This window comes from Hydra vulgaris, chromosome 03, assembly GCF_038396675.1.
Source record: "Hydra vulgaris chromosome 03, alternate assembly HydraT2T_AEP".
Classification (NCBI taxonomy): Eukaryota; Metazoa; Cnidaria; class Hydrozoa; order Anthoathecata; family Hydridae; genus Hydra; species Hydra vulgaris.
Window position 1 is genome coordinate 13,111,331 of NC_088922.1, and position 72,089 is coordinate 13,183,419.

The 72,089-nt window shown below is 28.7% G+C and overlaps 3 protein-coding genes and 1 long non-coding RNA gene across 5 annotated transcripts in view; 1 reads left to right on the forward strand and 3 right to left on the reverse strand.

The window, feature by feature from the left end:
- The first annotated feature begins 5,762 nt into the window (after positions 1-5,762).
- Positions 5,763-40,291, forward strand: LOC100207917 (stomatin-like protein stl-1). Its single transcript, XM_065792387.1, has 13 exons — positions 5,763-5,881; positions 7,646-7,723; positions 7,881-7,955; positions 8,092-8,191; positions 8,380-8,438; positions 9,978-10,050; positions 10,159-10,218; positions 18,164-18,220; positions 18,320-18,412; positions 21,160-21,272; positions 21,357-21,395; positions 22,222-22,311; positions 39,959-40,291. The coding sequence occupies exons 1-13, from the start codon at positions 5,837-5,839 to the stop codon at positions 40,163-40,165; spliced, it is 1,089 nt and encodes a 362-aa protein (XP_065648459.1). The 5' UTR covers positions 5,763-5,836; the 3' UTR covers positions 40,166-40,291.
- Positions 40,292-45,317: 5,026 nt separating this feature from the next.
- On the reverse strand, positions 45,318-46,304 carry LOC136078480 (histone-lysine N-methyltransferase SETMAR-like). The gene has a single exon (XM_065794253.1). It carries the CDS (start codon positions 46,302-46,304, stop codon positions 45,318-45,320), a length of 987 nt encoding a protein of 328 aa, XP_065650325.1.
- A 16,391-nt stretch (positions 46,305-62,695) lies between these two features.
- LOC136077957 (uncharacterized) lies at positions 62,696-65,152 on the reverse strand. The gene is made up of 3 exons (XR_010637402.1): positions 64,891-65,152; positions 64,288-64,427; positions 62,696-64,066 (listed from the first exon to the last, which is right to left on the reverse strand). It is a non-coding gene; the product is annotated as an uncharacterized LOC136077957 (long non-coding RNA).
- Positions 65,153-68,157: 3,005 nt separating this feature from the next.
- The window catches only part of LOC100208529 (rho GTPase-activating protein 39), a 27,255-nt gene continuing 23,323 nt past the window's right edge, over positions 68,158-72,089 (reverse strand). For both annotated transcript variants that reach the window (XM_065792388.1, XM_065792389.1), the window contains exons 13-16: positions 69,468-69,625; positions 68,958-69,110; positions 68,641-68,749; positions 68,158-68,506 (exon numbers count right to left, since the gene is read on the reverse strand). In XM_065792388.1, the coding sequence (XP_065648460.1) occupies positions 68,312-68,506; positions 68,641-68,749; positions 68,958-69,110; positions 69,468-69,625 (615 nt within the window). In that variant the 3' untranslated portion in view covers positions 68,158-68,311. The remainder of the gene's footprint in view (positions 68,507-68,640; positions 68,750-68,957; positions 69,111-69,467; positions 69,626-72,089) is intronic.

The window sequence follows — 72,089 nt, forward strand, 5'->3', positions numbered from 1 at the left end:
AAAAATTTCCATTTTACAAAAAAATGGTTTGACTTAGACTATCAAAACTATACTTTTTCTTTCATCATTCATTAAGTGCTAAATGTTTTCGTTACAGTTTCTCTTGTATAAAAATTCATGTCTGGTAGTGTAATTGGCCTCGAGTCTCGATTTATCGTCTGGTAATGGTGCAATACCTTACAGTAACGGTATCGAAATCACGCGATACTGGTATCGAAAGTATCGTTAATGTTGGTATCGTTTGGTATCGCTGCAATAACTTAGAGTATCGATATTGAGATCACGCGATACTGGTATCGAAAGTTATCGGTTATGTTGGTATTGTTTGGTACCGATAGTATCATTTGGTATTGCAACTCGGGTCATCATGAAAATTTGCATTTTATTTTTATAAACGATTAGTATTTTGAAATAATAAATTCGTATAGTAAATGAGATGCATATTTTTTTTTTTTTTTTTATTATTATTTCACCTCCCCAAGGCCTAGAAGGCCACTCCAGATGAGGAGGCTACTTAACTGACTCATTTAGTATAAAAGAAATTCTTAAAGATAATTGTATGACATCATGTTTATTACTTAATTTCTCATCTGGTATCTTTGCATTAATTTAAATAATTGTGTGGTACCACTTTTGTATTTTAATTTCTCAACTACTATCGTTATTACAATTATTCTATCGCGATTAAAAGGAAAGAAAAGATTTTGTTTAACATTTATTTCTATACTAAATTATTACAAATAATTAAACTACGTTAAACAGAGTGTAAGGGCGAACACAAAGGAAAATGAAGGGGTGGTATTCGGGGTAACTACCTCCCCCCCCCCCCTACCTAAGAAATGTCTAATTTCAAAATATTGATAAAATTAAAAAAATAGGAAAAATACAACATTTTATCATTTTTCTCAACAAAAAAAAAGTATTTATATAACCATTCAATATATTTATTAGCAAACTATCTTATAACCTTCGTAAAATCATTCTAAATGATCAAATGAAACAGTTGTTTTGTTTTAAAAAAACACAGATCTTATTTTTATATTTTTTTAGTTGGACTACTCCCCTAGAACAATGACCTGGATCCGCCCTTGCTGTGTGTAGTTTCTCATATCGTTATTCCAACTCTATCGAGTTTTTATTCCATTCAGGCGAGAATTTTTGTGCGGAATTAATCTCTAAGGGAATAGTTTTGCAATCATTAAAGAGAGTTTTTTATATAATTCTCCAGAGAAAATTGCTTGCGATGCAATCGTTAATGATTATTCTAAACGAGTATTAGAAATGATTGTTCGAAGGGAATTACCGACAGGATTGTTTTTATATTCTAGGTTCAAGTCTTTCTGAAGGATTTGATTTATAAAAATTTTTGTAATTAAAAATGCAGTTTTTTTTACGTTTTTACGTTATAACTATTATTATTTATTAACTATTAGGATTTAAAAAAATTTAATTTAATTGGTGGAGTAATAATACATAAAACGACTGATTTTTAGGGAGAATACGCAAAGCGCTGTGTGCTAAATTGACCGCCAGGTTTTATGTCAGCCCACTCTGAATTTTTTTTGTTTTATATATTGATACCTACTAACTAATTGTAAGCAAAATAATTTTAAATTCACATCTATCAAAGGGTCTTTTTTTGGTAATAATATTTCTGAAATTATTTAACTCCTTTGATATTTTTTAGATGTAAAATTTACAGTAAATACCCCCAAAATTTATTTTTGCCCTAGGCCTCAAGTGAGTTCGAAGCGTCCCGACTCTTTGTTGCTTTTAATAAAAATAAAATAAAAATTATAATAAAAAAATAAAACTTTTTATTTATTATCTGCTTGTAAAACTTGTGGAAAGAAGCTTGCAAAAAAGCAAGCAAAAGGCTTGTAAAACTGGCTTGCGAAAGCATATTCAAACACAACATAGGAAGTTATTCATCGAACTCCAAAAGAAAGAAGACGAGCGTAGATCATTAGTAGATGAAGAACTAAACGCAAACGAGATAGGTCTTTCTGGATTCGCAAAAGATGTAGCCTTTAAAACTCTCGCTCTCCCGAAGAAAGCGAAACAAAAAAATGGTCACTTCAAGAACGGCGTCAATTAGTAGTTGACCATGCCACAATAAAACATTAAACAACTTTCACAAAAAATGAATTCCCTCAGCTTTACCATACACTAAAGGAGTAATTCATGAAGTTTTGGAAAAAGGGCTTATAGATCTTAATTAGGCTGCCATAACCACCGGCTACTGGACATCAAGGGCAAATGATTCATACTTTTGCCCTTAAGAAATTTACATTAGAACTATTCACACTGGTATCAACATTACAAAAGTACTTGATAACTCTCATACCCTGAATCATTAAAAAAAAATCCAATAAACTGTGAGTCATTGATCAGGCATCAAATATGGCATGTGCTGCCTTTAATAACTAAAGAAGAAGGCTCTGTTGCATGCAGTGATCACAAACTCAACACTGCACTGCAAAGAATAGTTGAGGAGCTGAAAGATGCTTATTGTAAAGCCAGCTCACTCACAACCAGGCTTCATAAATCTACAGCCTTCAGCACTTCGCTAAATGATGCTTGTTCCAGGTTAGACATGAATTACCTCAAAATACCCTCCACAGTAACCACAAGATGAGCAGTCATTATGATATGCTGCACGCCATGCTTTGACTGAAGGTTCCATTCATATACTTAGGAGATACATAAAGTGATAAACTGTATCTACAGATGAACAGTTCCTACTCTATGAAGCATTTGTTCCAGTGCTAAAATCTGTTAAAGAATTATTGGTGTTTTTATCTTCTGACAAAGAAATCCGAATTGACAAGTCACTGCGGAAAGTAACAGCACTCAACAAGTTCATCGAGAAAGAAAAAAATAATCATCTTACTCAACAAATTAGTAAAAAAATTCGTTGAGGACATATCAGAACTAAATAAGAGATTCCCCGACAAAGGCCGTAAATTACCCGCATTTGCACTTAGGCATTACCACCATCCATTTTTCCGTGGACATCGTCTTGATGTTGACAATAAAAATATTCAAAAACTGGTTGAAAACTATCCCACAACCAATGAGTACTTTGAGAATTCTTTATTGTCTGTTTCAAGTTCCAGTAGTAATAACGCTAGTAACGATTCTTTTGCTGATTGTGCACACGGTTGGAAAGAAAATGAATATAATGTTTTTTTAGCAAAGTATAAAGAAGATACTACCTCACATTATGCACACAACAACCCCCCAATTAAACTAGAAATGGAAAAATACCAAAAACAATAAGATGCAAAAATGCAAGTAAAACTGACACCTTAGCGTGGTGGAAACAGCATGCAACTGAACTTCCTATCTTTTCAGGTGTTGCAAGATCCTGGTTGGCTATTCCACCAAACTCTGCATTATCTGAAAAAGCATTTTCTGCTTCTGGTCTTGTCATCACTGATCGTAGATGCAATCTCAATAGTGACAAGGCAGATAAGTTTATATTTATAATGAAAAACTATTCTGCTCTTGAAAATTAATTTTAAAAATAGCCCACCGAACAAGAAAATAAAAGTGATATAGGACATGAATCAGACTTATCTTTTCCAATAATAATAGAAGAGAATTTTAAAATACAAACGATAGTACATCAAAGAAAAAACAACGAATGGACGATAGCCAAAGTATTGAAGATTGTTAAAAAAACAATAACTAAATCTCAAAAAAGCCACATTTTAATTTTTTTTGTCTTATTAAGAGTCTCGATTCGAGACCATGCGATACTATACGATTCTTTATATTATCGGTATTGTTTGTTATCGAAGCAATACTGATAATATCGATATTGGTACATAAACGATACCACACGATATGATATCATCCTTCTTAGTATCGTGTGGTATCGAGCCGATACTGGTATTATCGACATACGATAATATCAGTATACGATACCAATAATCTAGCGTCTTGTCACCAGGTCGTGAACGCATGGTTCACGACCTGGTTTCGTTACTTGGTTTCTACTGATATAATTGACACATTTACACTTATACACTCAATAAATGCAACAAAAAAACAAAACAAAAAAGTTTTATAATCTGTAGTTATCAGCAATTTTATATAAAAAAACATTGAAACTGTATCTAAAAGAGGACATAAACAAAATGCGTATTGTTTGAAAAAGTTTAATAAAAATAAAATATTTTAAACGCTCTTTTTTAAAGACCTAATAATATATATTTTAAGCCCTATAAAACTATTTTTAAATTAGCAAAAGATAGTTGCAAACCTAAAATTGAAGAATTCATGAAAAAAATTTGGAACTTTTAACAAACGTCAGCTTTAACACTATAAAAACAAAGTAGTACTAATAACTCGCGCAAGCGTGTTATTTTTTAAAGAAAAGAATTGAGCTAGATTATGGGTTCTACAGGGTTAAAGGTTAGTTCTACCCTAAAAAAAAGCACGTAGATAAGATGATAGACCAGAGACTCTTTTATACATTTCCACCTAAAAATGTTTCATAACGCCTTTTTTCGTTATCGTCAATGTCCAATTCTGCCCTACTCTGCGGCTATACAAATCTTTAATACAGACGACTATATTGTTAATGTAGACGGCTATGGATTTAATTGTAGCTCATAAAATTAGACTTGCAATTGGTGGTTTTACCCTACACTTAGGGTAAAACCTAAGAGGGTAATTTTGTCTAATTAAACTTGTTTTTCATGAATAAAAATTTAAAAACTTATGAAAATTTTTCGATAAAAGACACCATTCAATAACAAGTAAAAAGATATTTTTCAAAGAAATTAATGAAATAATTAATAACTTGTCTTGCTAGAATATAAAGAAAATTGCTATAAAAAAAAGAAGAAAATATTCTGCAGAATGTTTTGCATTCTTGGAACCTATACAATAGATAAGTTTAGACAACTGTAACAACCTTATAATACTAATCATAACAATATCTGTCCATAAAACTTTTATGGACTCTTTTATTAAAAGTTGCACAAGAAATCAATCTATATTTTGAAGGTCACATCACAAGACAGACAGCAGAAGTTTATTTGATTAAAGACTATGTTGTTTCTAAAGAATTTATGATCTTTTGTTAATGCTAATATATATATATATATATATATATATATATATATATATATATATATATATATATATATATATATATATATATGTATATATATTATATATATATATATTATATTATATATATATATATATATATATTATATATATATATATTTATATATATATATATATATATATATATGTATATATATATATATATATATATATATATATATATATATATATATATATATATATATATATATATATATATATATATATATGTATATATATATATTGACTGTATTCACTTTTTCAAGGCTAGGGGGCCTCCAGATTACTGTTGAGAGTTAAGTATTCTTAAGCAGTTTCAAACAATTTGTTGGTTCTACAATGTAGAACCAATAAATTGTTTGAAAATAATGTCGACTACATTATTTTTTTTAGCATTAACAAATGATCACAAATTCTTTTAGAAACAACATAGTCTTTAATCAAATAAGCTTCTACTGTCTATCTTGTGATGTAACTTTCAACTATAAATTAGTAAAAAGTAAAAAAAAAAAATTATACTATATATATATATATTATATATATATATATATATATATATATATATATATATATATATATATATATATATATATATAGTAAAATTTTTTTTTTTTACTTTTTACTAATATAAATATATATATATTTTTTTGTTATAGGAAATTTTATGTATAAAAATATAAACTGAAAAGATAGTTACTAAAAAGACTTTATCATGTATTTAAATACTCTTCAACAATTTTCAACTTCTCTCCTTAAAGTAAGTATGTTTTACAAATTTATTTGTTAAATTAATAATTTTTATTGACATAATTTTAGTTTTTTTTTTATCTTTTTGCAATTTAAGTCTCTCTTTGGAACTGAGTTTGTATACCTATAATAACCTATAATAAGTGTATATACATATACATATATGTAGAATATAAATATATTATTTTATCATCAAATTACATATAAGCTTAATGATAATCAATGATGAAATTTCTTAATATAAAATTTTTTTTTTTCAAAGCAAGTTGTTATTTAGTGATAGTAGTTGGCAGATTTTTCAATCACAAACATTAATATTTTCAATAAGAGAGTTTGACTCAGACTTCTTAATAAATCTTACTATGCTGTGTTTTTGACTTAAACAATATTTATGGGTGTGCAAAGATTTTAATAGCATAAAGACTAAATTCATCTGCATCGAAAATATCTTTTAGTTTGTATCTAGCTAAAATTGTTGGTTAGGTTGTTTCTTCTTAAGGTGCAGTCATCTTTTTAATAATATATCCCCAGAGACCTTATTGACGGTAGTAGTCATCTCTTTAATAACATATCCTAACTCCCAAGAGACCTTATTGAAGGTAATACCATTAATAAAATAATAATAAATTCTGATATTATTTTGACTTGAATACAGATTAAAACTCAAGGAAAATATTGCTTACATTTCTTTCCAATTCTCAACCATCCATTTAGTACCGAATAATCTTTGTAATTGAATGCATTTGCAAAATTAAGATCTTTTTCTAAAAGATGACCATTTATTGGAATCTTGTTACCACGCATTGATATAAAGCACTTCAATGATTCTTTATTTCATTTGGCTTACATTTTTAATTACAAATTTTTAAATGTGTTGTAGAGAATGTCTAACTGATTTTTCTTTGTTCTATTTTCTTTTTCAGATAGCAAGTGTGCTATAAAGAATGCTTAATTGATTTTTCTTTATTTTGTTTTTTCTTTCAGGTGGCAAGTGTGCTATAGATGCTAGCTTATTAAAAATGTTGTACTGTAATTTTAAAGTAATCTTGTTTTTGTTTTTTTTTGCAGCCATTTTATTTCTGTCTACCAGAGTCGAGCAAATTCAAAGAAGCTTATAAATTTAAAACACTCAAATATATTTAATTAGTGTTTACTACAGTAAAATATTTAAAAACAAAAAGCACTCCTACTTAATAAGTGATATTAAATTACATGATGAAAAGAACATCCAGGGGGGGTTAAAGAATCTGTTTAATTTACGTGATCATTTTGAATTATGTGAGTATGAATTAAAGCAGTTTTCTTGTAAGGGTTTGCTAGTAATTACCTAATTAAATTTACTTGTTACTATCTTTATAGTTTTAAAATACAAAGTAGCTGATTGGAGAAGCATGTTACTACTTGGGTCTATCAAGTTGATATACCCAAGTGGTAACATGTTGTAGCGAATGAAAGCTGAAGGTATTTAGAATGTTTTAAAAAAAAAAAGGAAAAAGAATTTTTAGAATGTATAAAAAAAGATTATTAATGTTAAAATAAAGTTAGTAATATTAAAAATTGTTCTTTTATATAAAATATATTTTTAAAATCTTTAAGAATTCCTTACTATTTGTGTTTCAGAAACTACAAGAAACTATTAGAGATCTTTAATTGTTTTATTAAAAAGTAAAAAAGTGGTGTTGATATTGTAAAAGTGAGGCGTGAGAGGTCTAAAAACACTTTTTTTTACCAAAGCATTACTTTAAATTGAACACAAATATATTTATATATTTAGTGCAAACAAGTTTACAAATTAACTCTGTGTACTTATTCTTCTGGAATCGGTTTAAGAAGATCATTACCTCATAATACAGTGAGTAGTTAATAATGACAATATTGATAGTTTTGAAATTTTTTAAATTTAAGTTCAAGTAATTATTAATTTTTATTTATAATTTAATTTATTTAAATTTTTATTTGTAAATTGATTTGTTAATAAACAAAAACTGTATTGAAAATTGTTTGTTTAGATCATAAAGTTTGTCCCTCAACAAGAAGCTTGGATAATTGAAAGATTTGGAAAATATTACAATACTCTATTACCAGTTAGTATTTTATTTGTTGTTGTTTTCAATGAAAACTGAAAGTGAAAGTTTCTTTAATACTTCTTTATTTCTTATTCATATTTAAAAAGCAATGGTTTTCAAGTTATTGTCCTTTATAGTTCTTCTTTACCTTTAGGGTTTGAACTTTTTATTGCCAATAATAGATGAAATCAAGTATGTGCAATCACTGAAAGAGATTGCAAGTGAAGTTCCTCAACAATCTGCCATTACTAAAGGTAATCCTAGCCATTTTTTCAGTTTTTAAGAATATATTGAAAATAAATATATTATTTTATTAAATTAGAAGGTTTATAAAAAAACTAATTCTTATTAACAATTTGAGTTAATTACTTTTTAAATATTTAAAAAAATTTTTTAATTAAATTTTAAAATTTTACTTTAACATTCAATGGTTTTTCATTAGACAATGTTTCTTTAAATCTGGATGGTGTTTTGTTTTTTCGCGTTGTTGATCCTTATCAGGTATTTTAACAGATATTTGTTAACCAGTGAAAGTATATGAAAATTTTATTAAAAACAAATCTTGTAAAAAAAATAACATATAAACTTTTAAATTTTCATTTGTTATTTTTTTTTTATTAAAATTTTATATTATCTTATTCAGAAAAATATTTGTACAACATGGTCAAATAAAATTTGCAAAAAGTTTATTCAATAATTAATATTATCATAGCTATTTCATTATAATTTTTTTTTCATTATTACTATTTCTTTATTTCATTCTACCCCTCTAAAGTTTATTTTTACTTAATGCAAAAATTTATTATATATTTTATTATTTATAACAAAAAATGTAAAAGAACATTTTAAAGATCAATACTAGATTAGATTAACTCAATCAAAAAAATGAGTTAATCAAATCTCAAAAACAATTATGCAAATTGAGAAAATAAGGTAACCTACACACAACTACATACTTTAAAATGTATTCGTCAGATAATGGAATGAGGCTAACAAACTCAAAAAAGATTACCCACTAACATCTTGTTGAATTATTTAACCAACACTAAATAAAAACAAAAAAGGCTTGCTAGTTCAAACAGTTTTTTTAATCAAACTAGGCAATGGTAAAAGATCCTAATGAAATTCTTGTTTCATTTGATGTAGTTAATCTATACCTGACTATACTCATTGACCAAGTAATTCCAGTTGTTATTGATATATTAAACATTAAAATCAACTTTAAAGATAAAGGTTATGTTCAATTTAAGTAATATTTTTTTAAATAATAAAACAAAATTACCTCCAAGCATAAATCCAAATGTCTAAGTTGTATATACATTGGTGAGATTAAATAAGAAAGTTATATTAAGTTATGTTGAGCCCCAGAAAAATATTATTGAAGAAAAATGGGTCAGTTTGGATGCTACAGAACATTTTGGAACATACCATGGAACTTTTGACTGGTTGAATTCTAAGACTTTGTCTGTCACCCCGGAGAATTGAATTGCAAAACTAGAGAGTCACTTATGATAATGGAGATAACCAAAACTTGGGTGTCATTTTGTACTAAAGTTTGTTATTGTCAGCATTTGAGTTTTTGTATTTTTTTCAACACTCTTTAATGTTGTTTTTTTAACGGATTGTTTTTATTATAACGGTTTTCTTTGTAACAATTTTTATTCATTATACCTTATGACACTGATCACAATAGATCAGCAAATTATCATATATATATATATATATATATATATATATATATATATATATATATATATATATATAATATATATATATATATATATTTATATATATTTATATATTTATAATTTATATATATATATATTATATATGTATATATATATAATTTATATATATATATATAATATATATATATACATATATATATATATATATATATATATATATATATATATATAATTATATATATATATAATTTATTTATATATATATATAATTTATATATATATATATATATATATATATATATATATATAATTTATATATATATATATATATATGAATAAAGATTTTTCATAGGCATCTTATGGAGTTGAAGACCCTCAGTTTGCTATAACCCAACTAGCTCAAACAACAATGAGATCTGAAATTGGTAGATATGATTTGGTAGAGTTGTCAGTAAAAGTAAATTTCGATTTATCATTGTTCATCTTTTTGGTTGCTTTTTTTTTATTATTATAATATTTTTTTACTTTTTCAGGTAAAATGGCACTAGATGAAGTGTTTAAAGAAAGAGATACTCTCAATCTTTTAATTGTTGGTATGTTTTAAGTAACAAATCTTATAATTTTTTATAACAAGTTAAAATATTTTACCAGAACAAATTGTTTTTAGTTGTTCGTACATCTCTTGTTTTCCTTGTATAACACAATTATCTAGACAGAATGTAAATGTTCACTGTTAAAGAAATATCGCATTTTTTACGGAAAAATTCTCTCAGCTGCGATGACCAGATGGTTTCCGTAAATAAAAGTAATATTGCAGTTTATATTCCGTTCATATGAAAATTATTTCTAGCGAATATTTTAAATACAAAATCGATTGTATGTTTTTGAAAATATTATCTGAAAACAATTCCCTTTGATTTGCATAAAAAATATTAAATTTCCTGTGATTAACATTTCACTTTAACAGCAAATACATGAATAAATAATAAATTAGTAAAGTAATGAATGATTTCAAAAAAAAATTATTAACAACTATGATAAAGTATAAACAAGCACATGATACAATTATTAGTATATTTTTATTAGTAAACAACCAGGGTTGATATTCCAACTCTTCAATTTTAAGTCAAACCTAATTCTACTCCATATTTTTCACCATATTAAACAGTTGCTCTATTAATCATTTATTTCATCTTTTTTACAAGAACATCTCTCTTGCTGTGGCTTATGGATTTAAATTCTGGACTTAAAATCTGCAATTTTTGTTAGCCAACAAAACTCATTTGTTTACTGAAAAAAAGGATTGCAATATTGTTGGCATTCCTATATTGACAAATAACAACCCTCTCAGACAAAGTCTAAAGGCACATTGTAAATGTGGTCGTGGTGTAGTGGCAGAGCGTCATAAGCGAGTGGTACTGAGTTCGATCCCCAGCAAGTCCCTGGTAGTACCGTGCTCAATGTGTTTCTCTGCGCAGCGGCCTTGGTTGTCAAGGTTCGTGTTTCAGAGTTGTATAGTTGAGAGAGGGTTAGAACTACAAGTAAGTAGCCTCCTCATCTGTAGTGGTGTTTTCAGCCTTGGGAAGGTGAATAAACATATTTATAAAAAAAAAGAAATTAGACCTGCTTTATCTATCAAGCTTGAGTCACTCTTACAATGTTGTAAGGTTGCATTTCTTTCTTTTTTCTACAAATACAATCATAGTCAATGCTCTAACAAGCTATCGTCTCTATTACAATTGCCAAAACTAATTCTTGATTGTTTCTTATTCAACAAGTTGCATCCTTTTACTGTATATGTCCCTTCATGCTATAAAATCTTTTATTAATCCAGTTTTTTTCCTTGCACATCAAAACCCTTTCTTTTTTTTCTGTTCTATAAGGTAATGCGGGGTTATATTGACAAATGGGTAAGATTGATATGTGTTATATTAAATGTTTTTACCAGTCACCAGTTGACTATTGTTTAAATTATTTTAACCGTTGTGACAGTAATCTGTTGAATGAACAAGTATAGCTATTTTTATCCACATAATTGTAAACATAAATAACGACACAATACGCCAAACACAAATTAAACTTTTACTTAATTATTTTACTGTTAAAAATCTTTAGTTATAAGGTAAGTTAAACAATACTATAATATAATTTTAAGTGTATTTTTATGATGTTGTTTGTAAATGCTAAGCATTTAAATGATTTTTTAGTATTTTTTATTTAAAATATGCATTTCGGTTTTGGGGTAACATTGACAGGATTGTCAAAGTTACCCCATAGATCTGTCAAAGTTTACTCATAATGTGTGATTATTGCCATGCTTTAAGTGTAAATACATGAATGATTTGTTTTTTAAAGTTTTTGATCACATGATATCATGCCTCGCAACAACAAAAAACCAAGTTCAACATACGGATTGTATGATCGGGAAGCTATGAAGAAAGCCATTAATGATGTGAGTGAAAACAATTTCAGCATAAGTAAAGCAGCATTCATGTGCAATACCAATAGAACGACATTAATTAATCAGCTTAAGAAAGTGCATTGTAAACAAGTTGGGCATCCAACAGTTTTGATAAGAGAAGAAGAAACGTTGCTTGTTCATACAATTCAGAAACTAGGGCTTTGGGATAGTTTGTTATCAATTTTGTGAGTATTGTGCAAGATTACATAAACAAAAGTGGGAGAGTCAATACCCTTAAGAGTGGCAAGCCTGGAATTGATTGGATGTGTGGTTTTGAGGAGAGATGGAAAAATGAGCTTACCCGTCAGATTGTACAATCTCTTCCTGCTAACTGTGCGTATGCATTGCAATGTTAACATAGTTGATGACTTTTTTGAAAAACTAGCAGTTGTTATTGAGAAAATTCATCTACAGAATAAGCCACAAAACATATTCAATGTAGATGAAAGAGGATTTCAAACTGACATAGGCAAGCAGAAAGTTCTCTGCAAACGCGTATTAAAGAATCCATATAAAATAGTTGGTACTTCAACTAAAACAATTTTCACAATGCAGGTATGCTGTTTTGCAACCGGTCAATTTTTATCACCATACATTGTTTATAAAGGACTTCACCATTACAGCACCTGATGGAATGGCAGTCGGACAATGCACGTTACAGTTGTTCTCTTTCAGGTTGGATGAAATCCCCCTAATTCATTGAATGGTTTAAAAAGATATCTATCGCCAAAACAAACCAATTAGAAGGATCGAAAATTTTAATATTTGACAGACACAACTCTCACATATCAAAAACTGTTATAGACTTAGCTATTGCAAACAACATTGAGCTACTTTGCTTACCTGCTCATACAAGTAGTATTTTACAGCCTTTAGATGTAGGTGTTTTCAAGACAGTCAAAGCATCTTGGTGGAACTGTTTGAAAACCTTTTATGATATAACACGATACAAAAATGTAGATAAAACAACTTTTCCACAATTACTGAAATTGGTTACAGATGGTGGGGCATTCAGTTGACGAAATCCTATAATGGCTTTTGAAACTTGTGGAATTTTTCCACTAAAACAAAATAGAATAACCAGTGAGAAGTTGTCAACGGCAGAGCCTCTGACATTAAGTGTAATTATTAGGTAGGTAATAACGGAAATCAGAAGCGCAGGTAATAACAGAAATCAAAATAAGATTACACTGGCAATCAATGACATGAATATAGTAAGCTCCATATCAATGCGAGTCACAAGCTCAGATGAATACAGGAAGTTTTAATTCCAAGAAAACAACTTGGGGGTTGGTGCTAGTATTATTTCAAATGTTTTCTCAATTTTATTTGTCGAAATTTCAATTATTGTGTTACCCTTATAAGGTATTTTTAACATTTAATGCATAAAACATTCTACTGTCAATGTTACCCCAAATAGAGGGTAACATTGACAGTGGCACTACAGCAACAAAAATAATTATCAATCAATAATATTACACAAAAAATTAAAATTTTTAACACTTTATGGCAGCAATATCATTGGTAAACACTTAGAAATATTGGATACCAAATTTTTTTTGTCGCATGCTATAAAAAAATTTTTTTTCTGTAGATGTGTCAATGTTACACCACTTTACCTTAATGAAAATTTAATTTATCAAATTATTATTTTTATTTAATATAAAGCCATTTCAAAAATCAAATTTATAATAATAATAAAGATACATACTTATTTCTAACCTGTAGCTAGCTAAAAAAAAAAGTTATTAAAATAACTATAATATAACAAAGAATTAATAATTTATAATTGAAATAGTTTTTACCTATCATCACTAAAAATATATGAAGTCAATAAAATACTTTTTATTATTTTTTAAAAAAGTTATAAGTTAAAAACCAAAGTATAATACCTATCTTACATCTATTTTTTTTTTTTTTTGCTTTATGCAGAATATCTACTTTGGTAGACTAATAAAATACAGATATATTTAAAAAGTATAAAACAGTTTTATAATTTTGAAAAGTATTATTTTTATTTTCTTCTTGTTCTAAATATAAATAATGAATGAATTATAATCCTTTTAACAAACTTATTAACACCTTCAAGTGCTTTCTTGTCTATATACAAATGTGAACACAAAAATGATATACATATTTTACAATAGATAATAAATAATGAATGAATTATAATTTTGTAAAGCTTATGTAAAGATGAACTATCGACAAGTAAAATATAAAATTAGAAGTAAGAAATACCATAAAACTAACCAAATTGGAGTATCTAATTTTATCTAAATATAATTTTCAGAAAAATATATTCATATTTCACTTAAATAAGTACAAAAGTATTGAAATGTGCAGATAATTGTATATATCCAGAAACTTTTTGGATGTTTACAAATAGTAATAAAATAATAATTTTAAGTTAACACCTTTCAAGTTTACATTTAACATTTTAAGTATATATAATAATAATAATAATAATAATAATAATAATAATAATAATAATAACAATAATAGTAATAATAATAATAATATTAATAACAACAACAGTAATAACAATAATAATAATATAAGAATAAGTACTTTCTTTGTTTCTCAAATTTGAATTCTGATAAGTTTTATAATCTTTTTTCTTTAAATTTTATCCCTTGCTTTTTACTTTATTTAATTACTCAAATTATTTTTCTTATCAATATTTTTATTGCTTAACTCTTATTAATATTTTTTTTTTTTTTTATTGTAATAGTTATATATATACATATATATATATTTGTATGTATGTATGTAATGTTAATAGTTACCCATGTTAACAGTACTTATTTTTTGTTTTCATATAAAAGTAGTTTCATATAAAAGTAGTTTCATAAAAGTTTCATATAAAAGTAGTAGTAATGGTAGTACCGTGCTTAACTTGTTTCTCCCCACAGCGGCCTTGTTTGTCAAGGTTCGTGTTTCGGATTTGTAGAGTTGAGAGAGGGTTATAACCACAAGTAGCCTCCTCATCTGTAGTGGCCTTCTCGGCCTTGGGGAGGTGAATTACAACAACAACAAAAAAAATACAATATAAGAAAATAACTTTAAAAAATGTACATATAGACTATTTATAGTCGATAAGATATATAAGATATATTAAACATGCTTCATTAAAAGTTGGTATTTGACAATATAAAGAAACTACTATTTACCATAAATATTTTATGGTATTCGTTTTATAGGATAAAATAAAGGAGAACTATACAATTTAAAATTCTTTATTTCTTTAGCTTTTTAGATGTTATTTTTAAAAAATACGCTAGCTAAAAAATCTAAAATTGCTTTTTAATGTGACAAGTTTGTATGCTAAAATTTTACTTTGGCTTCCACAATAAAACCTTTTTCCAACAGAAATTTCTGTATTTCAAAATTTATTTTAAAATAAGGAAAACTTCATTTCAATTTTGTTAAATGGGGTACTTTTCGTACTAATAAAGGAAAATATTTCCATATAAGTATGGAAATCTTTAACAGTGTTGTTGATATTGTATTTTTCAATAGAGGAAATTAATATTTTCTTCTAGCACTTAATTTTTTAGTTTAATGGCAGGTGATAATGAATTGATGTTAAGTGGTAGCTGGATGTTATGTTATAGATGGATGGTAAGTTTTAGATGGATGGTAGGTTTATGGAAGATAGTAGATGAATGGGAGGTAAACATCAGGACTTGATGTTGCATTATGACTTCATATTTTGTCTAAAATTTCAATAATTGGTTTATAATTTGTTTTAGTATTTACATGATATATTTTATTTTCGCATATTCCCCTCCCAAAACCTCACTCTTCTATATACCGCATTCACACCTTCCAAAGGTAATAGGTACTTTTGCTTGGTTGAAGGGACATCTGTATATGACTTTATATGACTTATGTATAATATAAACCACTGCCAATACATTAGTAGTATAGTGATAGCGCGCTTGCCTTGTAAGCGAGAAGTTCTGAGTTTTAACCCACTGCGTCCTTGGTTGTACCATGCTTAACTTGTTTCTCCACACCGCTGTCTTGTTTGTCAAGTTTTGTGTTTAAAAAGTAAAACAATAATTTTTAAAACAAATGCAAAAGTTAAATAATTACATGAACAATAAGTTTTTAACAACAATTTTTAGTTAGTTTAATGCATAAAGTTTTGTGTTTTTGATACCTTTTATAAGCAGTGCTTAAAAAAAAATGTAACAGGATGGTTTTCAGTATTTTCAAAATTTATTTTAAAATAAGGAAACAAAGCAAAAATAATCTTATTACTGAAGATTCAAGATTCAAAATTTTTTAATTTTTTGAGGAGGCCACTACAGTCAAGGAGGTTACTTTAGTTGTGGTTACAACCTTCTCTTAACTCTATAACTTTGAAACACGAACCTTAATGAACAAGGGTGCTGCGCAGAGAAACAAGTTGAGCATGTACTACCAGAGAGATGTTGGAGATCAAACTCGGAATTTCCCTCTTATGAGGTGAACGCTCTACCACTACACCACTACCGCAAAGTTTATATTTTATAAAATGTTGGCAAGCTGGCATTTCACCAGCCTGCCTAACTTTGAATACTGCTTTAAAGTATTTAGTAGCAATTATTGTTTAATGAAAAAACAGCAGAAAAACAATTAACAAATAGACTGCAATAAAAAAAAAATAAACACTATCCAGTAAATTTGTATTCCAGTTCTCTAGTGTAAACAGGATTTAAAAGTGTGTTTATCAATAATGAAAAAGAGTTAAATCTTAAAAATATAAAAGAAAATAGTAACCACCACCCCAACTCCAATCTAACAACCATTCCCTCCAATCTTTGCTAACTTGAACATAACTCTTCACCTCTCCCCACAATTATAACAATCTATAAATTTTTATCATTGTATCTACTTTCCCGAGCTATTCAATCCTCTGCTACAATTAGGTAAATTTAAAATTTGTTAAAAAACAAGCATAATATTTAGTCGCAGCAGTTTTTTGAAAAAATTCATCGCATTTAAAAGTCATTGCATTGGCTAGTAATTGCAAAACAAATTTCTTTATATATGGTGAGTTTCATATACATTATTCTTATTATTTTTATATAATCTTTTTAATAGGTATCTTGTTGTTAAATATTGTTTTTGATTCAAGCTGGTTGTATTTATTTAAAACAAGTTATATTAAAAATATCAGATGCTTATAAAAAAAACCATGTATAGAGTGTATTGCGATATGCATGTTTTTTTGTGTTAGTTTATTTACATAAAAAACAATAAAAATATGCAATTATTAGTAAGCATTAAACTGAACAAATCAGAAACGAAACAGATGCAATGGAAGTTTTATGTTTTTGATTTATTCAATTAATTCAGACTAGAAATTAAACTCACAGAACTTAAAGATGAGCTACATTGTCACTTTTATAGCAAAAAATGATTTTCATAGTAAAAGGAAAAATATTTATGCAGCCATTAGTAAAATTGATTCTTTAATCTACTACTATATCTATCTACTATAGCATATTTATGTGAGCACTTGCTCACTTTTTTTGCTTATCTAAATTGATACGGCTTTTTTAGAAAAAGAAGAAGAAAATGAAGAATAATGAATGAAAAGATTGCTGCCCCATCCCAAACCCTCAGTCAATGTAGGAGCACTCCACTGTGCGTCAGGCTATTTGTCAGTCGATGTATGTACTGAAGCCCCCGGCAGCAGGCTATTTCAGTATGGCGTCACACTGTTCACCTAAATCAGCAGTATAAGATATATATATATATATATATCTATATCTATATCTATATATATATATATATATATATATATATATATATATATATATATATATATATATATATATATATATATATATATATACATATATATATATATATATCTATATATATATATATATATATATATATATATATATATATATATATATATATATATATATATATATATATATATATATATATATATATATATATATATATACAGACAGACACACAAATACACACATATATAATACATACTTTATATCTTTAATATATATTTAACTTCTTATTAACAATTAAATTTAAAAAACAAATATTTAAATTTTAAGAAGCAATAAACTCTGCTGCAAAGGTGTGGGGCATTAAATGCTTACGATATGAAATACGTAAGTTTAATTTCTTTTGTTATTGTTGTTGTTATTTTTATTTTTTTTATTTTTCTTATTTAATCTTATTTTATTGACATAATTTGTATATATTATAAGGAGACATTCAACTTCCTACTAAAGTACGTGAGTCCATGCAGATGCAAGTTGAAGCAGAGAGAAAGAAAAGGGCAGTTGTTTTAGAGTCAGAAGGTTTGTATTTTGAATATGTTGAATATTGAGACAAATTGTGTTTACCTTGCACTCATGTTTGTCATGCAATTAAGATTGCATTCAGTTGAGAAAAATAAAATACAAAGTCATGGCATGGCAAGTACATTAATTGCGTTCCTTTGCTTTTTTTCTTCAAAGTTAACAATTTATTCAAAATTGTTAACTTTGAAGAGAATTCCAATTTATTCAAAAGTTAATTTTTCATAAAGTTTTTTTTCAATTCATCTGCTGTCTTCTTGCTTCTTTTTTTTTCAAAATTAACAGCCTGATTGATTTTATTAAGTTTTAAAATCTTTTTTTATTTTAATATTTAGAACTGTTTATTTTTACTGCTATTTTCCATACTGATTAAAATACATATCAATGATTAACATTTATAAACTGTTTTTTTGTTTGTTTGCAACTTTTACACTTTTAAGGCATGGCTTGACAAGCAGTAATTTTACACATAAGTGAATCAAAGATATAATGATACAATTATATAGTGATACAAAGATATTACAATACAAAATTATAATGAACAGCAAGACATAAAGTTGTACACATTTTTTATATTTTTTTGATTATATTGTTATGATAGTAAGCTCGCTGCTAAGCTAAAAACTTTAGAGGGTTTTAGATTGTTCTGTTTTTATCATTATTTAAACTAAATGATAGAACAGTTTTATTCCATGGTTTTTTTTTTTTTTTTTTTTTTTTTTTTTTTTTTAAATTAAGGTTTTACAATAAATTGTGTAGGCATAAACTGCCTGTCAACCTAATTATATAATACTTGACAATTACAGAGTTTGTATAACTAATAGAAAATAAAATGTGGATTAGTCATAGAGAAGCCATTCATTTTTTAGATGATTGTCTAGAAGCAGTTTAAACGTTTTTAAAGATAACGCTGATACAATGTGATTAGGAAGAGAGTTCCATTTATTTATTATTCTTAGAGAAAAAAAATTCATACGTAAATTTAATCGCGAAGATTGTTTTTTTAGTTTATATATATGACCACGAGTAATAAATTTACTATCTATTTCAAAAAGACTTCTGTCACTATTGTTGTTTTTGCACCATTTGTAGACGTTGATTAGGTCTGCACAAAGTAGCCTGTATTTTACAGTTGTCATATTTAATGCCAACAATCTTTGTTCGTATGGTAGATCCTGTAATCCATTGATTCGTTTTGAAGCTCTTCTTAACACATTTTCTAGTTGCCGTTTGTCTTTGAGAAGTCCAGGGTTACAGATTGATCCACAGTATTCTAGGTGAGGGCGGACTAGTGCTGAAAATAGTTTTTTGAAGGATAATAAGTCTGGATATGATGTAAATGTTCTTTTTATTATTCCTATTATTTGTGTGGCTTTGTTGACTTGAATAGTTGTGTGTTTGGAAAATAATAAGTTTGAATCTATGTGAACACCTAAATCTCGTTCGCAATTTGTGGCTTTAATGTTTACTTTTATATTTTTTTCTGGATCATGCATATTATAAGTATGGGATTTGTTGTTGTTTCCTAAGTGCATTACAGAACATTTATCAATGTTAAATTTCATTCCCCATTTTTGAGACCATGTAACAAGAGCGTCGATGTCATTTTGTAATTCTTGCGCAGATTGAGTATTTTCAATAGAACGGAAGATTTTGGTATCGTCAGCAAAAAGAGCAGCTTTTGATTTGATTACTTCAGGGATATCGTTGACATATATAATAAAAAGTAAAGCTGAAAGGACGGAGCCTTGGGGAACTCCACTTTTAACGGGTACCCAGTTTGAATAATTTCCATTAACAACAACTCTTTGTCTACGGTTTTTCAAAAAGTTTTTAATCCAATATAGTATTGATCCATTTATACCATAAGCTTTAAGTTTCGAAATAAGAAATTTATGTGGAACTTTGTCAAAGGCTTTTTCAAAATCAAGATAAATGTTGTCAATGGGAATATTATTATCAAGTGATGACGTCCAATAATTAATTACAGTTAAAAGGTTAGTTAAGCAGGAATGATCTGGACGAAATCCATATTGGTGTGGACTTAATAAGTTATTTTTAATCAGGTGTGTCATAATATGATTTTTTATAATTTTTTCAAAGATTTTTATTAAAGTACAAGTTATACTGATAGGTCTATAATTAAGTGCTTTTGATCTGTCTCCTTTTTTGAATATGGGTGTAATTGTTGCGTCTTTCCATATTTGGGGTATTGATCCACTCTCAAGTACTTTGTTAAAAATAGTAGATAGATGTTTAGACATTTGAAAGCAAGTTTTCTTAAATATTATTGGGTGTAATGCATCAGGGCCTGGTGATTTAGATGAGTTTAGACTTTTGAGGTATGTTTCGATATTTTCCGGACTTAGATCAATATTGTTTGTTAGTGGATTTACATTTTTATATGTTAGGTTAAATGGTGGTGTTGCTGTTATTTTTTTGTTTGAAAAAGTATCAGCAAAACAAATATTGAATAGATGAGCTTTATCTAGATCTAGTAGTTGCAACAATATTATTGTATTGGATGTCAGGGAATGCTTCTTTAAAATGGTTTTTGGTTGCCATGGTTTTCAGTTGTCTCAATAATTTTTTCTAATCCTATAGTCTTAATGAAATTTTTTCAGAGTAAAATTTTGTAGACTTTTAGTCAGCTAAGTAAGACACTTGTGCCAAACTTCGGATTTTAAATGCTGTGTATGTTAATTATTAAGATTTTCAGCATAACCATATTTTTTTTTAAATTTTAGGTCAAAGAGAATCTCAAATTAACAGAGCATCTGGAGAAGCAAACGCTTTACTGGCCACTGCTAAAGCAAGAGCAGAGGCAATAACAATGATCTCAAATGCTTTAAATCAACCTGTATGTTGTTTGTATTTTATCACCTTTTGTTCCCAGATTACTAAAGATATTTTTATGTAAAAGTTTTCTTTTACAATTTTTTAGTCTGGCAATCAAGCTGCTGCATTGTCTGTAGCTGAGCAGGTGAGTGACTTTTAATGTAATGGCTTTAAATGGTTTTGTTGGTGATAGACTGACTAGTTAAGTACTTTGTTTTTGTAGTCTGGGTTCTAGTCTAATTGATAATTCAAATTAGAACTATTTAAAACTTATTTTTGAAGGATTTTTTCTGATGACATTTAGGTTTTTAAAATGGTGAAAGCTCAATAAAACCACTTCTATATGCTATATAAAAGAGAGCAGCATTACACTTTTTTTCGGACATGATAATCTGAAAATTTTATTTGTTAAATGTAATAAAAATGTAATAAAATATCATTAGGATTTAATATAGCATCTGGATGAACAGCTAAAAATAATCTATTTCATAAACAGGTTTTCCAAATGCCTTAAACAGATCTTGCACTATTGCAAATGCTTTCAATAGACCTGGATTTTTCAATTAATTAGAATTGGGTTTTATATTTGCTATATTTTCTTTCTTTTTTTTGCTATATTGTAAATATTATATCACATTGATGACAGCATGTAATGCCTTCGTAATATCATTTGTTTGCCGTATCAATGTAAAAAGAGTTTCAAAATTTTCAGAGTGTGACCAAAACAATGTCCAGGTTTTTAAGTTGTGATGTGACAGTTGTTATGTGTGAGATTAAATATGTTCAATTTTGATTTATAAGGTTTCTTTCATGTGTAAAGACTCTAAGCTCAAATCTTAAACCTTGTGATTATGATGAGAATGAATATTTGATAATTAAATATGACAATTAATTAAAATATTAGATATTTTTTTATTTTAATCTTAAAGTAGTTAATGATTTAATGTTTAAATAGTAATTTTTATTTTTAGTATATTCAAGCATTTAGTCAGCTTGCTAAAACAAGCAACACAGTTATCATTCCTGCTAATGCTAATAATGTTTCGAGTATGGTTGCTCAGGTATGTTCTAAATTGAAAGGGTTTGACCAGGGAGTGACAATTGAAATTTTTGTCAGGGATTAGAGATTTGTGCAAAATTTTTGTAAATATTTTATATTTTCTACTAAAATTTGTTACATCAAAATTTTGTGTTTTGCTTTGTAAAACTTTTTATTTCTTATTTACTTTGACATATTGAAGTTAACAAGTTATCTATCAAACCAATGAGTCACCTGTTTGTTTGTTTTTTTTAAGATTTTTTATGAAAATGTAAAATGTCTGAAAGCTTCTAAAACTCATTTGGTCATATCTTGTGAGCCTCAAACTAGATTTTGATAAAACTTTGAAGTTTTAAGATTAAGATATATAATTAATTCAGCTCATAAATCTCAACAATAATCAACAGGTTAGATATTAGCTTTGTAAATCAACAGACCAGATATTTGCTTTGTAAAACAAAATCATAGAATATAATGAGTAAAAGCATAATAGTTTTACACAAAAAAAAGACTATCAAAAATGGCTGGATTTTCTAGAATTGTGGTTGTAGTCAAGATTGTACACCCACATCAGCCACCAGATATAGTCTCCTATCATTTTCTCATTGTAGAGGCTTTGCTGCTTCTGCTCCATCTCCTTCACATTTTAATGTAATTTCTCACTTGTTTTTCAGGGAAGTTTATATATCCTTGAGCTTGTCTAAGTGAGCATCCAACATATGAAGTTAAAGGTCCTGCATTCTATAATGGTGAAATCAGACTATTTACCAATTGTTTATAGTTTTTAGCTTTGTGGTTATCTAAAAAGCTGTTGACCATTTCCCTAAAACAGTTCCATGCTTTTTTCCCAATAATGTCTAGCTTGTTAGAAAAGTCTGTTATTTGAGTAGTTTCTTTATCTTAAGTGCATCAAAAATCTCACCTTTAATTTTGGCCTCGGATAACTTTGGGAAGAACTCTAGAAAGCACTTATGAGCAAGCGGTTTTTGATTGAGAACCTTTGCAAAATGCTTCATCAAGCCCAACATAATGTGTAGTGGTGGCATGAATACAAATTTTGTGTCGAGAAGTGGCTCCCGCAAAATATTCAGAGTTTTCTATTATAATATATTTATATTTATATCAAATATTTAGAGAGAACTTTTAATTCTGTTTGCTGCTCCCAGTTTCTTCCTGTTGTAGTTGGGTGTGTCATACTTTATATTTATTTTTAAAAAAATTTTAACAAAAATCCGGTATATAGAAAACTTGTGTACAACTTATTTAAAACTTAAACAAACTAAAAACTTAAAAAATGTTAAGCTACTGGGAAGTGTGTTTTAAAATTGCATATTTATAGTAAATATTTTGTAATTTGCTTTGACCCTTACCACAGATACTGTTTTGCGTCCATGCATTTTTAAACCCAAGTAATTGTTCACACCCACTCACTTTGAATTTTATGTATGATATCAAAACTATAAAAAGTTTATAAAAATTAAAAAATTTTATAAATTGTCAAACTAACAGTTTTTATGTTATTTTTATGTCAAAAAAAATTATTAAAAAAAAAAAAACATTTACGCTAAAGGTTTTCAAATTATGAAATTTGCTATTTAATCATGGCAATATCATCAAGAACTAGAAAAGCTTTTGGAAATTATAGGTTATGGAACAGATTTTCTAGTATCAGAATTACCAACGCTAAGAGATCTTCTTAAATATGGTCTGTTTTTACAAGAAAGAAACAATTAAAGCAAATAGTATCTGATAAATAAGAAATAATATCTGATAAAATACTTAATGAACGATGTTTTGTTGGTAAATGGATCAAAGCAAATGCTTTATTTGTATATCCTGCAGCACATATAAAACATATTATGCAAACTTGGTGGATGATTGAAATACAGCCAACCTGGTTGCTAGGGGAAAAGCAATCTTAAAGGATAAAGATAGATTTATGGCTAAACATGACAAATTGTTTGATATACTGAATTGTAATTGCCAAATTAATACTTATCAAGAAAAAAAATGCTTGTCAAAATGTAACAATGAAGCCCACATTAATTACATGTGCAAAAAAAAAAGATTCTAAAGAAAGAGTTAGTTTTTATACAAATTTATAAAATGAGTATTTTATTTTAGACAACTTGGTCATGGCTGTTTGCAAGTTTATTATATTAATTAGAGTTGTTACGATATAATATGTCTGGCAGATCTGTCGACATAATTTCAGACATAATTTCTACCGACATAAAATATGTCCCACATATTTTCGATTGACATATTTTGACATAATTTTAGGTCTGAATTATTTTCTGCTGACATAAAATATGTCAGACATATTTTCTGTCGACATATTTTGACATATTTTTATGTCTGAATTATTTTCTGCTGACATAAAATATGTCAGACATATTTTCTATCGACATATTTTGACATAATTTTATGTCTGAATTATTTTCTGCTGCCATAAAATATGTCAGACATATTTTCTGTCGACATATTTTGACATATTTTTATATCTGAATTATTTTCTGCTGACATAAAATATGTAAGATATATTTTCTATGGACATATTTTGACATAATTCTATAAGTTTTCTAATATTCTATAGTTTTATAAGTGAATTATTTTCTGCTGACATAAAATATGTCAGACATATTTTCTGTCGACATATTTTGACATATTTTTATGTCTGAATTATTTTCTGCTGACATAAAATATGTCAGACATATTTTCTATCGACATATTTTGACATATTTTTATGTCTGAATTATTTTCTGCTGACATAAAATATGTAAGATATATTTTCTATGGACATATTTTGACATAATTCTATATCTGAATTATTTGCTATTTGATATTCTTGAAGAAAAAATCAATCTAACAAATTTATTGCACATTTCAACTTAATTTACAGAGTTAAGTGAAAATGGTTTCACAAATTTGTTGCTTTTTTGCAATCAATTATAATTGACGGTCAACAAAAAAAAAAATTTTTTTCTGGTGCCGAGCAAAAAATTTGTTTTTTGGATTGCATTTCACATTTTGATTTCAAATATGCAACTCATTTTTTACCATCACATTAAGTTGTAAAGATATTTGGGTTCAGATCTTTAATATTTGGGGTAAAGTCCCTAATATTGTCAAAAAAAAAAGTTGTTCAAAAGTATGTCAACTTGGGTCTCAAAAAAAGCGTATTTTAGAAGATAGTATAGAAATTTTAGAAAACATAAAAATTTTTCCTTAAAATATTTTGGCAAAAAAATTATTTGAAAAAATGCTAAAGACTCTTAAAAAAATGTCAACAAAATGTTTTTCAGCAATAATACATAAAATACTTATTTTTATTACAAACGAATAACATCTTTAAAATCTCTATGAAAATACGCTTCTTTTGAGACTCAGGTTGACATACTTTGAACAACTTTTTTTTCGACAATATTAGGGACTTTACCCCAAACTATAAAGATTTGAACCCAAATATCTTTACAACTTGACGTGATGGTAAAAAATGAGTTGCATATTTGAAATGAAAATAAGAAATCCTACATAAAAAACAAATTGTTTTCTTGGCACCAGAAAAAAATTTTGTTTTTGTTGACCTGAAATATGCTTCATAAAACTTTTATTTTAAATCCTATAAGCAAATATCTTTTGTTTCATAAAGGTCTTTTTCTGCCCTTTTTAGGGATGTATCATTTGATAGTATTGACAAAGTATTTTTAGCGATGTATTATTTGAGAGTATCGACTAGTATTGATGCATCATTTGATAGTATTTGATAGTATTTGATAGTATTGATTAGTATGGATTAGTATTGGCGATTTCCCTTAGAATGTGAAAACCATCTCAAGCTGAGTTTTTATTACTGAAAAATGGTTTTTATTAATATGACTAAACTTAAAATTATTCTCTTGATTAAAATAATATTTAAAAAAAAAACATTTTTAGTTATTTTTAACTAATAGTTGATTTATTCAATAAATTATTCTCCATTTTTGACTTTAAATTGTAAGGAAAACGAAAAAAATAATTATTCCAATATATATTTCACTCAAAACATTTTATGCAAGTTTATGGCAGTTAATTATGCTGTTATAATGCAATTGTCAATTATTTTATTGTTAAATAAATCATAACTATTATAACTAAAAATATATTATTCGTAATTAGTTATAAATTATTACCGGTTAGTCTTCTTAATATGAATTTAATGAGCTGAATATAACTTTTGTGAAATATTTCAAATTCTTCAGCTTAAATGAATTTAATTTGGCACGAATTTTTTGAAATTCTGTGAACCGTTTTTTTCATAGAATCTTTTGAATTCAATTTTTCATAATGAAATCTTTTTCAGGATCAACTAATAATTAAAAATAACTGAAAAAGTTTTTTTTTTATAATTATTTTAATCAAAGAAATAATTTTAAGTTTAGTCATACTAATAAAAACCACTTTCAGTAATAAAAACTCTGCTTGAGATGGTTTTTACATTCTAATAAGGGAAAGCGCCAATACTAATCAATACTATCAAATACTATCAAATGATGCCTCAATACTAGTCAATATTAGTCAATAATACCAATGTCAATATTAGTCATAATCAATAAATAAGTCATAATCAATAAATAAGTCAATAAATGCCAATATTAGTCAATACTATCAAATGATACATCGCTAAAAAGGGCAGAAAAAGACCTTTTTGAAACAACTGATGTTTGCTTATAGGGTTTAAAGTAAAAGTTTTATGAAGCAGAATTGATTGCAAAAAAGCAACAAATTTGTTAAACTATTTTCACTTAACTCTGAAACTAAGTTTATCAAGAATATCAAACAGCATATAATTCAGATATAAAATTATGTCAAAATAAGTCTGACATATTTTATGTCAGCAGAAAATCATTCAGACATAAAATTATGTCAAAATATGTCGATAGAAAATATGTCTGACATATTTTATGTCAGCAGAAAATAATTCAGACATAAAACTATGTCAAAAAATGTCGATAGAAAGTATGTCTGACATATTTTATGACAGCAGAAAATAATTCAGACATAAAATTATGTCAAAATATGTCGATAGAAAATATGCGGGACATATTTTATGTCGGCAGAAAATATGTCTCAGACATATTTGACAGATAACAACTCTGACATTAATCATCGAGAAAAAAACTAAGTTTCAAAAACAAAAAAAAGCAAAACTAACAAAATAGGAAATTAAAATAAATTTAAATAGAAAAAAATAAAAATAAATTAATAATTTAAATAATTTGTGTACTGTTTTTATTTTTGTTTCTTTAGACTAATTGTTATTTTCAGCAACAAAATTAGATCAAGCAAAAAAACAAAAACAGCATTAAGTTGACATTAAAAAGAATGATTTTCCTATATTTTATTTGTTTTTTTTTAAAGTGAAAATATAAATTGCAACCTATTTGTAAAATATATTTGTATAATTTTAATGTACTAAGTATATATTGTCACTAAATGAAAATGTCTAGGTAATGCGTGTGTATACTTTTATATATAACTTTTAGTATTATATACTGATATTTATTTGTTACAAAGTATACGCACGTTTAGCTTATTTGGATAAGGTGTTTACTTCATAAACAGAATGTCTGTGGTTCGAAACCAACCTCATTTTAAGTTTTTTTGTTTTTTTCACACGCAGCCAAATGTTAAAAGAAACATTTCTCCGCTAAAAGATTGGGGATAAAAAACCTACAGAAAAAGAAAGGTAATATGAAACAATTAAGGCTATGTAAAAAATGTTTAAGCTTAAAAACTATGTATATATAAGTGTGCGCCTTACTTAGAAAATACACTAAAAGTCTTGAATGGTATAAGAAATCTGCATGTGATGAGATGTGTATCATTCAGAAACATACAACAAAAAGATTTTTTTTATATACAAAGCAAACATATGACCAGCAGTATTTAATAGAAAAACAAAAAAAGTTGGACAGTTGCAGGAATCGAACCACAGACATTCAGTTTATGAAGTAAACGTCTTATCCAAAAAAGCTAAACGCGCGTATACTTCATAACAAATAAATATTCAATTACCTATAAAAAAGCATCTGAAGAACTGCAACAAGCATTAGAAGTCAAAGGAAAGGTTTGAGCTTGAATTTAGAAAAACAAAGGAATTATTTAGTAATGAATGTTGCATAACTAACAGCAATACTGAACTGAGTCTAATGTGTTGACAAAATAAAGTTCAGGAATGTTTATGAGGACAAAGGAATCATGAAAGTATTTCTAACATGGCTTAAGCAAGCCATGTTAGAAATACTTTATGGTAGAGGCTTATGGGAAACAGGTGTAATTGCGATGGCAGCTAGGATGGATGCAGGAATAATTAAAGAAGACACTACCATGTTAGTTATTAATCACAACAAAGTCAAGCCATCTCAAGAAAAGGTTATGCAGCATCTTGTTATAAGTTTGACACTCAATGCAGGACTAGCATTATTGAATGTGTTTTTTTTAATGACAGAATTGGTAATACAAAAGTTCAATTAATAGTTGAAGGTTTGACTAAATATTATCCTGCTAAAATTAAAGAGAAACATACAGTATGTCAAGAGCTCGGTGGTAGGTATCTTTTCCATTTCACACTTGAAAAAGTTTAAAAGCATATGAAACATGCTGAAGTAGTTTCTCCGAATATATATGAATTTTTAAAAAATAATGGTACCAATAAAAGCTTAAAGGCAATAGGTGGTGATTCTACTTGTGTTAACACAGGGTGGTGAGGCAATACATTGGCTGGAAGTGAAATTAAAAAAGAAAGCTAAACTACCTTGTTACTCCATAAAAATGAACTTTCTCTGCATTATCTGATGATAACTCTTGATGGAGAGACTTTGAGCAGCAATAAATGGAAAGGCAGTATTGGAAAATTGTTAAATAACGTAACTACTCTGGAAATTAATCCATCCTTTGAAAAAATTGATTGGAAATCCTCTTATTACTCTAAAGGATGAAATAATCAAAAATTTATTTTCTGATCAGTTTTATGGGTATAAATTAGTCTCTGCCATTTCAAGTGGAAATATACCTGTAGACAAGTAAAGTAGTTGCAATTGTTATGCCAACAGTTTGATGTGGTATGCTTTCTCTGAGTCCGTCATAAAGACCATGCTCTGCTCAGAGAATGTAAAGGAAAGAAAGAACGGTATAGAGTTAATTGTGAAAATCAGAGACCTCGGTGACAAAAAACTTCAAACTGGTGATAAAAATGTTAGAGTAAGAATAACTCCAGAAATAATACCTTAAGCAACAAAACTTAAACAGCTAATCGACTGGACTATCTCCTATGAACCTATTCTTACTTGTGATCTGACAACAGAAGAAGTAAAACAGATTATATTTCAGCATTGGATGTTACAGATTGGCCTTGTCATGGGTAGTCTTGGGCAATTGTTAGGACTAGTTAAACAGGTAACAAAAGCAGCAAGCAAAGTTTATTCTTATGAAAAAAGGGATGGTTTTATAAGAGGGTAGGATTTATCAACACAGTTAATGTCTACTAATCGGTCAAAGAAAAATCTGATCTTAATGACAAAAATTTTAAAAATTTAAATTTTGTTCTGTTTAAAAAATTATAATAAAAAGAATTCTTATTTTATTAAATAGATAACTAAATGATAGATAAATGATTATAGAAACTATTATAAAAATTTTAATAATAGTAGATAAAATGGTAATCCCGGTAGCTTAATCATTTTGGATTTTTTAATCTAAGCTTTTTTTAGTAATATTATATAAAAATACAAGTTTTTAGAATACAGAATTTTCAATCCGGAGGAAAAAAAAAAATGACACACCCTACTGTTGTAGTGAAGGAGATTACTTTTCTATCCCAAAGGCACAGAAAGCATTGAAATTTAATAAATTAACCTGTGGAAATTAAGCAAGTTGCTATCTCGAAATTTGCGATTATTTCCTAAGGGTGTTTGCTGTATTGCAGAGAATCTAGGAGGAGTTTTACATTGCAGTAATTTTTTCAGGCAGACTGAATGGGCTAGGGTAATGATTGCAATTCATTTTAATTGTGTAGATGAACAGTCTTTAAACTTTTGGTAGAGCTGTCTATAAAGATTTGCCACTTTGTTGGTTTAAGTGGCACTTAAATTGTGTTAAGCATTCCAAGTGTATCGTGGCAAAAGCAAAAACCATCTCTTTAGTGAAAAAGCATGAAAAGAGTTTTTGTTGTCTTTTTTAACTTTTAACATGCACTTTTTTTTTGACCAAGTTCCACTGCTTCATTTTGGAAATGAATAATTCTGCATGGGACCATAACCCTAGCTAAATTATTTACTTCTTTTTGGTTAGGAAAATGAGAATATTTCAGGCTTTTAATATCTCAGTATGAAACTCCTTGTCATCACATCATTTATTTTTATTTTCAGCTAGATAAGCTGGCTTAAGCACAGGGTATTTGCAGCAGTGAAAGATTGGAGCAATTGAGGATGGGAGATCCGTATTTCCTATCCTTAATTGCTCCAATCCTTTTAACTTGGGTTCAATTAGGACATTCGATACTTTAAATTGAAAAGGATTGCTTTGAAAGTCAGAAGTACAAAGTTTGATCCCTTCACCTTGCTGGTGGTACTCCCTCCACCACCATCCTTCGTCACCCTGGTAGATCTATACTCAAAATATTATTCCACAAGTCTTGTTTGTTTCTTTCTTGGTTCTTGTTTTGGAGTTATTGGGTTGAGAGAACAATTTCAGGAGAAAATAAAAATGAATCTTTCTTGACTGTAGTAACTTTTCAGCTTGGGTAGATACAGTTTTTATTCACACAACAAAAAGTATATTGGCAGAGGCGAACCCAGACCTGTTTTAGTACCGCTGGAGCGGTATGGGCGCCCAAAAACTATTTTTATTTTTTAATTTTTCTTTTGCTTTTTTATTAAAATTAAAAAAAAAATTTTCAGTTTTAAAATTTAAATGCTGTAGTATATAAATAGTTTTCAGTTTATTTAAGCTGTGTCATTTTTCTTCAGGACAATAAAATGAATTAAAAAGAAATTGATTTTTTACGTAATTACGTAACTGTCCTTCAGTTATTAAGTGAACGTTAGTTTAAAAAAAAAAGAATGCCGCTACAAAACTTAATTTTTAGAAACGTGTTGCAAAATTTTATAACGATGGAATGTATAAAAATTTGTTTTTTCAAAATATCCATTCAGAGTAAAGTTGGCTTTTGTTTTTTGGCAATTAAGAGTAAACAAAGCTTTTGATGAATGAACAAAAAAAGTTTCAGTCTTAGTAACTATCACGCAAATTAAATTTTTGAATGAATGAACTTTTGAACTTTAGATAGCTATTTTAGTTTACGTGAGGAAAGCAAAAAAACGAAACGTAAACTTTTTCGGAAAGTTTTGTTTCTTTTCCATATTCTTTTTGACTTTAAAAATAATAAAAATAACAATTACAATAATTTAATAAAAGTTTTATTAAGATCTGTTTAAAATAACCCATAGTAAATGTAACTTACTTATTAAACGTAATTTTTTTAATTATACTTAATGATTAAAAAAATATATAACATTTTTCAAAATTATGTTTACTAAAATTAAATTTATTAAAATTTAGTTAATGTTTAAAACTATTTAAACAATTTTCAAAAATTATTTATTAATAGCGTGGTATTTGCAACAAAAGCGTTTATTAAAGTCTAAAGTAAAATAGTTTTCTTAACTAAAGTAACATCACCCACTGGTAAATTCATGTATTCAAAAAAATCCCTTTAAACCAACTCCTTATCTTAGGATAAAACTAAACAAGATAAACACAAATGATTAAAATGATGATTAAAAATCATTGTCGCAGCACTGGTTTTAACTAAGGGAGGAGGGGGAGGGGGAACTCAAAAACATCAACCTCCCCCCTATGTTGCCAAAAAAAAAGCGGTATCCCCAAATAAACTCTGGGTTCTTCACTGATTGGTTCAACAAGGTTATCATACAGCAATATGAGTTACAGAGGTGAACTATCTATACATACTTTTATAACTCATCACCTAGGGGTTCGTTTTACAGTTGTTGTTTTTTGGCAATGGTCTTTGAATTGATGTTTTTAGTTCCAATCCCTTTCTGCTAAAAATTGCACCTTTTAATCTTTTGGATTCAGGCTTTTAACTCTTCTTTTTGGTTTCTCATTTAAATCAATAAGGATTCTACCCCATATTTTTCTCCTTCTTATGCAACTACCATTTTTAATCAATCATTTCTTTCAATTATTTTTTACCAAAACAACTTTATATCATTGCAAGAAATTAATGCAAGAGGTACTAGTAGAGACTAAGTAAGTACTAAGAGACCTATGTAGGTACTAAGAGACACTAGTAGAAACTAAGTAGGTACTAAGAGACTAGTAAGAGGCACCAGTATCATGCACCATCTATGATTGAGTCAAGTCCTCTAACAATCTAATAATGTTTAACATAAAAAACATTACCGCTGTATTGTTTCAATCTTCAGTAAGGTGCCATATTATTAGACTTAATACAAAAAAATCAATATTTCTCTGTTGACTTTTGCAAATTTTTTTTCTTTAATTTCAATTTTTAACATTTAAAATTCATGCAAATTCAAAAGCCAAGTACTCAATTAAAAAACTTTATTTAATGTACAAAAACTAAAACATTAAGCTCAAGTTTAGTATTTAGTATGATGTCTTTTTGCTGCAATTAAGGCTTGAATAAAAAACTGTATTTTGAGCATGTTGTGACATGCTCAAAATACAGTTTTTTACTGTATTTTGGGGCTCCTCGCTGTGATTCTACAAATATATGAGTCTTTTCATATGTTCTTACTTTCTATTTATCACATATTCAGCTATTTCTTGTTTCAAAAGTAATCTGAAAATTCTTTATTGGAGATGTATCTGGAGAAATTCTAGGCCAATCCAAAATGCCTTTTTTTTTCTTTCAAATACTTTGTCACAGACTAGGCATTGGAGCACCGGATTGATGCACTCTTTACCATTAAGGAACCACTGGGAAAGTCATGATAATAATCTCTTTTGAATTTGCAAGCATTGATGTATCAACATAAGGGAAAATCACTCATATAAGTTGATTTTGGCAGAAAAATTAGCTAAACTTAGTTCAAGTTGAATCTGTAAAGGGAGTTACTCTGAAAATAAATAATTTGCTATTGTTATCTGAAGAAAGACAAAAAAAAGCCACAATTCAAAGCCAACTCTAAAAAATTGGTGAAACAGTGTGGATTTATATTTTTATGGTCTTTATATTTATGGTCTTTTCCAATTTTGCTGCACAAATCTTTATTTCAGAAGAGAAAGTTTTCTTAATTCGATAAGTTCTATGAGGCTGTAATTTACAAAAATTGCCTATTTCTACATTGACCTTTTATGCAACTATAGCTATATAGAAACTGAAAAAGATTTATATAATCAAAAAACTAAAAGAGGGTTTCATTTGCAGACAGTGACTGTGAAAAATCATTTGTAAAAGTAAAAGCAACATGATCTTGAATTAGTCATCTTGTTGAAACTGTTGATACTGAAGAGTATAAAAACAAGTTATAACTCACCACATCTTTTTTGTAGAAAATGTTTTCAGATCATTCGAAAAATGAGTTAGTCATCTATGCTTAAAAAAGTTAGCTGTTCAAAATATTAAGCAATTATTTGACATGGTCATCAGGATTCTCTAAAGGTTATAATGAACATTTTTTGATTCAGATGCACTTCATGAAGTATAAGAAATGAAATGAATACTGGAGTAAACGTAGTTATAGTTTTATCTGTTTTTGAAGTAATTCAGGAGAATAGCTATAACCTTGCTTAAATAATAAGGCTGACCATCATAAGGCTGACCAAAATTTTTAATTGCTTTTAATCTCAAACACAATAATTGCTTTCTAGAGTTATCTTTAAGTTATTTTGTAATATTTTCAGTTCAATTTTGCTTTAAAACTTTTATAAGTCATGAATGACTTATGAAAGTTTTAAAGCAAAATTGAATTCACGAGAATGAATTTTAGTAGATGGCACAAGAGGCGCTAGCTCTTTCAAGCAGTGTCCATTATAGTATTTGTAGAAAAAAGAAAGCGAAGCAACATTGTGATAATGGTTGAAGGTTGGCTGCAAGAGCAGGTTCAACTATGTTTACTATGCGTTTTTGCACCCTGTCTAAAATAGAAAGGGCATCGCTAGAAGATCCACCCCAAATATGTCAACTGATTTATATAGATAAAGAATAGAATTTAGAGTAAAAAAGTGTCGAGCTCGATAAAGAGATGCAACCTTAGCAGATTAATAAGTTGCTAATTTTGCAACTGGTTTGATATATGGCTTCCAAGAAAGATCGGAAGTAAGAGTTTATCCTAGAAGATGAAGGGTAGATGACTCATCAAGTACATTACCGTTCATAAATATAGAAAGATCTAAGTTATTGCAATAACGATTGGCTGAAAAGACCACTGTGAGCCCCATGCTATAGCAGAAGTGAGATCCTTTTCAAGCTTAAATGCCCCCTCCAAGCAATCAGAAAGTGTTGGCTTCTTATCATAATAAGATTAAATTGTAGTATCATCAGCGAACAACGCTACCTTAGATGTGAGAATATCTGGAAGATCGTTAATGTAAATTAAAAAGAGTATAGGGTCGAGGATTGAACCTTGAGGAACCCCTGAAGTTACAGAATAAGAAGAAGACTGTTGTCCATTGAGGTCAACTTTTATACTACCATTGGAACGGAAGGATTCAATAATCTTAAAGACGTTACCAGATACACCATAAGAAGAAAGCTTATGGAGAAGACCAGCATGCCAAACTTTATCAAAAGCTTCAGAAATGTTAAGAGCGATAGCCTTAACCTCTCCACCTTTATCTAATGTACGATAAAACCTATTGGTTATTACTGTTAGCAAATCAGCTAAGAAGATCAGAATATGAAGATTGAAATCCATATTAATGATTATAAAGTAAGTTATTAGATTCAAGGTGAGAGATAAGGTATTTCTTAATTAAAAATTCAAAAACCTTGCCTACGATAGGAAGAAGACTAATGAGACAGTAGTTAGACGAATCAGATCACTCTCCAGAATTTTTGAAAATAGGGATAACAGATGCTGCTTTCTAGCAGGCTGGAAAACAAGACTCTGATAGGCACTTGTTGAATAGTATAGATAACAGCTCCAGAGCTTTTTGAAAGTATAGATGACAGCTCCAAAGAACACTTCTGCAAGACTGTAATAGGTATGTTGTCCAGGCCACAAGCTGTAAAAGAGTCTAAGCAGAAAATCACTTTAGATACAGAAGCTGGAGTGATATGAATGTCAAGCAATGGATCAACCTGTTTGACAGCTAAATCAGGTAGAATGCAACTACTAGAATCAAGAGATGATATTGATGAAAAGTTCTTAGCAAGCAATTCAGCTTTGTCTTTAGGTGAGGTGACAAAGTCTGAACCATACAAGAGAGATGGAATAACAGATTTGCCCTTATTATTGATACTATTAAAGATTCTCGAGAGCCTAATTTTTGTGATTAATTATGAGATTTTATGACCTCAAAATAGCGGGCTTTGGCTTTAGACAAAACCTTTTTACAATGGTTTCTAACAGTAATAAACAGACGTCTGTTTTTTGGAGAACTGTTTTGCTGATAGATAGGAAGTAACGGTTTCGATTGGAAATTGCAGCAGCACAATGTGAGAAAAACCATGGAAAAGAGTAAGGCTTGACCTGGAATCGTCGAGAGGGAATAAAAGATTCCATGCCAGCCTGATTCCACAAAGTTATGTAAGAAGCACATTTGTCAGCAGGAAGGCCAAAGATTTCTACCTGAGGGCCATCACGAAAAAAATCACGGAAAGAGTCCCAGTCAGTTTTAAGGTAGTTGTAAGAGGTACAATGATAGGGAAATTCAGATGATAAAGAAGAATGAGATATTAGTTTTAGAGGGATCAAACTGTGATCAGAAGCACCTAAGGGTGAATGTGGAGAAACTGAGCACTGACTAGGATCAGAAACAAGACATGAGTCAAGTAGAGAAGGTAAATGCTGGGTTGTCTGGAAAACAAGTTGGAAAGTTGACTGTTTGAGTTACGGGTTGAGAAAGGCTAAAGTTGTGGGCTTTAATGCTTGCAGAGTCACCGACACTAGAGCCAAGCCATTCTGTGTGATGAGCATTAAAGTCACCAACAACAACGATATTGGCTGATGGATAAAGAGAGAGGGCTTGGTCAATTTGATCAGAAATAATATCAAAAAGAGTGCAGTCTTGAGATGAAGGAGAGCGATATAGAACAAAGAGAAAAGCGATAAAGTGAAGTGGTGCTAAACGAAAGCACATAAAAGAATAATCTGTGGATTCAAACCTAGTTTCCCAACAAATGGGTGAATTCTTAAGAATGTAAATGCCCAGGCTAAGCATGTGACTATTGGATTCTTTACGAATTAAAGGAAGATAACCATCAACACTAAGATCACAAGATGAGACAGCTGAACTCAAGTTAGTCTTACAAAGAGCAAGTAAGTCTGGTGAACTTTGCAAGAGATAAGACTCAACAGAAGAAAAGTTTCTTCAAAGACCACGAATATTAATTTATGATAGGTTTAGAGAACTTGGCGATGATGATGGTTTTTTGTATTTTATAGTTTTTGGTACTTTATTCATTTTCAAATTTGTTAAAGAGCTTGACTCAAAGCATAGATAGTACTCAGTACACTGTTTAATAGCCCAAGCAATTGCCTCATTACTATTAATAAATCCTAAGCTTTAACGAAGGACTACAAATGGGGCCTTGACAATGCACACCAAAAGTACACCATCCATGCGCAACATGACACTGTTAATTCTTTGATATTTTTTCAGCTTTTGATGGAATCAGCCTCTCTGAGAGCTACCACAGTTTGAGAAACCTGACTACCAGGCGGCCTCAGAACCATAAAACTTTTATGTTTTGAGTTTTAGAGCTGTACCCTCATTAGGAGATAATAAAATGAGTTAAAAACCCATAATAAAACCCATGCATTGAGTCAAGAAGATCCAGCATTCAACATCCTAAACCGGAAACAGTGTATTAAAAATACATATGTGCCAGCCTAATAGATGAAGAAGGGGTGCAAGGCTGGTCAACAGATAGGATCTGTTTACCCCTTAAGTCTTTGCCTAGGAGGCCTTCTACAAGACAATAGCTGGATGCATTTAACATCTTCCAAGATGAGTATTTTTATCGAGACATCATCTCTAGCCTTTACTCAACCAAGAGCCCCACAGCAGGGGGTGTTTTATGTTGGAGTTGGCTTCTCCTAGCCTTTGCCTAAAAAAGCGTATCCTACAAGGCAGCAGGGCATGAAGCAGATTGTATTGGATACATGTTACCAATAGCAGGATAACCTGACCTTACAAAATATGTAAAAATAAAGTTTTTATTTTTACTATATTTTCAGTTATAGATTTTATTATATTTGCAGTTAAAAAGATTTGTTTTGAAAATATTCATATACAAAAGTTATTGTTTTTAAGTTGGAAGAATTGGAACTTTAAATCTAGGTTCTAAACTTTCAAGAAAGAAGGGTAGAAATTTCATATAATTCATTTAAAGTTTCAATTTTTAAAACTCATTTCGAAGATTATTTCAACAGTCCATCATTAGCTCTTGTAGTTAACTGAGTGAACAGTTTTCAGAAATTGTTTACAAAAATATGACCAAAATACTGAAGTGATTTTCAGTATTGGAATGATCATGGCAATCAGCTTCAAATAATAGCTGTCAGCTGTCAACTGAATTTGTGCATTTGGATTAATAATTTAAAAAAATTAACTTTAATTATAATTAAAATGTTAAAGCATCAACAACTGGTAAAACTACACATTTAAATCAAAAATGTCACTAACAGAATCCACAATCAGAAATTAGATAAAGTCGTTTCTCTATATTTCTTCACTAAGATTGTGACTGTGTTATGTGATAACCCTCTGACTCTTTATAAATATAGGGTATGCTTAAAAGATGCATGGTTCTCAAAATAAGGAGAGCATAGAATTTCGTTTTCCACATAGATCTCCTCTTAAGGTTTATATTTTGTAAAAGATCTTTAAATTTTAGAATTATAATGTTGTACACCTAAAAATCTTTTATGACTACAGTGTTTGACTATTGGCAGTCTGAGTGAAGTTCTTCACTCACTGTTCTCCGAAAAAAGCTTTTAACTTCTACAATGAATAATAAATTTGAATAATGAAGAAAGATAAATGAACAAAATGTAAGAAACATAATTGATTTAAGTTACAAAAAACATAAGGGTTTAAGTTACTAGAAACATTATGGGTTTAAGTTACAAGAAACATAATGGATTTAAGCTAGAGTTTTTAAGACTAATTTATTCCAGTTATCCTTGTTAAGGTTTCAGTAATTTTTTGCCTATTCCAAATTTTTTTATATTGGGTTAATTTAGGTTTTCGAACTGGTGGTCAAGAGATTAGCCCTAATTTCTTTAAGCGTCTCTGCACCTTGCATCAAAATATGTCAATGTCTTCTTGTATTTGCTTAGATGAAACTAGGTACTTTCTATTATCTAGGCACACTTCCTTCGTTTTCCCATCAGTTTTAGGGGTTGTGGCTTCTTTTTCTCACAAGTTCCTTTACATCCAGATAACAATAAAGCTCCTAAATCCAATTGGTTTACTTTCTTAATCATTACTGTTTTAATTGTTTTGAGAAACTTTGAGGATCCCTTTTATTTTATAGCGAGGTATGACTACTATTTAAAAATACACAAATTTCATTTGATCTGTGTTGTGATATCATTCCCATAGCCAAAAAAAAGTAAGCAAAAAATTAGGCTATGTTATTGCTTACTGACAAAAAAATAACAATGTTTAAATTTGCAATGGTGATATGCAAAAACCTTTCAAACAAGGATTTTAATGCTTAGTTTTTTTATGTTGGAAAATCTCTTGTTTGTTTTTTTTACATAAAAAGTAATATGAAATTTGTCGTGTCATTTACTAACTGAACAATCTCCTTTTTTGAAAACTTTTTTTTCATAACTCTACGATTAATAAATCACACTAATGTATAATTTTTTTTGTTTGTTTTTATTTCTTTTTTTTTTATTACTTATTTTATATCCAATGTTTAAGTTTCATTTGAAAATTAACTAAAATTTACTAAGATTAATAAAAATCAAATATTTTAAACAGTATAGTAATTATTCTACTAAAGCTACTTTTGAGAATAAGTTATTTATTTAATTTAAAAATTATAAATTTATTATTTTAAAAATATATATATTTTTTTTCTTGACAACCCGTGTGAAAACTAAATGAGTCAAGAATATGTTTTCTCTTCACCTTAAAAACTATTTAATTTAAAGTTTTATTAAAAACAGATTTCTTGTGTGGTTTTAAATGCATAGTTTTATTACTTTTAAATAACAACAGACTATGATTTGGTTTTACTTACAATGATATATTTATATTTACCTTAAATAATATATTTAAGAGTGTATTTTGAGAAACACTTTCAATTGGGTGTCCAAATTTCTCGTGAGTTATTCAATGAGTTTTTAAACTGTTAAATTTCAAAAATTATTTACGGTCGAAAAATTTGAAAACTGTGTAAACGTTATTTGAATTACTTTAACGTCATATTGAATGAAAATTATGTTAAAAATATTTTTTAGGCGATGGCGATATACAAATCTATTGATCAAAAATCTGATGATCCTTCTAAAAATGATAGTCAAACTACGGAAAAAACTTCCAGCGATTCTACTTCCGATAAAGAACAGACTTTAGGATTTTCAGGTTATAAAGACATTTCAAATCTAGGTTCCTTAGGAGAATTCAGTGTCGCTACATCTTCAACTCGGAAACGAGATTTCATTTGAGTTGTGATTTTTAAAGCTTTTAAAAAGTTGTGATTTTTAAAGCAATTATATTTGTATAATCTTATTTTAATACGACAAATACTAAAATTTTCTTACAAAAAAAGTAGTTGAAAATATTAACAATTATCTTTATGCATATTATATATACAGTAAAATCCCGGTTATTAGAACCTCTAAAGGGAACAAGAATTTACTTCGAATTACCGAATGTTTGAATAACTGAAAATCTTCTTTAAAGTGGACATATTTCAAGTTATCAAGTTTTGTCAATAGAAGAGAGTAAAAAAGAAGAAAAACTTTGGAATAATTTTGGATTCTGTTTAAGTCTTTACCTTTTAAAAAAACAAATTTAAAATGAAATTAAATTTTTTTTACAGTTTTTTGAAAAAATTGTCCATTTTCAATTGCTTTTTTGTTTCTAAAGAATGTTTATCAAACATCTTTTATACTAGGCTTAGCGATTATTTTGACGCCATTATTTTCAAAAAGAGACCAACATTCAATTAACTCTATTGCGCGTGCAATCTCTAATAATTTTGGGTTTTCGGGAAGCAAATCTTTTGACTCTTCATTTATCTCCTCATCTACCTCAGCACAATCGTTGATTAAAATGGAATCCAGAATTTCTCAATCTGTGTTAGCAATTGCTTCGCTTGTACAAATATCAAAATCTATGCTTACCTAATCTTCAACAGCAACATCTTTGTCTACTAAACAACATAATCTAAGCTTGTTGACATTCTCTTCAAGCAATTTGAAAGGATCATCTTCACCGTTAATAGATTTGTAACCCCTTCTTTTTAATTTGAGGGGAGTTCAAACTTTATATGGTCATAATTTTTGAACGCTGAGAGATATTAATATGAAACTTAAAATTTATCGATGAATATAAGTCTAGTTGAAAAAAGTACAAAAAATACTTTATCAACTTGTTGCCCCTCACGTTGGGGGGGGGGGGGGAATGAAGTTTAAGTGCTTTTTTGTTCCCAGCCTCTAATCATCGCCTTTTTTGCGAAGCATCGTTATTTAACATAAGTATAAACATACAAATGTTTGAAGTTAGCTATCTCAAACATCAAAAAATGCTGAATCCATTACTGACACACGCCACCAGAATCTGAAAATCGATTTACAGATGTTGCAACAGAAGCAGAACACAGTATTGATTTTAAATAAACTAACTAACATCGAATCACTTTTTTATCATAAGAAAGATTTTTAGTGTAAAAAGAAACACTAAGGTTTCGTGAATCTTTTTCATCTAACGTTAAAAAAAAATTTTCAACGTGCACAGAATTTTGTTTAAAAAAACTTAAATGATTGCGATCACTAAGGTATTCAGACCATAGTTCAGTGTTATTACTTAATGGTTGTTAATGGATTTGTTCTTGATTATTGCGAGTTACAGTACCAGAAATTACATTCCTATCATTATTAATGCTTTCTCTAAAAATGTTCTTTTAAATTTACATTATCAGTAATAGAATGTCACCTACAGACAACAGATTTTTATCTGTATCCTTATGACATCGCTCCGTAAAATCATTTTGTTATGAGTTTAAAATATTTCTTTCTTTTATAGCAAATCTATAAAAGACATCCAAGTTCAAATGAAAAAAAGCTTCATAACTTTGAAGAAAAAGTTCTCATCTATAAATATTGAATAGAAAAGATAACTATCCAAATCAATGACAAATTCCAGATTTTGTAGTATTTTCTAACAACTATATTGTTTTGACTTTCTGTACTTACGGTAATAGAATTCGGTATACGGTGAAAATTTTTTTTGTTTTTTCTGTATTCCCAGATCCAATAGATAATCGCAGCTTACTGCATCTTGTTTTCAGTAAAAAGATTAAAAATTCAATTGGTCAAACAAAACCTACAAAAGGTGCCGAGAAATCTATGTAAAATTTAGGTCCTCAATTTCTAAGACATTTTAGGACTTTCAGATTCTGGCGGAGGGATGCATCCCCCCATCCCCCCATAAAATTGCTTTACTGAAGTTTAAATAAAATAAAGTTAACAGTTAACCATATAATTAATAACATTAAACAACTTTGGTTGGAAATGAACATGAGGGAGATTTACTAATTGTCAGTCTTGACAATTTGTAATTGTTAACAAATCTTACAACAAATTTTGAACAATTTTTAAACAAATGTGTAGTGCTTGAAGATTTTAAACTCTTGCTATTTAGAATTTATATTGAGACATGGTAATACTTTAACACCTAAATTTCCTATCCTGATCAATTATCCGACTCCCTGCCCCTTCCAAAAAAAGTGAGGGGGTGTAAATTTTGTATGGTCCTAACTTTTATAATTTACAATATTATTATTCGAAAATTGAAATCTGTAGATAAGTTTAAGTTTAGTTTAAGATAATAAAATTGAATACTTTATTACATCAGTACCCTTCATTTGGGCAGGAAGGCATGCGTTTTAGGGTTTTTGTTCACAGGCCTCCGTCATCCCAAAATTTTGGCAAAGGCCTCCTCATTTGGCAGAGGTATGAGCATACTTGAGTTATGAGTTTGCAAAATGTGTGAAAGTGTTCCATCCGAAACATCAAAAAATCCTGCTGGCGCCCATGAATCCAAATATGGAAACAATTTACATAGGAATTTAGCTCTTATAATAAACATCTTGTTTCTCATTGTAGTTAGGCCAAATATTTTAATACATTTAGTCAGAGTTGTTTTGTTGCCTAGGATAATGAGGCCGTGGTCTAGGGTTGCTTGATTTTACTGATCCTGGGAAGGGCTCCGTTGCAACGTATTGCCTAAATCGCTTACAACTTTTAAAACGGTCCTACATTCAGTGATTCAGGTGATAAATAATTGATTTGCAATTTTATTTTTCAAGTTTCGTTTTAATAATTTATAGGAATGTAATGATGTGAATTTTCACTTTCAATGTCATTTTTATTATCAATGTAATAAAACAAAATACCTTTTGTATTTTTTATTTCCTCCTAATTTTTTGTAACTTGAACTGAAATTGAAAGTAAATTTTTGAAAAAAAAACATGGCGGACAAAAAAAGGCGTGAAACAATTGCAAGAAAAAGTGCAACTGCAAAAAAGCCGCGAAATAGTACAAAAAGTGTCATAAATACTCAATAGGAGTTTTTTGATTAGGTAAACTTTATACATAGTGATAAGTAAACTATACTCTTTCAGAAAACGTTGAAATTAATTTGGACACAATTCAAAAAACCTAAATTTTGTTAAGGCTAACTGAGAATGTTTAATTCCCAAGTTTAAAATCAGGCTGTATGATAAAAAAAAAGATTTTAAAAATGATTTAAAAAGACTTTAAAAAATACTGTAAATTAAGACAGTGATATAGCAAAAGAATTTACTTTTTTATGAGAGAAAAGTGTGTCAAAGGCAATCAGAGCCGGCAATCATCTATCTAGTGCCTTTTTCAAAAATTTGGATGTTGTTGCAGAGGAAAGCAACATAAGGGGTTGTCCATTAATTAAGTCAAAATATTTTTGGCAATTTTTATATCCCCTCCCCGTTGTCAACTAAATTACGTCAACATTCGACAAATCCCCCCCCCCCCATCCCCCACATTTTTCTCCGAATAAATTGATTGCGATGTATGATGGTTTATTTACAGTGTAGATTCACAATCGTGAATGTGCCGATTCTCCTCACTTTAACTTTAGACTTAATCCAATTTCATAGTGAAATCTAATTATTTCTAATAGTATTATTTCTAATAGTATAACAAAAAATGCATTTAACCAATTGCACTACCAGGCAACCTTTTTAGACGGAAGAGCTAAAAGTTACAATTTACATAATTTTTCCGTTTTTAAAGAACCTCCAACACCTTTATTTCAATATTATATTAATGTTTGTGCATGGAGCTAAAAAGCTGCATCTTGAAGAAAGAAACACGTGAGGTATGCAATCCGCAAATTGCCGACCCCTGGTATAAACATTTAAATAATATAATGCAGGCTATGTACTTGCATAAATCATTTTTGTTTATATACTAAACAACAACTTTGAAAAAATAATAATGGTACGAGGAAACATCTCGTGTGTGCTTATTTAGTTCTGTATGTGCTGGATTTTTTTAAAGCACAACGCGGTTTTTAAAAAGTAGGAATTTAAATAACTCTATTAAAACACTGAAGGTTGAGCGAGCATATAAAGCAGGACTGCAAACGCTGCCCTATTTTTTTTTTTTTTTAAGTAATTAAATTTTTTTTTTTAACTAACAATGTTGACGTCAACTTGTCATAACTTCTCCCTCCCCCTTGTAAATAATTGTTAAAAAAATTTCAGAAATCCTACACTCACTCCCTATTTTGTTGAAGTGATTAATTAACAGCCCCTAAGCAACCTAGTTACTTGGTGTGACTGCTGCGTCCCTAAAAATTAGAATAGTACAATATCAAAAGCTGTTACATTTTTTATACAACAATCCTAACATTTACTCAATAATTAAGAGATACTTCCAGTCATTCATTCATAATGTAATAGTTTTAAAATGTAACATGACGCTAGAATCTTGTTAAAAATTATTCGGTAATTACCGTTTATTTTATTATTGTTTCCGTTATAAAAAATAAAATGCTAAATACATCAATCACAAAATTTCAAAGTAACTAACATGATTTTAACTTCTCATAGTAAAGACTGTTTCACTATGACAAAGGTCTAAATACATTTTGGGGGTATTTATTTTTCTATGATGAATGAAACATTTTTTAAATAAAAAATAGTGATACTAAAAGCAAATGATTATGTTGGGTAAAAAGTATTATGAATTGATAATAAAATTTGTTTACGGTTGAAGCATAACAATTTTTGACATTGGTTTACTCACGGATCAGTTAGAACCGTGTCAAACCAACGCGACGACATGCGCAAAACATGTTTGCTCGGAAAAAAGCCGCTTTTTTCAAAATCAAAAGGCTAACTGCAAAAGTAATGATTTTTTCGTTGTTGTTGTAGCCGATTTTAGTAGAATATCACTACATAAACTATTACGAAAACATCATGGTTTGAAAGGTTTTTGTATATTTTTTAAAATATACAAAAATATATATATATATATCAGGTAACCAAAAAAGTTCGTGCGGTTTTTCCGTATATAATAAAAACACACAAAACGACAAAAGTAAGTACATTTATTCATCAAAATAGTCACCATTAGCATCTAAAACCTTTTCCCAACGTAAAACAAGCTTATTTATTCCACTTCTAAAAAATTCTCGGCCCTTTGAGTCTATAAAAGCTTTCAACTCCATTTCAACCGCGTCCTGGTCTCGGAACTGCTGTCCTTTTAAATGATTTCCCAGGGAAAGGAAAAAATTTGAATCAGTAGGGGAGAGGTCTGGCGAGTATGGTGGATGAGGCAAACTCTCCCAACCAAGGCTTTGGAGCTTGTCCTGAGTCACGCGAGCGGTGTGCGGTCTCGCGTTGTCGTGGAGAAGCAACAGGTCGTGAACTCGTTGCAGCTGTGCTGAGTAGACCAGTCCAGTAATGGTTTGGCCTGTTGGGAGCAGCTCGTAATGCACCACACCAGCTGTAGTCCACCAAATGCAGAGCAAAACCTTTCGCTCGTGGAGATTGGGCTTGGGTGTCTTTGGGATGGGGTCATCGGGGGACAACCAATGGTAGCAACGCTTGGTATTGTTGTACACAATCCATTTTTCGTCGCATGTCAATAAACGATCAAGAAAAGGCTCAACATTGTGGCGTGATAAGAGTGATGTGCAGATCGTAAGCCGTTGCTTCTTGTTGTCGATCGACAATTTGTGCGGAACCCACCGACTCAGCTTCCACGCTTTTCCAATCGCATGCAGATGCAGGCGGATGGTTTCAACACTCACAGCAAACCTCACTGCAAGTTCTTGGCAAGTTTGGCTGGAGTCAGACTCGACAGCGTCCTTCAGTTCATCCTCATCAACCAACAATGGGCGTCCAGAACGCGGCAGGTCTTCGATGGACTCATCTCCCGAAGAGAATCGCTGAAACCACTTCTGTGCTGTGCGTTCACTTACTGTACCTTCTCCAAATGCTGTGCAGATGTTTTTGGCCGCTTGTGTTGCATTCCTTCCAAGTTTGAACTCGTAAAGTAAGCAAGATCGAATAATCGTTGGTTGGGTTGCCATCCTTTCTTTACACAAAACCTTTCCTGTAAGCTCGTTACAAGCCTACACTATATATGCAGCAACTGCGCGTGACACACGCGTTCTATTACGCAACAAAGCTACTTGCCTTGTGCGATGTGGGTGTTGTAAAAAATGCTAAAAACAATTCAATTACCAAAAACCGCACGAACTTTTTTGGTTACCTAATATATATATATATATATATATATATATATATTTATATATATATATATATATATATATATATATATATATATATATATATATATATATATATATATATATATATATACATATACATATATATATATATATATATATATATATATATATATATATATATATATATATATATATATATACGGAAAATTTTCAACATGATTCTTTTTTTTCTGTATATAATTTTCACGGTTTGAGGGTTTTATGTTTAATTCTGTATACTAATTGTTATTGTTATTATTATTGTTATTATTATTGTTATTATTGTTATTGTTATTATTATTGTTGTTGTTGTTGTTGTTGTTGTTATGTCAATTACTAAAAAATATAATTTAATTGTGTCTATAGTATATTTATCAGTATTTAATGGCTAATAAAAAATAAAATATAATATTTATATCATAAGTATAATTAGATTACTTGAGTATTTGTATTCTCTCCATAACCTTCTTGTGAAAAAAAAAATATATATATATATATATATATTTATATATATATATAACCATACTGCAAGCCTGAAAATAACCTAAGTTATGTGCATGCTGATTCTAACCATCCACCAAGCATAATAAATAATCTTCCAAAAAATATCGAGCTAAAATTGTCCTCCAATTCATCAAGTGAAGTTATTTTTAATAAATCGACACACCTTTATGATGACGCATTAAAGCAATCAGGATACATTTATAAACTGACATATAAACCAAGCATAAATAATGTTCCAAAAAATAACCGCAAACGAAACATAATCTGGTACAATCCTCCATTTAGTAAAAATGTTACAACCAAAATTGGTCAACGCTTTTTAACCCTAATTGACAAGCATTTTCATAAAAACCACCAACTACACAAAATATTTAACAGAAACACAATTAAAATAAGCTACTCCTGTATGCCAAACATCAAATCTATTATCAACTTACACAACAAAAATATTTTATATGGTGATCTAAAATTATCAGAAAAAGCCTGCAATTGCATTAAAAAAAACTCTTTGTTCACTGAACAACAATTGCTTGTCTAACAATATCGTTTACCAAGCCACCGTAAGCTCAAATAAACCTCAATACAACGATAAAGTATACATTGGGATAAGCGAAACCTCATTTAAGCTACGTTATGCGAACCATCAAAAATCTTTTAACATAAAAAAATACAAAAACGACACTGAGTTGTCTAAGGAAGTATGGGAGTTAAAAGAAAACAATTTTACAACTTCAATCAAATGGAATGTTATTAAACGCTGTAAATCATACAATCCTGCGTTAAAAATTTGTAAGCTTTGTTTAAATGAGAAATTCGAAATATTATTTTACAAAGGGAACAATCCGCTAAACAAAAGAGGCGAATTAGTTTCTAAATGCAGACACAAAAATAAATTTCTCCTTTCATTATTTGATAGCGGAGATTAGTTTTCCATTACGTCTTCTTGTAATATAACGTCAGAACTCATTCTAGCGTAGTTTGTAATTTTTAAACGGTTTTTTATATTTTTGATTTTGTACTTCATGGCTGATGATTGCCGATAGGCATGAAACTTTAAGTTCCATTAAAAGTTGTTTTTTCTAAAATTTAATTATAATTATAAAACGCTCTGTTTTTGAAAAAATATATATTTTCTTAAATATTGAGCACTCTACAACAATCAAGAGTTTGGTATTTTTAATACTAAATCATACAACAGCAATATATATATATATATATATATATATATATATATATATATATATATATATATATATATATATATATATATATATATATATATATATATATATATATATATATATATATATATATATATATATATATATATATATATATATATATATATATATATATAATATGTATATTATGATATAATATGCTGATTTTCTCCTCAAATCCACAAAATCTAAATAATAATATTAAGAAAAAATCTAAAATTATTTATTAATTTATTTTGGACAATTGTCCAGGGTTTTAAAGTTGTATATTTTTTTAGTATTGGCAAAAAAATATTCTCCCGCTATAAGTCAGGTTTAAGAGTTTAAGAAATCGTACAACAAGAAGGAACTTTTAAAGATTGTTAACATAAATAAAAAGCACTTCCAAGAAGGTTTTCTTGACTTCACATTATCGTCATCTTTCTTTTAGTTCATTTACAAACAGAAATAAATATTAGGGGAGACCGGGGCTAGTTGGCCGCAGGGGTAAGTTGACGAACTGCGTTTATCTTTAGAGCCTTTCATCAGAAAGTGACAAAAATTACTCAGAAACTTCCTCATTGACCATTTCATCATTCACTGTAGTATTGTCAGGATTCGCGCATGCGCATGGGAGATATTGAGATTTATGCGTTTTTTGGACAAAAACGTAACTTTTAGAACATTGCTTGCTTTTTACTTTACAAAGAAAATATTTAGTCGTATGAAAAAAACATTTTTGTAAATGTTCCAGTCACAATTGGTTTACTATATCCAGTCAGACTTTTTTTTCAAAGCTGCCGTTTTTCAGTATCTATAGACTGTTTATTAAAAAAAAAGCTTTCGGGGTAAGTTGACAAATTTTTCACGGGGTAAGTTGGCTCATAGCATTTACTATGGAAAAAAATATTTATTTTTATAAAATTATTTTTTTTTATTTTTTTTATTTTTAACAATATTGAAAATATTTATTCTTACAAAAAAATTTAAAAAAAATTTTGTTTAGTTTTTTTTTCCACAGATAAAAGGTGGGTTACTGTTTGGCTTTTATACGGACTAATATTTGGTACCAGCTAAAAGTAATATTAAATTTTGGGATAAAATTGTTGCAAAAATTAATTTTAAAAAAATTTCTATTAATTTTGCACTTAATAGTGCATTAATAATCATTTTTATAGTTTGCGCCAACTTACCCCGTGGTGGGGTAAGTTGGCGCAAATTTTTTTTTTTTTTTGAGGGTCCGGAAAGGCCCCAAAAATTTTTTTTTATAAATGAATACAAATTTTATAAGATACCCTAATCTATACTCTTTAAGACTACACTTTAATATTTTTAAAAAAATGTACTGTTAGGGCTACAGAGCTCATAGAGTAAAAACCGAGCCAACTAGCCCCGGTCTCCCCTAAACAAAAAATTTAAAAATATTTTACTAAGCTGCTGCTATCGGCCACCAACTGGAAGAACTGAGTACCTAAGCAATTATCTTGTTCATAATATAATAGAAAAAGCTAGTCATGAAAAGAAAAAAAATTATATACTAGGGGGTTTCAACCTAAACTGTTTCCAGTACAATGTAAAACAAAATATTACAAAGTTTTATAACCATTTATTTAAAACGGGAACAGTACCTATTATAAATAAACCCACTAGAATTACAGAGTTCCCATCCTCCTTAATTGACAACGTTCTTACCAATGACTGTTTCAATATAACGCTCAAAAAAGGTATTGTAAAAACTGATGTTTCGGATCATTTTCCAATTTTTTTCTGCTTAAGCGCTGACCTCAAAACAAATACGCACGGAAAAGTAACAATAAAAAAACGTATTTATAACAACAATAACCTAAATTTATTTATACAGCAACTTTTACATCAAGACTGGAGCTATATAAACTTTAATGAGAATATAAACATCATCTATAAATTTTTTTTTAATATATTTTATAAAATCTACGAAGCAAATTTTCCGTTACGAGAAATTATTCTTAACGCCAAAGACATTTCTTGTCCTTGGATAACTAAAGGAATAAAAAAATCCTCAAAAATAAAACAAAAACTCTATGTTAAATACCTTAAAAATAAATCAGACAAACATAAAAATAACTACACAGCTTATAAAAATTTATTTGAAAAACTCCGCAAAAAAGCCAAACAAATTTACTACTCTGACTTGCTTATGAAACACAAACATAATTCAAGGCGGGTTTGGCAAATAATGAAAGAAATTACTGGAAAACATAAAACAAGCACAAATTCGATGCCGAATGCTATAAAAGTAGAAAAAAAATTGGTTACTGATTCAAGTGAAATCGCTGCCGAATTTAATAAGTTTTTTTCAACAATTGGAAATAACCTATCAAATAAGATTCCTTATGTAGGCAACAACTCTGTTGACGAATTTATATCGTCACCCAGTCCAACTATAAATTTTTCAAATCTAAGTTATTATGAATTTGAAATAGCATTTAAATCATTAAAAAGGAATAAAGCAATTGGGCCTGATGATATTAATGGAAATATTATAATTGACTCTTTTAATGTGATCAAAGATATCCTCTTCAAAGTCTTTGAAGCATCTATTACTCAAGGATCTTTTCCAGATAGTTTGAAAATAGCAAAAATAATTCCAATCTTTAAAACAGGTGATCATACAAATATAACAAACTATCGTCCTATCTCAGTTCTACCAGTCTTTTCAAAAATATTAGAAAAAATAATGTATAACAGAAGATACACTCATCTTATTGATAATAAACTCCTCTATAAAAATCAATTTGGTTTTCAAAAAAACAATTCTACTGAACACGCTATTCTCCAAGTAACGCGCAGTATTGCCGACTCATTTAAGAATTCTCAATTCACACTAGGCGTATTCATAGACTTGTCAAAGGCTTTTGATACTGTTAATCATCATATTTTAATTAAAAAGCTGGAGAGCTATGGTGTAATAGGTAAAACCCTAAATTGGTTCAAAAGCTACCTAAGTAATCGCAAACAATTTGTTTATAATAAAGAATCCTCATCGCAAGTAATAACGAATATAACATGTGGTGTCCCCCAAGGGCCCATACTTGGGCCACTGTTATTTTTATTATACATAAATGATCTTTACAAAGCTTCTAACTTAGCGACCGTAAATTTTGTGGATAATACGAATTTATTTCAGTCGCACGAAGACATAGATATACTTTTTAGTAAAATGAACAATGAACTAAAAAGAATATCATATTGGTTTAGAAAAAATAAATTATCTTTGAATACAGATAAAACAAAATTTTTACTTTTTTACCCAACCTCTAAAAAAAAGAGAATCCAAAATATCTTGCCTGATTTATTAATTGACAATACAATCATAAAAAGAGAAAAAGTTATAAAATTCTAAAGAGTCATAATAGACGAAAACTTATCTTGGCATCAACAAATTGATAATATTTCCATGAAAGTTGCTAAAAGCATTGGAATTCTATATAAAGTTAGATATATACTAAATAAACAACAACTAACTCAACTATACTATTCATTTATTCATTGCCATGTAAACTATGCTAATATTATATGGGGAAGCGCTCACAAAACCAAACTTAAATCTCTCTATCGGCATCAGAAACACGCAGCTCGCATAATTAATTTTGCAAATCGTTTTTCAAGCTCAACACCACTTCTTATAGAAATGAAAGTTTTAAATATATACGAACTAAATATTTTTAATATTTTATGTTTTATGTTTAAATGTAAAGAAAATGTATCTCCTAGTGTATTTACAAATCTCTATAATTTGAAACCCAAAAACAAATATGAACTTCGTTGTAGTAAAACTATTCAACAGCCATTTTGCAAAACAAAAATTAACCAGTTTTGTATTTCTTATCGTGGTCCATTTCTCTGGAATAAAATAGTATTACCTAACTTTGATTTTTCTTTCAAGTGGTCTTTTCCTTCCTTTAAAAAGAAATTAAAAAAAAAATTATTTTCAACACAAAATATATTCATCTATTTTTAGTATTTCAAGTTTATATGATTTAATACATTATTTTTGTTTACTGTATGAAGAATATAATTTATACAAAATATATTGAATACTTTATATTATAATATTCAATATTGAGAATGTTATATACCTATATTATAAAATATTATGTTAAACTTGCTTAACATCTGATGAGTATTATAACGCATATGTAACTTTTTAATGTACGACTTTTTTTATATATCGATTGTAAAGGGCTTCATGATAAGATCATGTGATCTTCTGGAAGTCCTACCAGTAATATATTCATAGTAAATTTACCTTGTTCATATTATTCTGGAAAATAAATTACACACAAATTGAAAAAAAAAAAAAAAAAAAAAAAAAATAGGCCCACTATTTCAAAACAAGATAAGGAAAAAGCTGCTGTACTCTCAGATACTTTTTTTATTTGTTGAGCAAAAACAGAACTACTTCGTCTACTTTAAATACGTCACTGTCTTCACCCAGTTTAATAATAAGAAAAAAATTTTCAGAAGACCCTCCTCTTCCATGCTCTGCTAGCAAAAGCCAGATATGTTAATGATGAAACTTTTTTTTTTTTTTTTTTTTTTACAATTGCATTTTTTCTCAATAGTTCTATTTCAATTTTTTGTTTTGCATTACTGTTCAGTTTTTGTGTTTTAATTACCTCAAGTCAAATTTTCAATAATATTCGTAGTAATATTTAAGTAATCGTAGTGTTTTTACTTATTAACTGGCCTTATATTTTGTAACCTATATAAATAAGTCTGGCAATAATCAAAATAATTATATAATTATACATATGAGTATTTTTAATCATTTAATCTTTTTTTTTTAGAGTCCAATATGTTATATTTATGGAAATGAAAAAATTAGAGGATAATTAAACCCAGATTATAAATACAGTAGCATCTCTGATTGATAGTGGTGAACGTGATACGAATGTTGGAGTGGAAGACATTTAGCCTATATCTCATTAATAGAAGAGTTTAATATAGAGTAAAACTTTAAAATAAAACCTATTGTGATATAAAGGTAATTAATATTTTTGTATTATTACATGCAACAAATACTTATTTAAATAACTCTATGATTAAATACCTGCTTAATTAATTTACATTTTCTGTGGTAATAATTTTATGTTGTTGATATTACTATTCTAGGCTGAGTCTAAGAGTTGGCTGTTCAGTGGTAAGGGTAAACATTTGCAGATTATTTTAATGCATAGAAGGAGAAACCTAAATACATAACTATATTCACCATATATACATTCATCATCATGTAACAAATGGTTTAAATTTTATAAGCTAGAACTTGGTTAAAAATTTGTTTTTGGACAAATCAGAAAGTCTTTTTGTTCAAAAGAAATAACCTTCGTAAACTAAATTAGAAATTAAAAAACAAAAAATGTTTTAATGAGAGCAATAATGCCAGGGCGCGACAAATCGATGAACGTGCGAACTTTTGTTAAAAAAAAAGACAGAAAAACGAACGTCACGTTTCCTTACTTTTACTTTAGCAAGCGTTGGCGTTCGCATAAAATTTTTAAAAACGAACGAATAATTTCTGTAATTTTTTTTCCAAATAATTATGCGATTGATAGTTTTTTTATTTATTATAAAAAAGACATAATTATTATAAAAAAAAACAATAAGTTACTACAATTTAAAAGGCATTTTCAACGACTTTAAAAGAAACGCTAATACTTTATTCAATAGCGTTACTTAAGTTTGATAATTAAGTACGCAACTGAAGAAAGTAATTATGTTTTAGCATGGTTTTTACATGCGTTTCCAAAAGCATCTGAAATTTTAGTTAAAATGAATGCGTTTGCAATTACTTTTTAAAGAAATCGTGCTAAAACATAGACTATAATTCGTCTGACTTTTTTTCGCGTGAACTTCGGGAAGTCAGACGAGAAAACTTTGGTTATTTAAAAAAATTAATAATGGCGAAAAATATTTACGCTTAGCAGGTTTAAGGACGGGGGTAATAAACTTTTTAAAAACCAACTATCAACTATTTTCAACAAATTATCAACAATTTTATCAAATTCAAGATACATGAAATATATCTTGTTAACCTGTATTTTTAACTTTCAAACTAAAAAAAAGACACATTGTTTAAGTTTTTTCTGATTGCAGATTTATAAAAATAATAATAAGTTCATTTTTTTTTTCTTACTCATAAGTAGTGGCCAAATGAAGTCGGATTAACTTCAAATTTAATTTATTCAATTCAAACATTTTGTTTTGCTTTTTATATACTCATAAGTTTCGGTGAACTCTTTTATTGCAATATGGTATCCAATTTTTAATAAATGGATGATAAGTTGTTTGATTTTCAATGCAATGACCACGATGTTTTCTTGCTTAAAAAAAACAAAAAAACATTATACCATTAACAAAAAAAAGGTCACAACCTTCTGAGGTTTTCTTACCTCCTTCATTAAACATGTGGATTTTATATCTTCATGATATCACACAAAAGTATTCATCCTATGATGATGATTCTATGAAAATTAATCTATGGGATAATAAGGGAAAAATAACAGAGGCTGACCTAATTATAGAAAAAATCATAAATGAAAAGCTAACTTATTCAAATAACTATCATTGTATTTGTAAAACATGCTATACAAATGTAAAAAGAATATTAGCAAAAAAATATAAATCCATATCAAGAGGTTGTGAAATTCTTAAAGAAAACTCACAAAGAGTATTGATATCTATGGGTCAGATCATTATATTTCAACCAATTTCAAGAAAACTTTGTGGGGTACCATCTCTGATTTTCTTGATTTTTACATATCATTATCTAAATGATGTAAATAGGTTAAATGTGCAATTTTAGAGTTCCAAGTGCAACGGTTTAGAAATTATAGCCTTACAAACACTCTCAGGTAGCCCCCCTCGGTTCCTCGAATGGTAAAAATAGACAACTTTAAGGCCTTATAACTTTTTTCTAACTTTCAGCAAGTGGCTCATTTTTTCTAGAACTATTTTCTAGATATTTCTGTCTTAAAATTTGTGATTTTCATTAGCTTGTATCATGTTAGAAAAAAACTACAGCCTCCTAAACTTTGGAAAAATTCTGAAAAATGCTAAATAAAGGCAAAATGAAGTTGACCGTAGTATTTTTCTATTCATCAACAAGTCCTTACATGTTAGTTTTCTAATTAGCTACAATGGTCTACAACAAATTGGCAAAATATAAGCAGCTTGTTACATTTTAGAAATCAGTTTTATCTAAAAATATATAGTCCACTTTACTAAAAAGTCCCATTTTCAGCTCGTATTACGATGGCTCGTAAATTTTTCTAACACTTTGTATTGATCTGATATTAACAGCAAATAAGGCCATTAGATCTAACTATATAAAAATGTAAACATCACAAACTTGTCATGTTCACAACAAAAATGGCAGCATTTTTTATTAACCCTATTTTTCAATTACCAGGGCTGAATAGTGTTATTGGAAACCAGTGCCCCTCCAACCTGCTTTCTGGCCCATGTGAGGGATGTAGCCTATCATAAGTCATTTCTTAAAAAAAAAGAGATATGGTTGGTTACTTTCTCCCTGATCTGGACTTTATACCGGATAGGAGCACAACTAAAGGGGTAATAACTATATAGAGCCTGCATTATTTTTAAAAGGTGACGCTCAAAAAAAAATTTAGTTAATCATAAAAATGCGATTTAATCTTTATTATAATGATTTTTTTATAGTTGATTGAATTGCTAATAATTCAAGGCAATAGTAGGACAGTGGGTTCATACATTACTGGCAATATGAAGTATAACAAGACTAATCAAACTATTACAATATTGATTTAATGTTTTGTTTAAATAAGTTTTTTAACAAAGTATGAGTTTCAATTTTATTAGTTAATTTTAACTATTTATCTAAAAATGCAATGATTCTATATAATATACCCTTTTGCAAATGTAAATATATAAGCATTTATAACTCAAAATAACTTACCTTGATATTTTTCTGTTCAATAAACTTTGCTATTGCAGTTTGTTTCCATTTTTTTCATTACATTATTTGTATGTGTTTTTAATTGTTGGATCTTATGTATGTATGTATGTATGTATGTATGTATGTATGTATGTATGTATGTATGTATGTATGTATGTATGTATGTATGTATGTATGCATGTATACATATATACATACATACATACATACATACATACATACATACATACATAGATATATATATATATATATATATATATATATATATATATATATATATATATATATATATATATATATATATATATATATATATATATATGTAATCAAATCATTATTGAACTTACTTCTCCTATATAACTTCATAGAAAATTATACATAAGAAGGTTCAATAATATTTCATCTTAATTAAATTTATTAGATAAACATGAATACTTGTTCTATAGGTATTGAACTAAAGTTAGATTGTCATAAAAATACATACTGCAGTCAGTCTGAAATTTCAGAAATAGTAAATGAAGATAAATACCTGCTGACCTTAAGAACTGGAATAAGAAATATTTATTTGCATACAAATTGCACTCACCATAGGTTACAATTTATTAATTACTATTCAACATACCATAAATCATGTTGTGACCCGTTCTCAATTCATTCAAAGATTGTTAAAGGAAACCTGACAACTGTCACTCTGGAGCATAATCAACTGGACTCTAATTTAATTCCTGGGAAAAAAAATATGTTTTGGTTGTGTAAGAAAAATCAAGAATGTTGAAGAAGTTGACAAGAGACATGATCCAGATTACATATCACCTGATAACTCTGTCACACAAATTGATACTATAAATCCTTGTCTTGTTAAATTTGGTGTGTCTCCTATTAAAAGATCATCCAGCATGAGTATGCTACAAATAGACAATAAAATAAAAAAGAAAGTTAAGTTGCTAAATGAATCATTGAATGCATCTGAACGAGATGAGCTTCAAATTAGTATGCTCAAAAGTTCCTCTATAGATTTTATTGTAGAACAGCTTAAACAAAAGTTTCGTAATGAGATCAATATTTCACAAAAAATAAAATTGCTCACTTTAGCTCCAGTCCATTGGACTATTCAGGAAACAATAAATGAATTTAAAACAACACAATATATGGTGAAGCAAGCTAGAGCTTTGCGGGATGTTAAAGGAATCCTTGGTGAGAGATCAACAGACATAAGAAATCCTAAAAAATTGACTACTGAAGTTGTAAATCAAATTGTCAACTTTTATGAGGATGATAGTAACAGCAGGTTATTGCCAGGAGCAAACGATTACATTAGCATAAAGACAGTTGATGGTAGACAGCACATTCAGAAACGACTCATACTATGCAATCTTTCAGAACTTTACCAGAAATGGTTAGAAGAATCAAAATCTAATGGTGTAGTAAAGGTGGGACTGACATCATTTGCTCTTTTAAGGCCACAACATTGTATTGTTGCAGGAAAATCTGGCACGCACACAGTCTGTGTTTGTATTGACCATCAAAATCCAAATCTTATGGTTAAATCATTAAAAAATGAAATAAAGTCAAAAGATCTGATGGCCTTAGCTGTATGTTCAATAGAAAATAAACCGTGTATGTTTCATGAGTGTGAGAAGTGTCCTGGAAAAAAGAGAATTGAAAAAAAGTTAAATGAACTGTTAGGGGATTCAGCAAATGAAATAACTTATAAGCAATGGTTGAAGACTGATAGATGCTCCTTGGAAACTATAGTTAAAAGTCCTGATGAGTTTCTAGAAGAGTTAACAGACAAGTTATATAACCTCACAAAACATCATTATGTCAGCAAATCACAGACATTCTTTTTAAACCAGCTCAAAGAAAACATGAAGCCAAATGAATGTATTATGCAAATGGATTTTGCTGAAAATTTTTCATTTATTATACAAGATGAAGTTCAGTCATCCTATTTTTCTAAAAATCAAGCAACTCTCCATCCATTTGTCATATATGTGCAATCTTTAAATGGAAACCAATCACCAGAAAGCAAATGTTATTGTGTTATATCTGACAATCTAATTCACAATACTGAGGCAGTTTTCAGTTATGTTTCCAAAATCATACCAATTCTGAAAGAGGAATATCCACAAGTTCAGAAGATCAATTATTTCACTGATGGTGCAAGCAGCCAGTATAAAAATAGGTTAAAGTTTCATATCACAATATTTTTAAAAAATTTTGATAACAATTACCTATTCTAGACAAACTATTTTCAGCCCTTGAAATGATGTTTTTGAAATTGGATACAAAATTGATTATCTTTAACTGAATAGGTTTTTTTCTTATTGTATTTTAGGTTTAATTTGAAAAACCTGTGTTTTCATGAAAAAGACTATGGACTAAAAGCAGACTGGCATTTTTTTGGGACTGCACATGGAAAAAGTGCATGTGATGGAATAGGTGGTACAGTGAAAAGAGTTATTCATAACCTATTTCTTCAAAGGCCAATTGGCAATCAAATTTTGACACCGAGGGACATGTTCTTAGTTGCTAAAGAAAAAATTAAAAACATCAGGTATATATCATGCTATTGTCAAAGTGTATGTACATTTAGGTTATGATATTTTTTCAAATAATTGATGTCTAGTATCCTATATCATAATAGGCATTTAAACAAAAATAACGTATGAATGTTTAGTTATAAAAAATCAAATAGTATAGAAAAGGATTCCTTAAAACAAGACCTTACTAAATACATATTTGGAAATAGAATTATGATTTATGTTAACTCTTTTTCAGATTTATCTACATTTCTGAAACTGAAACAGCTGCTATTACACATGAAGTGCTTGCTAAACGATTTGAGAATGCTCCTGCCATCAAAGGTACTCGCTCATACCATTATTTCTCACCTCAATCATGCTGTTTAAAAGCTTATGTAACATCAATGAGCAGTACATTTGACTCTTTTCACATGCTGGAAGATACTTGCATTAATACACAAAAATCGATGAATACTGATATCAATATTAATGATTAGGTATTAGTGAATTATTTTGGTGAATTCTTTCCTGGAAAGATAACTGATCTTAAAGGTGACACAGTTTGTATTAGCTGTTTACAAAAACACTAGAGGATTTTACTCTTATCTTATTAAAAAAAGGATGAAATGAATTATCATATATAATTGTTTTCAACTACATTATTATGTATTGCCATTATTAAGGGAGAATACAAGAATTTTGTAAAAAAGATAACTATGCTTTTCACATAAACAACAATGCTGGGCTAGAAATGGTTTTTATAGCAATTATATAAAATTTTGTAAAACAAATTACAGATAGTGGGTTACATCCACGGCCTACTTAATAACAGGCCTGAAAGACGCGCAAAAAAAAAAAAAACTGTAGGCGGATGTTTGTCAAAACAAAAATGGAGAAAGTTTTGTGGTTTTTTTAGTTATATTTTTAGTGTTTATATATATATATATATATATATATATATATATATATATATATATATATATATATATATATATATATATATATATATATATATATATATATATATATATATTCAGTCATGTATATAGATATAATGCAGTAATGTATTTACATAATATGATATACTACACAATATATATTTAAAATCAATTGCTTATAATTATTTGATAGTCAATATTATTTTATTTGTATTTTATGTATTTAGTAATCTTTCAAAACAAAAATTACTATATCATGCCTTTTAAATGTTGTGTGACTGGTTGTAGAGGAAACTATGATAAAGAACATAAAGTTAAACTTTTTCGATTACCAAACAAAAACCGTAATCCTCAAGAAAGAGAAAGATGGATTAGATCTATTCCAAGAGAAAACATTCCAAATAGTCCAAATACATTCATTTGTGAAAATCATTGGCCAGTTAATTATGAAACTTGTCAAATTCATGGTAAAATTCGTCCCTTAAATCCACCAACTATTTTCATCTGTGTATTTCAAAGTCAAATTCCTACACCTCCACCAACAAAAAGAACAACAACAAAATCACTACCATCTACGCGTAACATGAAACCTGATGAAATTTCAGCTCACTTGGATTTGTATGAAATTAGTTGTTTTGATGATCTTTGCCTAAAAGTAAGCAAAGAAGTTATTCCATTTCCAGTAACATCTTTTACAGTGGATGATGGTTTAATAATCCAAAGTAAGGATTATATTGATACCTCTGCTATTCCACAGTTTCTTTTAAAAGTTAAAATTGATATGCGATTTGAAGGTTTTCATTTTGGATCTAGATGCTCTATTATACCACTGTGCAGTAATCGAATACATAAAATTACATCTTTCTTACAAATTTTAGAAGCTATTAGATATTTACATTCCGTTGAAATGGATCATAAAAAAAACATTATCCTACAACAAGTTGTTAGCATGCATGCATTAACATTTGTTGGTAATAAAAAATATTCTCCAGAAATTCTAAGTAGGGCTTTTGAGTATTTTTCAATTTCAAGATCTCTTTACAGTCGTATTAGAGATGACTATGAAATGCCAAGTATTGTAACACTTGGTAAACTTATATCTAAGGTTAGTAAGCTAGAGGATTTTGATTTCCTCAACAAATATTTTATGCAACTAGAAGATCCTCGTCAAAAAAATGTAATTATTATAATCGATGAAGTTTATGTAAAACCACAACTAACGTATCAAGGAGGTAACTTATTTGGAAAAGCAGTAAATAATCCAGAACATTTTGCAACCACTGTTTTGAGTTTTATGATTTGCTCATTATTAGGAGGAAAGAGGTTTTTGTACAAAGCACTGCCAGTGTATCGTTTAAGTGCTGATTTTCAATATGAACAAGTTGTAAATATGTTAAATTTGATTCGTTCATGTAATGGCATTACTGTTGCAATTTTATGTGATAATAATAAAGTAAATCAATCATTCTTTAAAAAATTCAATTTGATTTCTCCATGGCGCACAACTGAAAACATTTTTTTGCTCTATGATTATGTACATCTAATCAAATCTATCAGAAACAATTGGTTAACTGAAAAAATGCAAGAGTTAAAGTATTCTGACTGCGGCCTTGAAAAAACTGCAAAGTGGGTTGACTTGAAGAAGCTGGTTGAGTTAGAAAATAATTCTATTGTGAAACTATCAAAGCTTAATGAAATTTCTATCTGTCCAAAACCTATAGAACGACAGAATGTTGCTTTATGTCTTAAGATTTTTTGTGTTGAAACGTTAACTGCATTAAAAATTCATCCAGAAATTCAGGATTCAGGTGGAACTGTTGATTTTATAGAAAAAATTGTAGACTTTTTCAAAATCCTAAATGTAAAAAGTCAGTTCGAAGACGTTAAAACTAAAGACTTAAAAAGGGCTGTCTTTGATAACCCTAACGATCAACGATTAGATTTTTTACTTGATATAGCAAGTATGTTTGAAAAAATGGTTCCTAAAAAACAAGGACAAAGAGTAAAACAACTTACCAAAGATACTGCTCTTGCTCTTGCATACACGAGTAGAGGACTGGTTGAGTTAACTAAGCATCTCCTCAGCACTTCACACGAATATGTATGTCTAGGAAATTTTTCTAGTGATCCCATTGAAAAAATGTTCAGTAAGCTACGTCAAGGTTCTGGTGGAACATATTTTATTAATGTTCAACAAGTTTTACAAAAAGTAAACATTAAGAAAACAAAGCTTCTCCTTGATTTAAACACAGATTTTGATGGAATTCAAACATGTTGTGAACATGCTTGTTTGAAATGTGGATTTTTGCTAAATGATGACAATACCTTCAATGTGTTTCATAATCTTTCAAATATGGAGTTAGCCTTGTCTAAGTCTGTAAAAATGGCTTTAGTTTATATTGCAGGATACATCAGTAGAAATGATGTAGATGAATATGATACGCAGTTCTATTACAACGAATTTGGAGAATTTACTAAAGAAATCAACAGAGGAGGCTTGAAGATACCTGGAGACAATATGTGTCAATGGGTGATTTATTGCTATGTATTTTTTCATCACATCATGTCATCAGTTTGTAGGACAAGTTTTATAAATATAACAATGATGGTAGCAGAATTTTATGGATTTGAAAACATAGATAAGTTTCATGGAAAAATACTATCTAACATATTATTTAACAACTATAGCAAGCTTTACTCACCTCGATCGACAAAAGAACCAGCTTTAAAAGTACTTAAATTGTCACAAAAATGATCATTGCGGAGCAGAAATGTAAATGTATGTAAAATATGTTTTGTGAAGTTGTAGGGTTTGTGAAATTTGAAAAGATATTATTAAAGAAAAGTGTTGTTTTTTTTAGTAATCGATTAAAAAATGTTATCTTATTGTAAAAGGTTTTTAAAATAAACAGCTCTCAAAATTTGAAAACAAGCAATTTAGCAGCTAGTGTAGCGAATTTTAAATTTTAACTCAACTTATTTGTTTACAAAATTGTTTAAATCGACATATTTGTTTACAAAATATCCGCCTACAGTTTTTTTTTTTTTTGCGCGTCTTTCAGGCCTGTTATTAAGTAGGCCGTGGTTACATCCCTCATATGGGCCAGAAAGCAGGTTGGAGGGGCACTGGTTTCCAATAACACTATTCAGCCCTGATAATTGAAAAATAGGGTTAATAAAAAATGCTGCCATTTTTGTTGTGAACATGACAAGTTTGTGATGTTTACATTTTTATATAGCTAGATCTAATGGCCTTATTTGCTGTTAATATCAGATCAATACAAAGTGTTAGAAAAATTTACGAGCCATCGTAATACGAGCTGAAAATGGGACTTTTTAGTAAAGTGGACTATATATTTTTAGATAAAACTGATTTCTAAAATGTAACAAGCTGCTTATATTTTGCCAATTTGTTGTAGACCATTGTAGCTAATTAGAAAACTAACATGTAAGGACTTGTTGATGAATAGAAAAATACTACGGTTAACTTCATTTTGCCTTTATTTAGCATTTTTCAGAATTTTTCCAAAGTTTAGGAGGCTGTAGTTTTTTTCTAACATGATACAAGCTAATGAAAATCACAAATTTTAAGACAGAAATATCTAGAAAATAGTTCTAGAAAAAATGAGCCACTTGCTGAAAGTTAGAAAAAAGTTAAGGCCTTAAAGTTGTCTATTTTTACCATTCGAGGAACCGAGGGGGGCTACCTGAGAGTGTTTGTAAGGCTATAATTTCTAAACCGTTGCACTTGGAACTCTGAAATTGCACATTTAACCTATTTACATCATTTAGATAATGATATGTAAAAATCAGGAAAATCAGAGATGGTACCCCACAAGCCATTGGTTGAAATATAATGATCTGACCCCTATACCAAAGGCAGAAGAAACGGATTGTAGAATATTTTCGAACAAACAAATGAAGTTTGATCAAAGAATATTTTTGAACAAACAAATTGAAGCTTGATCTTTGTATTATTATATTTTTCATCATTAAAATCATCATCTGTTTTGGAATGAAATTGACCATATGGTCTATCAAGATAGCTTTTATATTTTTCTCCTAGTTCTTTGTGAAAATACCAATAAATTGATCTCACATTAGTCATAGTTGTAGAAAAGACTTAAGTTCTTTTAGCTGAATAAGTATTCAAAAGAATATGTTGAACAACTGGGTAGAAAAATTTCTCTGGATCTCTAGACTCAATATGTATTAGGCTGTATTTAATATTTCTTCTTTCTTGTGTAGATGATATAATAACCAAACTATGCATACAAAGATTATCAATAATAAAGTCAGCAGTACTTTTAGCTGCAGTTGCTGTTGATGCCAATACTGGAATTCTTTTAGGGACAAGTGATAGCAATTCGAGAGTCTATTATAATGAGACCGAAATGCATCTGATTGTGTACTTGAACATCTATAACAATCACAGACAAATAAGGTATAAATAAAATCATGTAAATCACAAGATTTTACTTATATAATGCTATAGGTAATGTATTTATCTTTTCTTTCAATGAGTAAAACTTTTTTAATTTTAATTTAATTTAATGTATTACAAGAAGTTCTGACATTAAAGTTGTAAATATCAATGTTTACTTTACGTAGAAAATTTATCTATATAACAAAATCACTTACCACTTTTTCGCACAATGACTTTCATTAATTGCAACTGCAACAAGTTTCTGTTTAAAGGCAGAGTCATTGACAATTGATCTATAAGTTGTTAGAATGGCTTCAGGTAAACAAAATATTACATTTGCTTCATTGTAATTTATCTAAAAAAAAAGTATACTTTTAAACAATAAACAACACTCCATAATTCAAAAAAAAAATTTACTTGAAGCATGTGTTCAAATAAAATTCAATTCAATATCAAATTCAATTCAATACCATATATCTAAATTCAATATCAGAATAATATAATATTTCATAATAAATGCTTAACACATTTAGAATTAATGAAATATAATAATGCATTTCTAATCTTCAATGCAATTTCAATCTAAATGCATTTAGCATTAAAAATTTCTCAATAAATGATTAATTATTTGCATTCACTAAAAAATATTTTATATGTTTTCTACAGAAAAATTAAATCAAAATTCCAAAATTTATGAACAATAATTCAGAAAAAAATAATTTCTCAGGGTAATTACCAAGCAATAACTACACCTTCTCTAGAGAAATGAAAAACTTTATTTGGTAACTAAAATAATGTATAATAATGATAATTATTACCTCTGTTTGATCATCTTCAATATTTTTTCTTTGTTGATTATGCTTTATAGAAGCTACTTTGATTCCCATTTTACTAAGTGTGTATATGTAACCTTAAATTATCTATCCCAAATAATTCTTCGGTTAAGTACGGTCATAAATCAATCACAAACCAATGCGTAAAATCTTGGAATAAATTACCTCTTCACCTTAAATCACTAAACTCTCTTACACAACTTAAAACCCGTCTTCATGCTTTTTTTTTTGGATAGATACTGTTTCTAAAATGTTGGAATTATTGTGGGTCATTATTATTATTGCTTTTGTATTGTCATATATGTTATAAATATTATTATAACATTATTCTATATGTGTATGTATGTATATGTGCATCTATATGTGTGTGTACATATGTATGTAGGTATGTGTCTATTTGTATATATGTATGCGAGTGCGTGTGTATGTGTGTATATGTATGTATGTATATATGTGTGTATGTGTATGTATTTATGTATGTGTATATGGGTATGTATGTTGTATGTATATGTGTGTATATGTATATGTGTGTGTATATGTATGTATATGTGTATATATGTATATGTATACATATGTATATGTATGTGTGTATGTATGTGTGTATGTATGTATATATATATATATGTGTGTGTGTGTGTATATGTGTGTGTTTTTTTTGTGTGTATGTGTGTGTATATATATATTTATATGTGTGTATGCATGTATGTGTGTGTATGTGTGTATATGTATATGTTTGTGTGTATGCACACACACACACACACAGATATATATATATATATATATATATATATATATATATATATATATATATATATATATGCATGTGTATGTATATGTGTATATATATATAATTGTGTGAGTGTATGTGTGTATATGTGTATGTGTTTTTGTATGTGTGTATGTGTATATATTTATATATGTATGTATGTGTTCATGTGTATGTATACATATATATATTTATATGTTATACATTTTTTGTAACAATGACTTTTATTATAATTATTACTCTTATTGTTAAATTTTGATAAATACTAGTGTTGTTCCTTATTATTATTGTTTTAGATCATTATATAAATATATTCCTAAGAATTACTATTATCATTGATATTTTATTATTATTAATATCAATTTAATTTGTATTTACTTTATATTATTATAATATCAGTTATTACTAATATTATTTTTATATTATTACTAATATTTTTATTAACCTGTTATTATTACTGAAATAATTTTTATTTATAGTTATTATTTATATTATTGTTGTTGGTATTATTTTTGTGGTTAACATCGTTATATAACTTTTACAGTTACTATTATTTCTTCTTTTTCTTACAATTATCACCTTTTATCTGACTTTACTTTTCTTTTTATTATCACTATTTATTATAATTAAATTTGATAGGTGTTTACTTGAGATTAGTATCATTACTATTAGTAAATATCCTTGATGTAAGATCTATTATTAAGAATACATTTGATTTGATTTGAATTAATTTGTTTTCCGCTTTTGAGTTGAATGAAAGATCAATCTTTCATTCAACTCAAAAGCGGAGAAACAACTAAAACTTTATTATTGCACATCTTAATACATATTCATATCGAATACTATCAGGTGCTTGTCTTTCTCTTAACAAGTTTAAAGTGAAGGTAAAAAAGGGTAGACATTGAAACACAATTGATTTTTCACTGCCTGTTGGTTGGCAAACGAAACAATTTACGCAGTTGCTGAGATCTATTAAAGATTATTTTTGGTAATCCTTCTTTTAATACAAAATAACTCACAAACTATTTAAAAGCATACTCTAAATTATCTTTTTCGCTTGACATATAGCTTCTGAATAGCACTGATAATTTAATAAAATAAATTTTAGCGCATTTTTAAAATAAAACCCCCCGAAACATTACGGTATTTCATAAAGATCAAAGCAAAGCCGCTGGAACATATTTGTTCCGGTAGATGATAAATTGCATTAGCGCTAAAACCAAAGTTTTCTCGTCTGACTTCCCAAAGTTCTCGGGAAAAAAAAAGTCAGACGAAATATCATCTAGCTAAAACATTGCTTTCTTTAAAAGCACGCGTTTTTTTTTTAATTTTCTTATTATCGTTAAATTAATGTAACGTTTGCTTGCCCTTTTTAAAGTTTTGTAAAGGTTTTTTATTAACTATACAAATTATTGAATATTTTTGAATAATTATTTTTTCCTATATAAAATTAGCATAAAATAATCTCTACCTATCTTAAAGTATGTGTTCATAACTTATACTTCATATTTTGTTGTAAAAATTAACCAATCGTTATTCGTTTTTTAAGGATCTTTTTACCTTAAAATCTACAGATAAATTCACATTAAATATGTACAATTTAATCCTACTTTTTCTACTACTACAGTTCTTTTTAAAATTGTACAAATTAACAAAATGAGCATTTGAATGATATTCTTAAATAATCCTCTAAGAATATTGTTCGACAAAATAAATATATAACTTTAGTATACTCGTTGACTTTAACTTAGCATTGTGAATACCACGATGGCGTTTACCACGAAGATTCGTATTGTGATTGTGGATGTTTTCGTTTAAAAGTACAAATAGTTTTACTTATTACAATTGAACACAATTATTACTATTATAGTTATTATTAACTTTTTTTTTTTTTTATCGATATAAAGCCGTAAGTGGCCACAGCTATATCATTGACCGATATAACCGTAAGCGTAGCTTAGTGTATATAAATTGATTGACTTAAATAGCAGCATTTGAATGTACATATTGACCTATCTTTATTAAATGTATGTTAAGCTTAGCCTCTCTAAATCAAAACAAATGCATTTTGAGGTCTAAAACTATAAAAGAAAAATGAACTGACCAATTGTTGCATTACATTATCGGGTACCTTCTCTCTCCCCCCCCCATCCCCCACCAATTGATTTGCAGCTTGTAAACTAATTATCACATATGTTAATCCCCTCCTCCCGCCCCCATATTGCATTACAATTTTTGGACGAAGCCTTACGAATTACCGAGATTTAAGTGTATTTAAGGCGGCGAAAAATTCATAATAGTAGTATTATATAATAAAATATATTGTAAAATAATATATAGTATATAAATATTAATATAAGATTGGGGCCGAAAGATCCATGGCATACCAACCGCTGAAAAAGTTGGGAAGAATGATTACATTTTATAAAGATCGTCAAAAGACTTAAGAAAGTGTACAATACGTAAAGAAAAAATAACATTTCATATTCACAATTTAAACAACGTTAAACCAAAAATCCTTATTACAAAACGGTGTTTTAGAAAGAAAAGCTCACTAAAACATTGGAGAGGTTTTGATCAACAAATTTAGATGAACCAGTTGAAATAAACCAGATAAACCAGTTGAAACAAACTTATTTCTCAAACAACTCCTTCAAGAAATGAAGTGTCCAGAGCTTTCATAACAGTTCTAAGAAACGCCATTTCTTTGCGCGTGCAGTCGAAAATTTCCCGAGGATCGTTTGAAGGACACCGTAAACAATTTGGAGCCCACACCATTGCTAAATTGTTTTCGTCCATTTTTGAATACTGAACGTTTGCCGGTATCATAAATGCCTAATGAAAAAATTTTAGTTTAATTACTTTTATCACAATACAAATTGTGCGACATGATTTTCTCCTAAAGCGATATAAAATACTCCTGTACTGTAAATTTGATATATAATAAAATTAAATAAAAAAGCTTTTACCTGAAGTAGTCGAATAAGATAACTGAATACTAATTTGTTGAGAGCTGGTAGCGAGTTAACTATATTTAAGCACACTTCTGTACTGTCGCAGTTATGTATGCATTGATCAGTAGAAATTAATTAAGAAATAACGCATAACACATTTTAAAAATATTATTAATTTCTAAAGAGTAGGGAAATAAGACCCTACAGAAAAGAAAAAATTTCTTGATAATTAAAATAAAAAAAAATCAAAGAATGTTTCATTTTACATTTTTATACCGTTGCGTTTTTAAATTTCGCTAATTTTACATAGAAAAAAAAAATCGAAAAGATATTAAAACCGTTGTGGTATGAGGGGTTCATAAGAATCTCTAAACCAGAGTTTTAGTAAAGAAGCAGCCACATGAGGCTCGTTCATGTGCATTGGAACTTTCCAATTATCAACATGAATTTTAAGCGAATTTACTTCGTCGATATCACCAGGAACTCTAAAATAAAATATGTTTACATAATTTTATTATTTATTATCCTTTAAAATAATGATATTAATAATAATAATAATAAAATAATAATAAAGGAAATATAAAAAAAGATGGAAGATGACGGCCAAGCTTAAATAGAATCCCAAAACTGTTCATTATCATATATAAAATTTAAAAACAGAATTAAAAGAAAAAAAATCAATAAAAGGTTAAAAAATGTTTACAAAAATCAAATGAATGGATAATCCTAACCATTTTAATAACGACTTATTTTACGTCATAGTGAAACAACAACAATGACATTGAAACGTCATCATTTTAATATCACATTAGCTTCATCATTTAAAAAAAAAAAAAACACACCTAAAAATGCCTTCTGTCTGAAGACCATTATGCAACAAAATAGCTTCAGTCAACGTTGTTAATATCCAAGGAAGTCTATTTTCAGGAAAATGCTCTGCTTGCATTTCCATTATATCGTCTAGAGTGTTGCCAAACATTGAAGGGTTAAAGACCCGTTTCTAAAAATATTATTAAGAAGTTTAATATTTTGATATAATTTTATTATGTTAAATATCACGATACATTTTTTATTATTTAAGATAAAATCAAATATTCTTCGACGCAAAAAAATAGTAAAAAAGTAAATTTCTTGTCCTAAAATTAAATGTTGTTAAAGTAAATATCTTGTCTTAAAATTAAATGCAGGCCTTAAGACCTATAACTTTTGCATTTCTCAATCTCTAACTCAAATAGTCAACTTTCCGACTCGTTTTCCAAAAAATCTGAATCATTTACCTTCTCTACTCAACTTATGTCTCGTTTCTGATTCTAGTCAGTGCTCAGTTTTCCACATTGACCCTTAGGTGCTCCTGATCACAGTTTGATATCTCTAAAACTATTATCTCATTCTTCTTTATCATCAGAATCCCCCTATCATCGTATCTCTTACAAATACCTTAAAGCTGACTGGGACTCTTTCTTTGATTTTCTTTGTGATGGCCCTTGGGTAAAAATCTTTTGTCTTGCTGCTGACAAATTTGCTTCTTAAATAATTTCTTGAATTTAGGCTGGCATGGAATCTTTGATTCCTTCTCGATAATTCCAAGTCAAGTCTCACTCTTCTCCTTGGTTTACCTCACATTGTGCTGCTGCAATTTCTAATTGAAACCATTGCTTCCATATCTATCAGTAAAACAATTTTCCAGAAAACAGACGTCTGTTTACTACTTATTTTTTTTTTAACATCTTCGCTTCCAACAAGGCTGCAAGCAACCACTAAATAAAGTTGGAAGTTACTTGAAGAGAAAAGATGAAGATTGTAGAGCAAGATAACGATTGACAGACAACTTAAAGGATTGCAAATTATATGAATCAGAAAATCAATATGAAGAAAGCGAATTCCAAAGAACTGATGTTGTAAGAAAAAAACTAGACAAATAAGAGTTTTTGGAGCACTTAGGAACAGTCACAGAAAAAGGATGAGACTAAATTGAATGGCGAGTAACAATAGAATGAATTTTAGTAGATGGCACAAGAGACGCTTGTTCTTTAGAGCAGTGCCCATTATAGAATTTGTAGAAAAGAGAAAGAGAAGCAACATTACGACATTGTGATAATGGTTGAAGGTTGGCTGCTAGAGCAGGTCCAACTATGTTTACAATGTATTTTTGCACTTTGTCTAAAAGAGAAAGGGCATCATTAGAAGATCCACCCCAGATATGGCAACAGTATTCCAAACAAGGCCGAATTTGAGATTTATAGAGATAGAGAATAGAATCTGGAGTAAGAAAGTGTCCACTATTGCTAGAAACCATTGTAAAATAGTTTTGTCTAACGCCAAAGCCTGCTATTCTTGAGTCATGAAATCTTGTATTTCATCTCAGATGTTAAGCTCTCGTAAGTTATGGAGAAGCTTTAACAGTATCAATAATAAGGGCAAATCTGTTATTCCACCTCTCTTGTACGGTTCAGATTTTGTCAATCACAAAGACAAAGCAGAATTGTTTGCTAAGAACTTTACATCAATAAAACCTCTTGATTCCACTAGTTGCGTTCTACCTGATATTGCCAACAAACAGGTTGGTCCATTGGTTGACATTCATATTGCTCCAGCTTTGGTATCTGAAGTGATTTCCTACTTAAACTCTTCTACAGCTTGAGGCCCAGACAACATACCTGTTGTAGTCGTGCAGTGTTCTCCAGAGCTGTTGTCTATACTTTTAAAACTATTTAACAAGTGCTTATTGGAGTCTTGTTTTTCAACATGCTGGAAAGCGGTATCTATTATCCCTATTTGCAAAAATTCTGGAGAGCGATCAAACCTGTCTAACTATGGTCCCATTAGTCTTCCTATCATAAGCAAGGTTTTTGAATCTTTAATTAACAAACACTTAATCTCTCATCTTGAATATAATAACTTTCTGATCATCAATAAGAACTTCGATCTTCTCGTTCTACAGCAGATTTGCTAACAGTAATAACCCATAGATTCTATCATACATTAGATGGAGGTGGAGAGGTTAAGGCTTTCGCTCTTGACGTTTGTAAAACTTTTGAAAAAGTTTGGCGTGCTGGTCTTCTCCATAAGCTTTCTCCTTATAGTGTATCAGGTAACATCTTTAAGATTATTGAATCCTTCCTTTCCAATTGTAGTATAAAAGTTGTCCTTGATGGACAGCACTCTTCTTCATATCCTGTCACTTCAGGGGTTCCTCAAGGTTCTATTCTTGCCCCTATACTCTTTTTAATTTACTTTAATGATCTTCCAGATATTCTCACATCTAAGGTGGCATTGTTCGCTGATGATACTACCATTTATTCTTGTATTGATAAGAAGTCAACACTCTCTGATCTTTTGGACGGGCATTTGAGCTTGAAAAGGATCTCACTTCTAATACAGCATAGGGCTCTTTGTGAAACTTTAATTCAGATAAAACTCAAATTTTTTCAGCCAATCGTTACTGTAATAATTTAGATCCTTTT

Excerpts from the sequence above, each read along its gene's own strand:
- LOC136078480 (XM_065794253.1), bottom strand. The coding sequence starts at position 46,304 with ATGGCAACCCAACCAACGATTATTCGATCTTGCTTACTTTACGAGTTC.
- LOC100207917 (XM_065792387.1), top strand. The coding sequence starts at position 5,837 with ATGTATTTAAATACTCTTCAACAATTTTCAACTTCTCTCCTTAAA. Across the intron at positions 18,221-18,319 it reads ATGCTTACGATATGAAATAC|GAGACATTCAACTTCCTACT; the intron begins GTAAGTTTAATT and ends ATATATTATAAG. Across the intron at positions 18,413-21,159 it reads AGTTGTTTTAGAGTCAGAAG|GTCAAAGAGAATCTCAAATT; the intron begins GTTTGTATTTTG and ends TTTAAATTTTAG.